This window comes from Neofelis nebulosa, chromosome 2, assembly GCF_028018385.1.
Source record: "Neofelis nebulosa isolate mNeoNeb1 chromosome 2, mNeoNeb1.pri, whole genome shotgun sequence".
NCBI classification, from domain to species: Eukaryota; Metazoa; Chordata; class Mammalia; order Carnivora; family Felidae; genus Neofelis; species Neofelis nebulosa.
This window is the reverse complement of record NC_080783.1, coordinates 141,741,899-141,802,846: the sequence shown is the minus strand read 5'-3', so window position 1 is coordinate 141,802,846 and position 60,948 is coordinate 141,741,899. Positions and strand designations below refer to the sequence as shown.

Below are 60,948 nucleotides of genomic sequence, written 5' to 3'. Positions count from 1 at the left end.
CAGGACTCTAGGCTTTTTCTGCTCCCAGCGCTAACTGCTGTGTTGATTTTAGAGGCAGCTGTTTAGTCTCAACCATAAGGACAGGTGGGGAAACCTGAGGCGCGGCGACAATGTGCGGTATGAAGGCTCCCGAACGTGGCCTCGTCGGGATGTGTAATGAATTCCTTCCCCGTGAACAGCCAGCCACCTCATTAGTACCCAACCTGCTTTCACTCCGCCTGTGCTCTCTTTAATGGGACCATTCAAATTCCTTAGATTAGGAGGCCGCATGGTCACGTAAGGCTGCGATTATGCCTGGCAGGGAACAAGCAGCCTGATGGAAAGGCTCCGTCGGATGCCCTCTCTGGGAAGTGTTCTTCCCCCCTCCCCCCCCTCCCCCACGTCTAGTGCACTAAGCTCTTTGTCCTGGCCAGCGCTGCATGAGCAGGACTTCCAGGTACTGGCCCAAGCACACCTACCTCAGGACATGCGCCCCTGCCAAGCTCTCTGTTGTTGACACTGCTGCACACGCACACGCACCCCGTCCGTTCTCTGGCACGCTGCAACAGGGTAGACCGAAACGCTGCAACAGGGTACGATTCAGCCTCTCCTGCGTCGGTACGGATCGTCCAAGGCAAGCGCGCCAACAAAATTAGCCCAATAAACCAACATGTTCTCCTTGACATCTCCAAAGTTTCGACCATGTATTCGCCTTTCAGGCTACCACTGGTAGGGGAACAGCAAAGGGGTTTTTGCCCATTCTTCCACAGACTGTGATGTTCTATCACACATTTCATGTTTAGAGTTTTACTGATAATGCTTGGAGTTCTTTGGAGCAGAGGAACAGATGAACTTAAAATTTATGAACAGCTGGACAGTGAACGGATTCTTTGCTTTTTTTTTTTTTTTTAATGTTTTTATTTATTTTTGAGACAGAGAGAGACAGAGCACGAGCAGGGGAGGGGCAGAGAAAGAGGGAGAAACAGAATCCGAAGCAGGCTCCAGGCTCTGAGCTGTCAGCACAGAGCCTGACACGGGGCTTGAACTCATGGACCAGACTGTGAGATCATGACCTAAGCTGAAGTCGGACGCTTAACTGACTGAGCCACCCAGGCGCCCCTCTTTGCTTATTTTAATGTCAGCTCAGGTCTCCTTGGAGGGGCGCTTCCGGGTGGGTGTGCCATTGGAGGCTTTAACTACACTGACTGCACCGGGCCAGCCTTTCACAGTGGGAAGCAAACACGGTTGAGGCCCAGCTACGTGCTGGGAACGTCACTTCCATTTCGAGTTAGAATCCTCTTCCAACACATTCGTGAGATCAAGACTTCTGCTGCGTTTTATTTGTATTTGAATATTTCCATTTCTCTTCTCTAGAGGGAGCTAATGCAGTCAGTTGGACTGAGCCATGACTAAGAGCCTGCTGGCCCCGCCACCATAAAGGGGAAGTAAATGTGAGCCAGACCCAGTCCCACTCACAAAGGGCTCTCCATTTAGTTTTTCTTATTTTTAAATGTTTGTTTATTTTTGGGAGAGAAAGAAAGAGAGAGGGAGTACAAGTGGGGGAGGGGCAGAGAGAGAGAGGGAGACACAGGATCCAAAGCAGGTTCCAAGCCGATAGCAGAGAGTCCAATGCAGGGCTTGAACTCAGAACTGTGGGATCATGACCTAAACCAAAGGTCATGATGCTCAAACGACTGAGCCACCCAGGTGTCCCTCAATTTAGTTTGCTTTTAATGAACTCTAGACACTCCACTTCTCTATCTTACATTGTCCTTTTGTCCAATTTTCTTTGAAGACAATAATCCAAAGAATTTTTCCTTTCTCCTCTCCAACTTTCATCTCCAACTCAAACTGATGCCCATGGGAAGAAATCACATCTTCTAAATCTGCAGTCAGTTGTATCATTTTCTGTCTTCCCTGTAATGCCATGTGTCCCTGCCATTGCCATGCGACTGGCTGTGCCTCCTTGCAGGCAGAGTATTGTCAGGCGTGGTCAGGTATCTTGCCTGGGGCAGTTGCACGGGAGCAGAAGTTTTGTGTTTTTCTTTTTTTAACAATTTCTTTTTGATTTTAATTTAATTTAATTTTATTGAGAGAGAGAGAAAGCACATGCACAAGTAGGGAGGGAGCAGAGGGAGAGAGAGAGAAGTTTTAAGAGGTGGCTTAAAGCTTGAAGATGTGACTACTCTTCCTCCTAATTTTTTGCTTTTCCCTCTGCCCTGATCCAAACAGAGCCTTCACCTTCGGTGTGGGTTCTAGAATGAGAACCTAATTAAGAAGAGCTGTGCTCAACTTGCAGCCACCAAACTAATGTACGCGAGAATTCAAGGTAATGCTGTTGTGAGCCACTGAGAATTTGGGGGTCATTTGTTACCACAGCAGTGCCAACTCGTACAATGGCCAAATCGTAAACAATATGTGGAAGATATAATCAAGACGATAGCCACAATTCCCAGTCACCTTTATTTATATAAAAGTATATTAAATAAATTATCTCAATATATACAAACAGAACAATATTACTTCTATAAATAGATAATCCCCATGTGTAAAACCTCTTAAAAATATATAAATATACACAATATTGGCCATAAAAGCTCAAAGTACCTTAAATCATAAACTCTATGTGGTTTGTATAGTAGTCTTATAAAAATATAGTTAATTGTCAAGTGCTTAATCAACAGCACGGAAGTCAGTTAAAGTGCTACCCCTAAGGTGCTTTAGGAATGTGCCCCAAACAGAAGTCTTCTGCATTTCACACATTCACATAAACGTTTGCCAATTGTTTTGAACCTCCAAGAGAACTCAGAAAAGAAGCAGCAGAAGACCCTAAACACCATATATCACAAAAGCAGGGACACAGGTTAGACAAGTCCACCCAATTTCCATTTTACTCTCCTGTGTGATTTGAAGTCAGCTTCTCAAAAGCCTTCCAAAAGTCTACCCAGGAGTTTTTTGTTTTTGTTTTTGTTTTAAGGCATTTGTTCATTCGTTTTTGATGAGACAACCTGGTTTCATCTTGGGTGTAGAATATACATTCTAGAACATGATATGTGCAAAGGATGTCATAGTGTTAAACAGAAATTTTAAAAACTTGGAATGGGTTGTACCGTTCGTTACATTCCACAGCGTCTAATGCTGCTGTCGAAACCAGAATGCTAACTGTGAGAACAGGTCGGATAAAGAGCTATTGTTGAGCCCGAGAGTCTCCGTGCTCCAAAATACTCATTTGTGTTTCCATATATTCTATTCTCTTCAAAGTTCTTGGTCGCAGTGCAACGTGAACTGTGCCGTGGTCGGCAGCTCCAAGGGTGTGTTCTTTATGCAGCATTGAGTGGGGAACCCTCCTTCCCGCCTCGCCCCCTGCGCACCTTCCTGCACTTGTACAGGGACACCCCCAGGATGATGGTCAGGATGATGACTGCAAGCACCACCATTCCAATGACGAGGAACATTTCTGGAAAACAAAAGGTCCCAGTCAACTTTGAGAGCTTGAACCCCATTTATCAGCGGGCAGAACGGAGGGTGTAACTCTAAATTACACCAGCCTGCTTTTGCGTAATTTGAAATTTCTTTCTTCCACCACAACATATTTTGATTAGGAAAGAACTGGTCAAACCCTAGATGTTTTAGGGCAATTGACAGTGGCGAAATCATTCAATGGGCTACTTAATAAACTGGATAATGTTCACAGCCAGGAGATGGTACACGTAAATGGGAGCAAGAACAGCTTTTGGAAACAAGTGGCTAAAAATAATGCTGGGTTTGGTGGCAACAATTATCATAGTAGAAGATAAATGATCAGTGCAAAGAGCAAGATGCAGAGTGCTGGCAGGGTTCAGGTCAATAGAGATGATCATTGGTTGGGGCAACAGGAAGGGCTTCCTGGTGGAGGAGGCATGTGAGACGGTTCTCAAAGACACATTTCAGTAGATGGAGCAGAGGCAGGGAAGCAGCGATCTGGGTGTGCATGAAGACAGAGAGGCAGCAGAACTCCAGCTGGCTTGAGGGAGATGGCTGTGAGGACTGTGGGTAATGATGGTCCAGAGGGGTACAGGACCAGAGCGAAGGCCAGCCCTTTTCTTCCATCATGGTTAATCAACAGGAAAAATTTGTTTAAAAGTGCTTTTAAATTTTCAAATCTCATCTTAGCAAGGAGCCATCCTGTGACTCTTTTGATCCCAGAATGTCCTCAGAGTACTATCCCTACAAAGCCTGGAGGGAGACTCAGGCTGTCAGCTTCATGGACGAGTCTGAACCCCTCTCAGCACTGCCAATGAGGAACCAGTCCTCACAAGGGGTCTGGGCCCCATGTAGGCACACACACTCACATAGGTATATTTGCTAGAGGCAATCCCCTCCCTTCATGGGTTAAACTTTCTGTCTTCTGTGACAACAGCCCATAGCAAGTGCTCACAGATGTCTATTGGGTGCAGCTGCAGCTGGCCCAGAAACTCCCCCATAACCCGCAGAATCAGAATTTAAGTATGAAAAAAATACCCAGAGAAATCTGTGATTTGATGCTAAATGCTAAACATGTACAGTGTGTCCATTGCTCAACAGTGAGCTTGGCACACAGTAGGTGCTCAAGAAAACACTAGCTAAAACAAGGGAACAATGCAGAAACATTTTCAAATGCCTAAAATTGTAAGAGTCTCCCCCAAACAACATGACCCAAACAAACAAACAGCAACAACAACCAAAAACATGGCTGTTTCTCCCTGAACAAAAATACTTCCTGGTTCTAAGGGTGCACTCGAACTCTGGAAGGTCTCCATGCCTCCCAGAAGAATAACGGACAGAGCCATTCACCTCTGGACATACCTTTCTCTTGGCTAGTACACTCGATGAGACTTTCTGGACTCTTTTGGTTTACTTTCCGTGATGGAATCACTGCTTGAACATTGAAACAGTAGCTTTCTCCTTTATCCACATCAATCAAAAACTCATTAGTGTTTGTCTTGGCTGTTTTCTGTTAAAAGATCAAGAGTTCTTAATTTATCTGGGCTCAGAGTGAATTCTTTCCCCTTCACTAAGTCAACTGTGGAAGCAAAAGCCTGCAGGGGCACACCAGACATATAATGGATTAGAAGTGACTTGGCTGGTCAGTTCCCCCTGATAACTGCTAAGGATGCTTCTTCCTAGACCCAAAATACCCAACTTAAGCCCATCCAACCCAATTTAGCTCCTTTAGAAGATATTTGCAATAAAGGGAAAAAGGAATGAAGCATTAGTTGTGAATGGAAAACAGACTTTGTCTCTGGGATCCTCAAGAGAGGAAGAAATGGGAGAGCCAGCAGGAGCCTCAGAGAAGACCTGGTCCAGCCCTTGGCTGAGCAGCCTGTGTATCCGAGGGGCCACGCCCAGAGTCACAGAACCGGGACAGCAGGCACCCCTGCTCCTCCACCACACTGCTCTCTCAACCACCCCATTCTGGCATCTTTGAATTGAGGGAAGAAGCGGGCTGTAAAGTCAAGGATCCACAATTTAAAACAAGTCCTAAAACCAAATGAAAGAATCCTCACCTTTCCCGTACTTGAAGCTTTCCAATAATAAAGTGTGTAACTTAAGTCTTTGCCAAAAACATCCCGGAGGCTTAGGAATGTGCCGTTCATCCTGACTAAGGTATGTGCATCTTGTACGGTCACATTCAGTTTTGTCCCAACTTGTTTGTAACTCTGAATCATGGGCTGTCCGAGCTTTGCTAAAACATAGAAAATGAGCTTCATTGGAACCAAAGAATTCTATACCAAGTAGAATCGCATTTAGTTATCACAGTTAATAACAAGCCAGTACCCACCGCCCCCCCCCCCCCCCATTGTAAAACAGCCCCATAGAATACGCTCCCTGCAGGAGTTCGCTCAGTGGCTCCAGAGCGGGACATCCTACGGCAGTGCTATCCAGTGCAAATATAACAGCCACAGATGTGATTTAAAATTTCCTTGTAGTCGCATTAGAAAATGTAAAAAGGAACAGCTGAAATTAAACTTTAATAATACATTTCATTTAATCCAAAATAGCTAAAATATTATCATTTGGCATGTAATCAATAGAAAAAATTTTGGAGATATTTTTCAAAATCCAGTGTGTATTTTATACTTATGGTATTTAGCTGTGGGTGCTCAGTGGCCATATGTGGCTAGTGGCTGTTGTATTAAACAATACAGTTGTATACGGTTCCATATTTGAGATAGAGTAAATTAGGGGCTGTGGAAAGCCCAGGAAATGTCCTTGGTACCTCAAGGAACCAGTGTTAACTGGTCATCTCCTATGCTTAGGCTGAAGGACAGTAGAATAATCCCAGTAATTTAACACGAATTATATGCAGTTATATGTGTGTGTGTGTGAGCACATGCAAAATTAATATATAAAATACTTTCTCACGTCAAGGAAGGATTTGAAGTGGCTTAGAAGAAACTCAAGAATTATAAAAAGGGGAATGAGTGTCACTGAGCCTGCACTGTCACTGAGGTGGCTGTGGCTGTGGTGGCCATGCTCCAGCTGAGGGCCCAGAGAGACACGGGAGCAAAGGCCACAGAGGAGTTTGAAGGCAGGCTCTGGCCAACAGGGGCTCAGGAAAGGCACACAGATTCGCTCGGGGGTCAGGCCGCCCCCTATTTCCACCCTCCAAGTAGATACCTGAGGGACCAGGTGGTTGACGGTCCCTCCTCCCTCCCCCCTCCCTGCTGGGAGAGAGCTTTCTCACTGGGCAGCCGCAGGGCTACACACAAAAGCACCAGATAAAAAACATGACACGCTTCCATTCTAACCTTTCGTTCATAATTCTTCTTAAAAGAGCAGCTGATTTCACCCAGCACGATGTGCTGCATCTGTTTATTTAAAATACCCAGTTCTGACCAAAAAAAAAAAAAAAAAAAAAGTTGAAATCTCCTACTTGGCAGGAATCCTCTGCATTCTGTTTTTAGATGCTCAGGTCAGCTTACTGGGACAAAGGCTGGGGAGGAAAGCATTCCTCGTTTTCAAAACCAGCACGAAGGAGGCAGGCTGGGAGCCGGCCCAGCAGGGCATCACGTGACGCGGAGCACGGTCAGGTTATTTAAAAAGGTCAGCGAGCCTGATTGTGGACTCAGAGGGACACCGGACCTGTCCCCTGGATTTGTGACTGTTTGTGAAAACCTGAAACGGGGACTTCTGGTCTGATAATGGAAGAGAAAATTCAGGAGATTTAGTTACATCTGTAATATATAATGTAAGTGTCCTCCTAGACGCTGAATCTCCAGCTTTGATGGATTTCCTACTCCCCAGCCCCTCCATCCAGGCAGTTGCTGGGAGGGCCTGGTGACAGAAAAAAGTTACTCAATAACACTGTGACCAACTCCAGAGCTCACGTTCTGTGAACCTCCTAGCACGCCTGGACGGAGCCAACAGCGCTGTGGCACTTACCAATTTCTGAGAAAGAGAACATGTTTAAGGATGAATATTCTTTTCTTTTAAATTTATTCTTATTTTTTAATTTACATCCAAGTTAATTAGCATATAGTGCTATAACGATTTCAGGAGTAGATTCCAGTGACTCAACGGATGAGTATTCTTTATGGAATAGCCCCTGCAAGTCACAAGCTCACAAAAACATTCAGACCACGAATGAAAGGGTATTACACACTGAGCACTTACTCTCTAAGTAAGGTGTGAACTCTGGGGAGTTTGTAAACTGAGGCTCCCCAGCGTAATCGGTGGCATCAGCTGGGTAGGAAAAGACCCGGGCCAGGTACGTCTGATTCACATTGTTCACGATCTCGTCGGTGAGGTCACACTCCGTGTCTGTGGTGTAGAAGCATTTGCTTTTCCAGTTGCCTAATCTGGGGCTGAAGGAAGGAGGAGGAGCGTATGAGGATCTGCAGCTGAGACAGACGGCTTTCTGGTGTGGTGCCGGGTTCCAACACCACTCACAAGCAGTCTGAGTAGGCATTTGCTACGCCGAGTCCTTTGGACGTATCTGAGTCCTCACAGCAAACTGGGGATGGCTCTGTAATTACTGTTTTCACAGATAAGGCAACTGAGGCAAAGTGAGACTGGGTGACCAGCTCATACAGCAGGACTTTGGGCCACACAGCACTTTGCCTGCCGAGTCTGTGCTCTTAACCATTCGTTAAATGTCTTTTTTAAAATGTAGACAATTTGTTAGAGTCACACAGGAGAGAGAGCTAGTCTACTTATTATATCATTGTATAACACACGTATCTTTATCACATTCTATAGACTTCAAGGTTCCTCTAGGTATTGTATACCCTCCTGATTTGGAAATCATAAATGTCCCATCTGAGTTACTAAAAAATTCCAGCAGAATCCAGATTCACCAATTTAGGAGCAGGTTGTTTTCTAGAAGGTGTGGAAGTTTAGTGTTAGAATTCAGAACATTTCTGTGGAATCAACATCACAGGTGGTGGTTGGGTGCTAAGGCTTGAGCCAACAGCACTTCCCAGCTACCTCTAGAAAGTGTTTCCAAAGAGGAAAAGTGCAGCTGGATCTCCAGGCACAGCAGTGGCACCCGTGGCTGGGGACAGGCCGGCAGCGAGGTGGGGGGGGGGGGGGGGGAGTGGGTGAAGAGGGACAGTAGGTTAAAATGCTTTCTCTAGGGACAGAGAACCGGGAAGGAAAAAAGCCCACAGAGGAGATGCAGTGGGAATGACCTTCCTTCCTCCTCCCAGCCTTGGGGCCTCACATCAGACTGTGGCAGACCCACCCAAGTAGGTGGTGGTATGGGGTCCTGGGGAGACCTTGGTTCCAGACCTGGGTGGGCACTCGTTATCAGGGCAGGCAGTCACGAATAAACCGCTCACTTGCCCATGGCAACAGTGTCCTCTTCTATAATAGGATTGCTGTGGTCCTTTTCACCCAGGAATCCTACTTATTCATGGGGAGGCTGCAGGAGAGTATGTGTCTCCCAGGAGCAGGATTGGGGACTGTTCACAGGCCTTGGGGTGCAGGGCCAAGAGTACAGGGAGATCCCTCTCTTGGCAGGAACTCCCCACCCCTACCCTCAGGCACCGCCAAGCTTCAGCTCAGCTAGGATGTGCGCACATCGCTCTTCATGGGGGACGTGTTCATTTAAATATTAGCAGCCTTGCAAAGTCTAAGAACTTAGGGTTAACTAAGGCTTAGGTTTAAAAATCAGGTAGGGGCACCTGGGTGGCTGTATCGTTGAGGGTCTGACTCTCAATATTGGCTCAGGTTTTGATCCCAGGGTCATGGAACCGAGCCCGTATTGGGCTCCATGCTCAGCAGTGGATTCTCTCTCACTCTCACTCTCCCTCTGCAAACCACCCGCCACCCCACTCTTCTCTCCTGCTTGTGTGCTCTCTGTCTAAAATTAAAAATAAAAAGAATAATCTTGGGAGATTATTTACAATTGTGACGGGGAAGTGATTTATTAAAAAAGAATAAAAAATAAAAATCAAGTAAATCATAAATGTTTCCACATTTTCACCAAACATAAGACTGAGTATATTGGGGCGCCTGGGTGGCTCAGTCGGTTGGGCGTCCGACTTCAGCTCAGGTCACGATCTCACGCTCCGTGAGTTCGAGCCCCGCGTCGGGCTCTGGGCTGATGGCTCAGAGCCTGGAGCCTGCTTCAGATTCTGTGTCTCCCTCTCTCTCTGCCCCTCCCCCGTTCATGCTCTGTCTCTCTCTGTCTCAAAAATAAATAAACGTTAAAAAATAATTAAAAAAAAAAGACTGAGTATATTTAGGAGTAAGCATTCTTCCTAAAATCTTATTTTCTCAATCCAGAAGGAAGGTGTTTTACTAAAGTAAGCTTCAGCTCTCTATCAGAGGAATTAATTACTAATTCTCAATTAGTGGAATCTGAATTGACAAGTGTGACCACAATTATAATTATTCCCTAGGGTTATGAAACCCCCGTATCTCTATACATGAATGAACACACACACACATTCTCCTCGTCTAGCAAACAGTCGTCATGAAGTTCATTTTGAAAAACAAGAACATCCACCTAAAAGACCCACTGCGTATTTAGGAGCTGTGTTCAAACACAACAGCAAAACATCTTTAATTCTTAGCCAGTGATACTATTGTGCCTTTATTCAGTTAGTGTTAAAATAACTTCCACAGCAGCTCTCCTCTATTTAATAAGATCTCTAGCAAGCCTCCTAGAACATTTCAGAAACCCCAAACTCACCAAGAATATGGTGAAAACCATCAAGGAACAGAGATGGCACATGTCCGACATTCAGACTGAACGTGCAAATCACCAGCTCTTGGAAAGAGCTGCCAATCAGAGCAGGATGGATGAGTGCAGACAGAGGAGGATTTCTCCCGGGCTTAGTGAGTCACAGATTTGACCTCCGAGATCGTGGATGCAACTGAATTTTGAACCAGTGTCTAAAGATTAATGAATCAAACACTGCTTAAGGGCAATGTACACATTTGTACTCCTCCCCGCTTCCTCCTGAACATGTTAGATCTGGCTCACAGTCTAGACAGTTAGCGAGGAAAAAGACGGGTGTGCTGAGAGGATGTTAGTTATCTTCAATTGCGACCCACACCTACCCATGCTGCCATAGTCTGCTCAAGAGAGTTCACCTACCTACGGCTTACACTCCATTTGAGAATCTTCCCATCCTGTCCAAAACCAAGTAAAACATTCTATCAGTTTAAGCTGAGGAAATGTTGCAGGCTTCATAGACTATGCCTCTGGCCAGCAAATTACCACCAATGCCCTCTTTGTCATCTGTTAAATACTCTCATCCATTAATCAGCTTTAAAGACGTTTGTATTCAGCACAGGGAAGTGAAAACATCAAAAACCTTAATTTTCTTTCTTTTTTTTTTTTTGTACGTAGCTTACCTTATCTGAACAGTGTAGACATGATTGATGGGTTTGGGTTCCCACTCCAAAATTGTCTTGAAATTAGTTGATTTCCAAGTTAAATTATATGCTGCCACTACATCTGTAATGCCTTTAAACAACAGAGAAACAGCTATTATTACGTGAACTCAGTACATGATTTCATGTTGATGCTATAAAACATCTTCCCATCCCTCCCACATCACTATAAACTTCATATTAATTTTTTTTTGCAACCACGAAAGCTTCCATTCACTACTGAATTATCAAGACAAAAAAACATTCAAGTTTTTCTTAATTTTCTTAAATTCTCTTAATTTTCTCCTGGCAAGATTGACCTTGTAATCTAAGAAAATCCTTGTTTGAAATGATTTATGGAGGAAGCCCTGTGATAACCTGACCTAGCACACAGCCCAGGAGCTATCAGCCTCCTGGGAGGTCCCAGGCCAGCCCAGGGAAGTACAGGACTCCAGAGGTTCCACTCACCAGGGAGGGCCATGTAGGATGGGTTTGGGGTAAGCTATGGAAGAGAGCAGATCCCACATGTGTGAGAGAGGTTAGGGCCGCATACCATAAGAAAGTCAAATCTTGACTTTTCTCATTTGTATCTAGCATGTCTCTATACTGAAACTTTCAGAGAGCCAGGCGGAAGTGTGGCCCGTCACACCATCGGATATATTCAGTTAGGACGCTTTATTATTAAGGTCTGCTTTGCCAATACGCAGCAGGTCACAGTCTCTGCCCTGCCCCCCCACACCGAATAAGCATAAGGGTCATGCACCATGTGGTGTCTACGCCAATCCAAGCGACTTTTTGCCACAGGATTGCCTCTAATTGAATCTAAAAGGTGATCGAGGAACCACAAGTGCCTCTCCAGCTCCATCAGGGAACGTGCACGCGCAGTGAAGGATGGTATCTATCCAAACCCTGCACGACGCTGACCAGTGCAGGTGCGGGTCCACGTCCACCACCTTCAAGGTCGCGGACCACTGGAACAGACTGGCTAAACTTAGAGCGGGAGCCACACTCCACGTGTGCAATCCCAGCGGCCGGACACCGAGCAAGCCTCTCCAGCAGAAGCGGCAGCCGCCTCCTACCCTCCAACTCCCGCCTGCGCGCCCCGGGGGCCGGCTTCGCTGACACGGGTGAGAGCTGCCGCTTCAGGCGGGCGAGCCCATTCCTCCGAGCCTCGCGCTCCTGGGCTTCGGGGGCGGCCGCCACTCACCGGAGGCTCCGGTCACCTGCAGGAGGACCAAGCCGAGCAGGAGCATCCGAGCGACGGTGTCCTCGAGGCAGGGAGTCCGGGGTCCGGGGAGGGTCTCCATGTCCACGAGCTGGCGGCGAGGTCGGGAGGATTCCGTTGCGCCGCGAAGACTGGGGAGGCTGGGCTGGAGGCCCCTTTGGGCACTGGCGGCAACGGAAACGATCCCGGAGAACCCCGAGTCTGGGGGAGCTCTGGCCCCGCGCGCTTTAAAGAGTCGCGCGGACGCCGGCGCCTCCGCAGGCCCCCGGCCCGCCCCCGCCGCTCCTCCCCACTCCCGCCCCCGGCCCGATCACTGGCAGTCGTGCTGGGCGGACCCCGGGACCGGTCCCCACCCCTGCTCCGCCCCCTCCGGGTAGGAAACTCCGAGGAGTGATTCACGCGTGATTCAACCGCGCCACCGAGCGCGGTGCTGCCCTTCGGTCCGGCGGCTCCAGGTGCTGCGGGGAACCGGGTCCCCCGGCCCCCAGCGCTCCCCGCCCGGTCCCCGGGTCGCCCAGGCCGGCGACCCCGACGTCCGGCCTGAGTGGGCAGGTCTTGGGGCTGAAAGCGGGGGCGTTTTGGAAGCAGTTCTCGAGGTGGAGGGAAAGGATTCTTCTCTACCGTTTGGAGACCCAGTGCTGTCCCGGTCGGTGGGAGCGGCAGCACTGACGGGGTCTAACGGCAGGTAGGGGCTCCGGGCTCGGTATTTCCCCCGCGCTTCGCCCATGTGGGGCCGAGCCTCGGAATCTGCAGCCAGGTGGCCGCGTGACTCTGAGCAGGGCTCCCTCCCAGCCTTCGTCTTCTCCCCCGAAAGCAATCATACCTGGCCTTCCCAACTCACAGGGCCCTTAGCGTGGGTCGCTGCCCACAGGTCCGAAGGTCAGTTAGCGAGGCTCAGGCCAGCCCCGCTGGGGGTAGTAACTTGGGAAGAGCTGCTTCAGGCCGGCAGTTTGCCCCTGGGAGAATTCCAGCATGACATCTGCAGCCCTGTGGTTCCCGAAAGGACTGCTCTCACACCGAAGAAGAAGACGTTCGTGGGACTGAGTCCCACCCAAGTGTAGAGAAACCAAAAATGAAATTAAAAAATCAGACTTTTTTTTTTTGGCCACTAGTCCTCAGCATTGGTTTTTGGAACGTATTTCTGGCTTCCTCTTCTGGGCTTCCCTGTAAAATTGTCAGGCGATAGGATGTTATCGTGTATTCTACTAAAGCGGCATTGTAGAAAGCCTTGTTAAAGTATTTGCCATCATTCCTTTATTATTACTCCTTAGTTGCCTCCAAGACAGACTGGAGAGGTGTTCGGGAGAAAGTAGATAGAGTCTCCCACTTTTTTCTAGGGAAGTCAGCCTTGCATTTGCATTTAGTGTATACTAAATACTGTGTATTTCCATATAGCCCGGGAAACCGTAGCATACACTCATTTTAAAAGAAATAAAACCTCGCAAAAGTTTTGTTTTCTCCCTTTGCCTGAACTGAAATAGCACATCCAGTTCTTGTTCTTTTTTCCTAGAAGCTGAACGCTGCACTTGGTGGTTTCTTTTTGTGGTCTCTTCCAGCTCTATACCCCACAAAGTTTGTATTTGCAAAACGAGACCATGTGGGCCTCCTTTTTGTAGTCTCCCGCCTGAGTCATTTTCCCTAACAGATCTTTAGCCCAGCCTGGGATGTGATTCTTTGTACCGGAGTTGAAGGTACCTAGGAGAAAACGTTACACTTGCTTTCCGAGACTCAGGGAATCGTTGCTGTGTCTACAGAGTGATTGGCTCCACTCGGAGTCCCTGACTCTCCTGAAACATAAAGGGACTTAAGTGTGTCAAGGTCAGCAATTTGGCAAGAAAAGTATGTTTCATGTTAGACGGTGACACAGAAGAAATGCCTTAAAGGTTGATACATTAGATACTTATTTTGCAAATTCACCCAAATTATCAGACAGGGAAGAGAGGAATTTGTTGAGTTTCTGCGTAGGTTTTTGAGTAAATATAGAATTATATCCTTCAAGGTTTGAAAAATGCTAAAAATTTTTTACTACTTCCAAGAAAAAGAGGAAGCAGACTGGCTATAGTAAATAATATCTCTGTGATATTGCACTCAATCAGACTGTGGCCAGACGATTTCTAGATCTCTGATGCTTGGCACTGTTAAAAGAACATTCCTAAAATTTCACTGTTGATATTTATTGCACAGAAACCAAGTGATTGTTAAAAATTATTCCCTACCCATACACATTTTTTTTAACCCCCTTCGGTAAACCTGAGCTTAGCAGTTACCAAAGTTCCCTCCGGTTTGGTATATCTTGGAGACTCTGAGAAGTTGGAAAAATTCTTAAACTATAATGATAATCAGGCTGGCTGGACCACTCCCTTTATGGTTAAGTCGTAGAGTATCAGAAGGCTGGCGGGGGCCTCACAAACATTCTTTTAGGGATGAGGGTCCTACAGACAGCCTCACCATGCAGCTCTGGTCTTCTGACCTCAGGAACTTTTCTTTCCACAACCAACTTTCCTCTGTTCCAGTGCATGGAAATAAGACTGGCTTATAAACCGTGACTTACTTGATTAATTTATTCATCCATAGGCACTCAACAATGCTCTCCAAGTAGGTATAGAAAATGCTTGCAGTTTGGGGAACTCACTGTTCTCCGGAGGAAATATCCTGATGGTTATTCCTTGAAGCGTGCATACATGGAGACTTGTGGAGCAGCTGCATAGCTTTTGCATAACCAGTGATGCACTGTGGTTGATGAGGAGTGTGAGGATGAGGGCCATGTTGCAGCCCTTCCTCTGTGCCCCCCCGAGAACTTCACTGACTTGATTTCATGGAGTACTTCACTTGATTTCAACTCTGTGTTTGTTGTCTTTCTTCCCCACTAGAGCTCCTTGGGGGTAGTCAGGACTGGATTTTTCTTCTTCACATCTCTCAACCCTTTGTGCAATTACCAGCACAGGGTAGGCTTTTATACATTTGAATCAATGAAAACGTTTTTTTGGAACCATGCATGCGGCCAAATATTTTCGCTGGCATTCAAGAGATGAGATTTGCCATTGAAGTTTTTCTGTCTAATGGCTGGGCGGTGAGTGTTCCATAAAGCTCAGATTGGTAAGAAAATACGAATCCATCATGGGTTGCAAGGTGTCCCTTGACAGTAAGCTCTGGCTGTCTCACTAGTGACTAATGATTCTTGCTATAGCAAGAAAATCTAATCTGGAGGAGAGGTAGCCGAACAGCAGAAAACAAATGTGGAAGTTTGGAAATGGTTAGCAGTTTTCTAACAGCCTGGATTCTGGGGTGATTCAGAAGATTTTCAGTCATATGATGAGGCTGTTCTTGCATGGAAAGGCTTCACGACTTTTCAGAAGAAACTGCACAAAATGTATATCTCTCCAGGAAGGGGACAGGCTAAGCTTTATGATCGCAGGTGAGATTGAGAGTAATTTATGTAAAACTATTATATTCATATAGAATGGTAAAAAGAGCAATGGATCCTTTTTACCCCAAATTCAGGAAAAGGGCTAAGTCTGAGAAAAGGCCAGAGGGACTTAGGAGTGGGAGGGAACACAGAGTTCTGGAAAAAGAAAATATGACTTAGCAGAACTTAAAACAACATCTGGGAGGGTATAGTTAGTCATGGAAAAATTGGCAGTCATGATTGTGCATTTTATGAAAATAATTATGTACTAGTTCAAAAGTTAACGTTTACACTGAAATTAAATAGTCGAAAGCCTGTACGATGAACTCTATTATCCTCACCATGCAAAAATACTTCTATTAGCTGTCTAAAATCATTTACAGGAAGCTTTACCAAGTACGTTATCGCACAGCACCAATATTTTCAAAGCATAATTTTAGAGAAATAACTTCCAGTTCAAACCTTACACAGGATTAGTATTTTCAGCACAAAAATATCTTTATAAACCCAAGGCTTATCAAACAGCCTGTCAACCTCCATTTCATGAGCAGTAAATGTTATTTTTATTCTGTACGTACAATGTTGATAAACTAGATACATCCTAAACACAAGTCGTGGATATTGTTTTAGCAACAAAAAGTCATTTAAAATGAAAACCTTTAACGTATATTCTCATTAATATAGCACATACACTTTTAAAGTTTGTACATGGTATCATTTTATGTAAGCATCCCTTAATTCCCAATTTCTATAGCTCCTTATGCTTGACATATGCACTAACTCGATGAACAGAAATCCATTCATTCAATAAATACTTGACTATCTTCCTGATGCTGGGTTCTCCCTAGACCTTGGATATACAGAATAAAACAAGGAGTCTCTTTCCAATTAAATATATGAGCACTCCTACTTACTGTCCTGGTTTTAATTGTTTGAATGACTTCCTGTCAGCATTTTGGATTGGATATAACACAATCTTAATGTCATTTATTAATAAATTTTCTTCCATGCCAAAAAAATTTATAAGGTTAGGCATGTCATGGTCAATCCATCGAACAGGTGTCTTCAACTCAGAAAATTATCTGTAGCCTTAAAATCCATGTACTTTATCAGTTTGAAAGTATGGCTGAACTTTCAAAATTTTGCACGTGGAAAAAAAGTCAATATCCCAATATACAGAGCCATGTCTATAAACAGGCAAAAGATAGCTAAGTATGGGATTCCTCAGATGAAGAGTTAAAAAAAAAATTGGTGAAATAACTAGTTTAAAAGTACTCGCATCTGGAGGCCTTGTTCTTTTTTAGATAATTTATTTGTTGACATTTTATAAAATAGCATAGTTTACAGATGCTGTAACATATTAGCTCGCAATCCATCCAGTCACTTGCCGCCTTTAATGGATGATACTCCATCCTGTTACAGCAATGCCTCTTTCACACAGAGCTTGCAAGCTGGAAAGTAATTGCTGAATAAGCAAAGTTTTCTGCACATTGGAAGCATGGTTATAGCATTCGGCTAGTTGTACTTGCCAACCTAAACCACTACCCTCTGCTACTGTATTGCAGCAACTCGAAGTTCTAAATCAGCTACACACCAACCACAAAATGACTCCTCTCCCCTGTCATAAGGACCATAACAGGACATAGACTATAGAGGGAGCTTGTGGTACCATGACAGGACTGGGTTTTCAGGATTTGGTAAACTTTATAGACAGCTGTTAAATTGACCAAATCAAAAGGATGGGCCTTAAACCTGGCCCTTATTTTTAAAAATAGGTTTTGTCTTACATCTCCTATCCTTTATGGATTTGTCAACCCAGATCTTCCCGTATACAGGTTAATAAATATGTACTGAAGGATTACTGTGTGTAAGGCAAGGTACTAGGAACATTATGAGTCCTTTTTTTTTTTTTTCTGTTTATTTATTTTAGAGAGTGAAAGGGCGGGAGCAGGGGAGGGGCAGAGAGAGAGAGAGAGAACCAGAATCCAAAGCAAGCTCTAGGGTCTGAGCTGTCAGCACAGAGCCAGACGTGAGGCTAGAACCCATGAATGTGAGAACATGACCTGAGCTGAAGTCGGACGCTTAACCGACTGGGCCACCCAGGCGCCCCATGAGTACTTTTTCTAAAATATCTTGCAAGCTAGTCAGAGAGCTGAAGCAAATGTGTAAGCTTCCACAGGAGAAGGCGGGGGGTAAGTGAAATGCGACACGTTGCCATGTCTCTCACTAGTAGATTGAGAGCTCTGTGCCAGCAGAGTCTGCTTTATCTTTACTGGCATCCCTAGTGCCTGGTGTAGTGCCTGGCACGTAGTGTGTCCTCCACACCCATAAAGCTTTGTTTAAAGATATAGGAGATATTTGGGACTTCAAGGAGACAGTTCACTGTTGTTGTTGTCTTTTTTTAAGTTTCTTTATTTATTTTGAGACAGAGAGAAAGGGTGAGGGAGGGACATGGAGAGGGAGAGAGAGAATCCCAAGCAGTCTCTGTGCTGTTTGCGTACAGAGGGGTTGAACTCGCAAACCATGAGATCGTGAAATGAGCCAAGATCAAAAGTCAGACGTTTAACCTGCTGAGCCCGCAGGTGTCCTGAGAGAATTCACTTTTCACTGGGATGATGAGAGAAGGTTCCCTGGAGGAAAGCATTATCTGAGCTGGATCCCAGGGGAATGGGTAAGGGGGGGGATGGGTAAGGGGGGAAAGGGTGAGCCAAGGGCTGAGGCCTTTGCGAGCAGAGTGGGGGCCACACACACCGGGTTTGGAGATCCTGCAGGTGACAAGTGTTGCCAAAAGCTAGAACATTGGGTCATGGGCAGCTCTGGGGGCTCCACTAAGAAGTCTGGACTTGGTTCAGCAGACGTTACCTTAAGAGGCTTACTCTTCTGGTCGTGGAATGTCAGAAGAATTGAGTCAAGGGGCATAGCAGGAATCTAACCCCCTAACCCAAATGGTGGCTGAGAAATGGAAAGGAAGGACAGCTGTAGGAAACTGTATGAAGGAAGAAGCTGCAGGACTGTGACTGATTGTGGGTGCAGGCAGGAAGGAGAGAGAAGAGTAAGGTCTTGGGGCAGAGAAAAATGGCGGCACAGGTCAAGATGGAGCCTGGAATGGAAGGTTGGCAGCTCAGAAGCTGTGAATTTACACATGTTGAAGGGGAGGGGCAGTGGACATCTAGGAAGAGTGCCCAGCACAAAGAGTTGGGAGCGGGGCACTAAAGCTTGCGAAGAGATTGAGGATAGAGCTAGAAATTGGGAGACATTTGCCTAGAGGTTTGGTCAAAGATGTAAAAGTGGACAAGGTCTCCAAAGGAGGGTCTTTAGTGACAGTAAATCCCTTAGCAAGCACTAACAACCTGCTCAGCCTGGCTCAAATCAAAGGGGCATTTACAAGTTTATGAGTCTGGGAAGCTCATAGCCCAGTGGAAGGGTTACAGAACCAGGGCCTCTGAGACTGGGTTTCTCTCTTGCTCTTGCTTGCTACTTCTCCCATTGAAGCTGGTCTCCATTTGTGTCTGCACATGGACTCTACGTGGTAGGGCCTGGTTACTGCCAACAGTGTAGAGCAACATTCTCTCAGCTCTATCACACCAGAGTCCAGCCATCATTCTGGGGAAGGACTTTGTCCCTATTTGAGGCATTTGTTCACTCCTTGGCCAGTCACCATTGCCAGAGGAATACTAGGCCTGGCCATGTGTCCACTCCTGGGGTCAGGGAGTGGGTCTCCTCTACTAGAAAGAACAGGTCAATAAAGTTAGCCATCAGACAGAAATAATCACTACCAGTGGGTCTAGAACTGAGGCTGGGACATGACTGGAGGAGGAAGATGACCTAGGGAAGAAAGTAGAAGAGAGTCCGGAGAGATGGGGGAGGACAGATGGGACCCCAACACTGAAGGAGAAGAGTTTTAATAAGAAAGAAGGGGCCAGGACACCTGGGTGGCTCAGTTGGTTAAGCATCTGACTCTTGATTTTGGCTCAAGTCATGATCTCACAGTTTGTGAGTTTGAGCTCCCCTCCAGCACTGTGATGACAATGCAGAGCCTTCTTGGGATTCTCTCTCTCTCTCCATCTCTTTCTGCCCCTCTCTCAAATAAATGCGCGCTCTCTCTCTCTCTCTCTCTCAAAATAAATAAACTTATAAAAAATTTTTTAATTAAAAAAAAAAAGGAAGGGACCATGGCAGCTAACAGTGAGCAGAAAACCAGTTATGTATGTAATTTTAATGGGTACTAAAAAACAACCCCAACTCCTAAAATTAACTTGGCTACCCATCTTGTCAAGTTTCTTATTTCTTTGGGTTAAAACTAGAAAGATCTACACGGCTGAATAGGGGAGAGACACATTAGGTTTTCTTAGTCATTCAGATCAATTCAATAAACTTTTATTAACCCCTTTCCCCTATGTGCTAGGCGTGATGTCAGGTGCTGGGGACACAAAAAGAAAGATGTATTCTTGCTCTGAAGATTCTGAGACGAAGGACAACCTGAAATTTACAATAAAGCACAGGAAGTGCTATGTTCCTTAATCCCATGAATGTTTATGGAGCAGCTACTATGGACTTGACTAGTGCTGGGTACTTGGGGGAGGTCCCGTCTTCTGCCTGGTCAGTGGCCAGAATCCCGATCTCACCCTCCTACCACAGTCAATGCCCTGTACTGAAGTTAGTTGTGAGGTCATTCTCTTCTGCTCTGGTCTAAGCATCATGCAGGCAGGAACGTGTCTGCCTTGTTCCTGCACTGAAGGCCACTAGCTTAGATGCTAGTATCACATATTTGCCAAATGAGAGAATAATAAACTATACATAGCCCTGACATGATGTCATTTTCGAGAATCCAGGAAACATGCAAAATAACTTTGTTCTCTCTACATTTTCTTTCTTCTTAGCTGATATCATGCCGCCAGTGGAAAAGCAAATGGTCATTTGGAAGCATTCAGCAGCCCTCAGTAGCTGTCCATTTCTATTATTTGTGGTGAGTAAAAATCACCAGAAAATACTATTCTAGCATTCTCTAGGTATTAGCTTATTTAATCCTCACAACAACCCTGTGAGATGTAGGTAGAATTTTATACACGTGAGTTAACCCAAAGCCCAGAGAGGTTAAGTAACTCACTCAGGGTTACCCAGCTGGCAGGTGGCGAGAGCTGGGATTTGACCGTAGGCAGTTAGCTCCGGGGTGCACCTCCACACCCACTATACCAGGCCACCTCTCCACAGGGGCAGCGTTAAGGTGCACACCTTCCCTGCTGCACATCCCTTTTCCTTTTTCCCAGTGTTTCCTGCCCTTGTGCAGCTGGCCCTCTCTGAGGTTCCTGGCTTTGAAATACGGGGAATTTCCAATAGAAAACCATGGCAAAACCAGGCCTTAGTTGAGAATAAAGGGCTCCTTCTTTTGCTTTGTTTCCACCTCATTTAGTCCTTAATATTTTTTGACATCCAGATTTTTTTTTTCTCTCTGGAGTGGGGAAAAAAAAGGAGACCCTAGCCTGAAGATGTCTTTTCCCCCCGCTGACAACATGAAACAAAAGCTCTTCCCTGTTTCCGTTTTTCATTAAGAAATAGGGGTCATGATGATAATTAACAAACCAGAGTTTAGGTTAGGAAGGCCCTTCTGACGTACTTCTTGCTTATGCCATAATTGAGCTGATGAGCTAGTTGAATCTAGAATCACCTCCACCCATCGATCCACCTTCCACATGCCTTTTCTAACATGTGAATTCTCGCCCTATTTGATACACATGTTCAGGCTTGAGATGGAACTTGTCGTAGAATCACTTATATTTCTACTGGTCTATGTGTACGCTGATTTCTCCTTATTGGAGAGCCCAGAGGGGATGCTCAGGCAGGTAAGCTCCCTCCTTTGGGATGCAGAAGCCATCTCCACCTCTGTGGCCCCTCACTTGCCCACACCTTCTGCCTCCTGCTAACCCCTGAGCTTGCCTCTGGAGACAAGCCAAGTGACCCCAGTGCCGGGGTGACAGAGGCCTTTCTTAGCTGAACAGCTACGATATTTTTGCCTTTCCTATGTGGTCATTTCCACGTCACCTTTAAAGCATCTTAGAAAAATGTTGATGGTATCTGAGATGGTATCTTCTCCCCCCTCCCACTGGAAACATTTTTATCATTTGGCAGTCAGGTTCCAATAATCATTAAGGGCATCCACGAGGCAACACCCCCTGGAGGCAGCAGGAGCTGAGTGAGACAGCGTGTGCGATGTTAGGGGGCTACGGGGAAAGATAGGGAGAAATCTGTGTTTGTAATAGGGAGGAGTTTGGGTCTGACTCTCTGACATGAACCACAGGTTCCCACCAGCTGCCTCCGAATACTCCAAGAGGTACTTCGGGGTATGTGAACACTTAGTCCCCATACCCGAGGAAGTCACTTTGCCTCTTTTTATGTGGGGCAGAAAGGTTGTGTTGTAACTGGGGATATTACTCTGATGCTATCAGGCAGTACTCACAGACTCTGATTCCCGGTAGCTGTTTAGCCCAGTGGGGCAAGGATGGTTACCGCACTCATGCCGTGATGGGTACCAAGAACATCAGGTGTGTGAGAGATGCCATTCCGTGGGTCTTTCACAGAGAGTTCCACGCACCCTGAGTTACCCAAGAGAGCTGCTCCCTACAGCGCAGCCTCAGCTCTCGCTGCCACGCTATTTCCTGATAGTATCTGGTGCCTCTCCAGATAGCCTCCACTTCTCTCTGCCTCTGCTTTGATCTCTAACCTCGGTAAGCTGGATCTGACATCGGCTCCATAAAAATCTGGTCCTGGACCTCTGACCAGGAACTTTGTGTCGCTAAAGAAGTGTGCATGCAGGCTCCTTGCTTCCTTCTGTGCCTGTGACCTGTTGGGCAGGGCACTAATTCTTTAAGTCAGCATTTCAAAGAGAAGATTAAGAACAAGTTAAGCCTTTAGTTCAAAAAGTTCAGTTAATCCTAGAGCAAAGCACACTGGGTTTTGAGGCCATGTGAAATAGCCAAGCCTTAAAGTCAACAGTGGTCATGGAAAAGTCACACACAGTCCTTCCACCAAGAGGGAGAAATTTATATGGTGAGTGTGTGTGTATGCGCGTGCATGTGTGTGCACAAGCTGTTTGATTTCTCAGGGTTTTCCTTTTCCTATCTGTAAAATGGGCACAATGAATCAGTGGTCCAGATGTCCTATCCTCTGTTTTGCTATCTTAGAGACGGATGTGTGGACCAGAGCTTTTCTTCCTGGCTGCTACATGCTTGTTGTATCAAATAGTTACTATTTCCAATTTTTTAAAAAAGTTTTAAATTGACATTTGTCTTCTTCTAAGGATTATATAGTTTATAGTTTCTGTGAACATACCTCCTAAACTGACTTGGTTCAAAACATCCAGTGGTTCCAGACAAACTGGTTGTGCGAGCTGGAGACCAAACTGGAATTCACTCAGATATTAGGGGCCATTTACTTGTGAGTCTGCTTATTTTATCTCGGCATTGGCACATGCAGTATTATGGTTATCACGGTCTCAGCAATACCCATCCATGATTTACTGAGGTCCAGACATGCAGTGGTGCACAATGGGTGCACAGCTCTCGGCGCAGATAAACCTAACCAGGTACACCGGTAGGACACATCACTCAGAGGGGGGAGGCTTGCTGGCAGCTGATTGCATGACAAGGTCTGCACCTGTTCCTTAGTGCCCATCTCTTTCCAAGGTCAGCGGGAGATGCTGTTCCGGGAGGAAGAGAACTTGAGAGGGAACGGCTCAGAAGGTGAAGCACAGAGCATTTTCTGCGACTCTCCTACGTGCCTGTAAGACTCTTCTGCAAAAACTCACTGGGTTCTCCCTTCACCTAAAAGCTCCTGAAACCTCCATTCTTCAAAGTCTTCTTCATCAAGAAGGGATGTTCACAGAAACTATAATCCTTAGAAGAAGGTAAGTGCCAATTTAAAACGTTTTTTCACAATTGGAAAAGGTAAAAGCAGGTAGTAGCCATCGAAAAATGCTCTGGTCCACACGTCCGTCTCTAAGATAGCAAAACAGAGAATAGGACATCTGGACCACTGATTCATTGTGCCCATTTTACAGATAGGAAAAGGAAAACCCTGAGAAATCAAACGGCTTGTGTGCGTGCACGGGCATGCACACACACACACACACACACACACACACATACACACACACACCATATAAATTTCTCTCTCTTAGTGGAAGGAGTATGTGCGACTTTTCCATGACTGCTTTTGATTTTAAGACTTGGCTATTTCACCTGGCCTCAAAACCCTGGACAAGCTGGTGGTCTCTCCCCAATACCCACCTCTGAACACTCCCCTCTTTGCGAAGCACCATCTAAATGAGAAGGTTTTCATTTGCCCGAACACTTCATAAATAAGTAATTGTTTGGCTCATATTGATGAACTTTTGCATCTAGATCATCAAGATTTAGTCACAATAACCATGTACTGGGATGATCTAATTTACGTCTGATGAAAATCCTGGAGAGCAGGTGCTGTAATTTCCCCCTGTGAGAAAACTGAAGCGTAGCAAGGCTAAAGTAACCTGGTCAAGATCACACACTGGGACGAGGCCGAGCTCACTCTCAAACCAGGTTGTGCAGCTCCAGAGCGTGTACAGTTGAGCACGACCCAGCCTGCTAGCACCTCATCCTGGGCACTCACTCTGCGCCCGCTCAGGGCCAGGTGCTGCGGGGAACCGGGGCGAGCAAGATGTTCCCCCTGCCCTCATGGGGGCCCAGGGAGGTGAAGGCAGCAGTGTGTGCTATAACTTGGGAGATGCTGTGCTAAGTCCGTGACCCAGGAAGGACAAAAAGTGCTGCAGCAGCCTGAGAAAGGAGTCCTGAGTTCTCCCCGGGGAACTATTTTATCTTTTCAGTCTCACCTGGCTAACTTGAATTTTTTGTGTATTAAAAGGATGACTCAGACTTTGTAAACTGGGAGAAAGTACCTATACAACTAAACAAAATAGAAAAAAAAAAAGACTTTATGGCTTTAAATAAAACCCCTTGTTTGCCTCCCCTGGTGAGTGGCAGGTAGTCTGGGACACCCTTCTGTTTATTCTGTTTGCCTTTTTCTTGTATTGTCTGTTCTGCCCAACGGTGAAATTCAGCTTCCTTCAGCAGCTAACTTCATTGCCTTGCAAGGCATTAACCTTGATAGAACATTTTCTAATTAACGCCGAGGAGGAAGGGCAGGCTCTGAAGCCTTTCCTGCCCTCCCATACCTGTTCAACGACTCCGGCAGCTTTCTTTGGCAAGCCAGAGAAGCAAACAAACGGAAAATCCAGCCCGTCTTCAAGTTTATCCCAAAACGGTTGTTGGATTAATGTATGAGGTGGACTTGACTGCTCCAGCCAGTGATGGTAGTGACACTGTTTTGAGCTTATAGACAAAGCCTAAATCTTCAGCGATGTCTCCAGGTGTTGAAAGTAACAAAACCCCTTAGGGAAGTGTCATGATTAAAATACCACTTAGGAATGGGCCTGCGCGGACTTTTTTTTCCTTGACAAATTCACTGAGAATGAGGCAGCAGGAAGCCATGGGTGGGGAGGGGGTGAGCAGATCTACCCTGGGTCAGAACAGAGGAGAGGTGCTTCCTGGGCAATCGGGCTGAGCTCCAGGCTGCAAGTCTGGGTGAGGGTGAAGGGTAAGGAAGTCCCCCACCCTAAGCAGGCTTCCAGCAGCCCTTATTCTTTCTGGAAAACATAAACAGATTGAGGGCTCTGTACAAATTGCTACATGATACCCAACATCCTGTGTCTGAGTAAATGGACATGGCTAGCTCAGGCCTTGATTGTGCTTCAAAATTTAACCTCTCAGGGTGCCTGGGTAGCTCAGTCAGTTAAGCGTCCAGCACCCAACTTCGGCTCAGGTCATGATCTCACAGCTCCCGCGTTTGAGCCCGGAGTCCGTTTCTGTGCTGCGCATTCAGAGTCTGGAGCCTGCTTTGGCTTCTGTGTCTCGCTCTCTCTCTCTGCCCCTCTCCTGCTTGTGCTCTGTCTCTCAAAAATAAGTTAACATTAAAAAAAATTAAAATAAAATTTAACTTCTCAAGGCAAACAGATATGTAGGGAAGCAGAGATTCTATACCAAGGATGTTCGGGTTTGGGCATGACTTATTCTCTCTTAGGAAACAGAAACATATCTTCACTTTGAAGATAACAACAGTACTGTCCCAGGACAGCATAATACCAGGAGAAACAAATATCTTAAATAACAAATAGAGTCTTCATTTCCCCTTATCGGTCCAGAGGAACACATTAAAAAAAAAAAAAAAAAAAAAAGATTTGCAATGTAAGAAGTCTTGTCCAGACGTATTTTCCCCCTAAATATTAATAAATCAAAAAGTAAATTATGGTACTAGACTATTTAAATTAGGTATATTTTTGCAAGGCATTAATATAAAAGGAAGAAATTAGAGTCAGATATACTGGGCTCTACTCCCTTCCTTCTTCCAGAAGGAAAGAAGGACTGTGAGGCCTCCCCAGCCCCACGGGACCGTTCGAACTTCTTCAGGCCTCAGCAGAGCAGTGCAGGGTCCCGTCTTGTGTCTGTCTGGTGGCTCCAGGGAATTTCCTCAGCTGCTTTCCTGCCTGAACTTCTTTCCTTTTTTTACTCATTTAAAAAAAATTAAGACTTTATTTTTTTTTAAGAGCAGTTTTAGGTTGACAGCAAAATTGAGCAGAAAGTACAGAGATTTCCCATATGCCCCGAGGCCCCCCCACATGCACAGCCTCCCCCATTGCGAACATCCCCACCAGAGTGGTACGTTTCTTACAACAGGTGAACCCACACTGACACATCGTTATCACCCAAAGTCCGCAGTGCACATTACGGTCCACTCATGCTGGTGTGCATTCTATAGGTTTGGATAACTGTGTAATGGCCTGAATCCATTATTATGGTGTCATACAGAGTATTTCACTGCCTTCAAAACCCTCTGTGTTCTACTCACAAAAATAGGGAATGTTTCATGCATTCGTGTGTCATTCTTGCAGGGGGGCCAAGCTAATCTTCTCTGTATGGTTATAGCTTTAGGACATGGGCGGCCGAAGAGGGCACTGAGCTTCTTATGAGGCAAAACCAAAAAGACTCTCCCTTGTTGAAAATCAGCCCTCAGTGCCTGGAGGGCTGCAGAGTTGGCTCAGGTCAGCTTTGTGTTGCCCTGGCCGGTATTGCCACCCCTTTGCCCTGGTGGGGAAACCAATCTCCATCCTCTACGTGAATCTGTGGAGGACTCAGGTCCCTGGAAGCAATTCTGGGTTTGGAATTGCATGGATTCACCAGTCTTCCTATGCTGAGGGCAGGTTCATTGCTTTTCTAATAAAATGTTCATAGCTCTGGTTCCAGGCAGAGAATTGGCACACAGTAAGTGTTTGTTGAGTTCAACTGAATAAACTAGAATTCAGGGGAGAAATATCATTGTTCTTTATAGTAATATCTCTATTAATGAAGCAGGTGTGTCCCTAGTGCATGTGTAATTGCCATTAACGTGTCCGGCAGAGCCAGGAATAGCAGAGGAAGTGGGAGTTTCGGTTTCTCTCTGACCACATCCTTCCAGGACATTCCCCCTTCCCTCTCCTCCAGATAGAGTGGATGGTATTGCTCTGGCTCATGTGAAGGGTTGAGAGGTTTCTATTCATCTGCAGTGCTTAGAGTAGTGCCTGGCACACTGCAAGTGTTCAGTGAATTTCTGTGGAATCAACGAATAAACCATGGTTCCGCACCCCAGCAATGGGAGGGCCTTGGGAAGCTGCAGCCTGGGCAGTGCTTTTGCAGTTTTGGAATTAGACCCATGAGAGTCCAGACACACAGCCATCCACCCTCTGCCAGAGCTGGGGCTGATTCTATCCTGTTTGGCTCCTTAGCTGCTGCTTTCAATCTCCATTCTTCTAGACGAGCTTTATTAGAATGAGTTGTATCTACAGGAAGCGAGTTCTGTTTACCTTCTGAATCTTCTACTTTGCAATCCAACCATGCATTATGATTCTTTAATACTCCCTTGGAGTTCATGCTTCCTGGATTTCAGCCCAGTCTCATGGCCATCTTCCTCACTTTCCTAAAAGTGCTTTAATATATTTGATAATATATTTGATAAAATATATATGATATTTGTTGTCACGGATGAGCAGGAAAAAGTCCTTTGTGCCACCTAATCCTCTTTAATCAGTGGCCTACAGCAATACTTTCAAGCTCTCCTTTCCCCACCCCATCCTACCCACCACCATATTTGCAGCCTATTCACCGCCCCATTGTTGATTTCTGAATAGTGTATTTCCCATTAGATTAGAGATTGGTCCTTCTCTGTCCAGCCCTGTATGGTAGGGGAGTACATTTCCCAGGCTCCCTTTTAGCTTCTTAGCATAGTCATTGGGAAGAAGTGGTAGGAGACTGATGGGCGACAGGAAGGGAGAAGCCAGGGTATCTCTCTCCATCTCTAGCCCCCACTTTGGTCAGCACGCCCCCTGTCAGCTGCACCTCCTCCGTGGACCCAGCATGGCAGTTCTATCCCTGGGATCTGGTAGCACTACCTACTGTGCCTCCATCCCTAGGGATAGTGGCAGATGTTTGCTCGTGTTCTTCTTGAGATTGCTTCCCTGTGTCCTCTTTGGTTTCTTAGCTCTTCCATGATCTCTGTAACCAATTCCATGTATTAAAAAAAAAATGTTTATTTACTTTTGAGACCGAGAGAGAGAGAGGGAGAGAGAGAGAGAGGACCATGTGGGTGGGGGGAAGGGCAGAGAGAGGGGGAGACAGAGGATCCAAAGTGGGCTCTGTGGTGACAGCAGAGAGTGTGACACGGGGCTCAAACTCATGAACCGTGAAATCCTGACCTGAGCTGAAGTCGGACGCTTAACTGACTGAGCCACCCAGGTGCCCCATGTAACCAATTCCCTGTATTAAATCCAGTCTGGTTTGAGACACCTAGAGTGGTGTCTGGTTTTTGACTAGACTCTAATAGATACAGCATGCAAATACTACTGCTGACTTCATGTGAACTCCTCACTTTTCTTCTGACTCCTCTGTGGACTGAAGCACTTACCTCACAAGGTGTTGTCATAATAAGTTGTTTGTGGAAGATCTCTGAGATCCTGGAGTGGCTGGTAAATTATAAGCAAGTGCAATATGTCATTAATTAGCTTTCATCCAAATACTCTGTGCATGCTAAAGAAGGCTTAATTTCTATTCTTTTTGGAGGGACTATTTGAAAAGTCCCTGGTTGAAGAGGCTGCAGCACTCCCTTGACAGTGCTTTGGCTTGGCTTCTAAGCCTGGAGGCAGTTGTGGTACCTGACTTGTCACTCACTCAGTGCTGGGTCACCTTGCACCTGTCCCAAAGCCATTCATCCTCTCAACTTTGGGTTCCAGTGGGCACCCAAACCTATATTTAGGGTAGCTGTCCCAAGGGACCCGGCAAATGACTCAGGGCTGCAGGTTTGGGTGGAGCACGGCTTTGAGGGCTGGATACACCTGGATTTGAATCCCAGCTTTGTATCTCCTGAGATGTGTAAGTTTGGAAAAATTACTTCACTTCTTTAAACCTCAATTTTTTGTTTAATGTCAAATGAAGAGAAGAAAGTTTCACATCAGGCTTTACATTAGATGGTTGCCTCAAAGAAAAAGATCTATCTTAAGGCCCCAACCAGAGTTTACAAATATTAAGACTTGGCTACTGAGAGTTGGATCTTCTCCTTTCCCATCAACACAGTATGTAAAGTAATACATGTTCTGTATGGTCTGTGGAGAATCCCAAACCCGCCCCTGTCCAAATCCAGTTAGGCTCAGAAGTAACCTAGAACCTAAGACTTTTTATTTTTATTTTTTATATTAAAATATTTATTTACTTATTTTTGAGAGACAGAGAGTGCATGCAAGCAAGGGAGGGGCAGAGAGAAAGGGAGACAGAGAACCCCAAGCAGGCTCTGTCAGCACAGAGCCTGATGTGGGGTTCGAACTCGTGAACTGTGAGATCATGACCTGAGCCAAAATCAAGAGTCAGAGGCTTAACTGACTGAGCCACCCAGGTGCCCCAAACCTAAGACTTTTAAAAGAATACAATAATTATGTTTCTGATAAAACATCAGCCTCCTTAATTTATTTCTTGTCTGTGTTTATTCACCTTGCCTATTTATTAAACATGTTCGATTTCTTATTCTTTGCAAGTAGGATATGAAAAGGGAGAGATAAGGAATGCTTAACTTTGTATAGCTCTGATTTCACACCTGGTAAATATTGGATGGTGTTGACAGGAATCCAGGTCCTGAATGTCTGACCTTGAGGGACTAGGCAAGAGTCTTTCATTATGAGATGTAGTCTAAGCTCTGGCTTGACCAAACTCTAAGCTGGAGGGCATCACATTGGCATTATGCTTTTGTTTTGAGCTCCCTTGAAAAGAATTGATTTCTGCTGTTTGGGGGGAATGGGCAAAATATGCCACTAACTTAATTTTATTTAATAACTCTGTTAAATGGTTTTAGCCAGTGCTTTCACTATTTAAAAGGGAAAATGTAAGCCAGATCACATTATGATCTAAAAAGCAAACCCTGTTAGATGAATGGGAATGTGGAGGAGGAGGAATTCCACATCTCAAACTATCCTACCAAGTGCTGATTTGCATAGATTTGAACCGCCTGGCTGGGAAAGAAACTGGGGCACAGCTTTGTCAATGAGGTATCAGAGATCTAAAGACTGAGATGTTCTCAGATGAAGAACCTCAGAACCTTAACTCTCGTCAAAGAGGGACTTTTGCCATAGGAGGTGGTCAAGGGACTTTTGGGGCAGCTGAAAGAAGCCTTTCCCCTCTTGCCCTTTGAGGAGTCAGGGGAAGGGTGGGCCAGGTGGTGTGAGGAATTGCTGGTCTGTCAGAATACATATTGCTTAAATAGCAGCAGAGTCAAAGTTCTTCTGACTCTGAAACAATTCAAAAAGCAGCATGTCTCTGGGGACTTGTCCTAAAGAAGCCCTCAACGAGAATACGAGGAAAGCCCAGGTAAAATCGCCCTTATGTAGGACAGATGTGATCAATGTACTTAGCTTCTCTTTTCAGCTTTCTTGCCCAGCCTGCAGGTTTGCAAAGGAGCCTTTGGATAACATGTGTGGTCATATGTTCACTCTCATGGGCCTAAACCAGGCAGCACCCAATTGAGCCTTTTTCGTTCTGCAATCTATTAAGTACTCTGGATTCTTCTTACCTGATTCTACTGTTATTTTTCAAAAATTTAAATAACACTTACCTCTTTCTAAAATGCTATGTACATATTTTTAATTTTGTTAAATGATTGTCCACCCTCCAGGACTATAATTTCCTTGAGAATAGATACCTTTTTGTGTTTTATTCGCCCACATATGTCCCCAGCACTTAGAACAGGGCTTGAAACATAGCAGATCTTCAATAAATATTTGTTGAATGCATGAGTGAATAAACCACAATCCTGGTTTCATATTTTCAGTATATCAGAAGGCTAATAATAGAGACTTACATTTAAAAAACATTCAAGAGTAAGTAAAAATTCAGCTCAGTATCTTTTCCCTCTCTATACCTATAGTCTACACAGCTGTTTGGACCTGTGTAGATTCCAAGTTGGATATCTTAGCCAGATTAGAACAGGATTCTTTGTGCTCACTGCTGGAGATTGTACTGGAAGGCAGTGGAATTTGGGGACACAGAGGGCTCTCAATAGGAGGGATACACTAGCTGGACTTAATGAATTTGCCACTTGAGTAAGTCGTATAGACTGGGAAACACAATTCATTTATGTGCTTCATTATGTAAATGAACTCCATGCTTAAAAATTCATAAGAGACTACTATCTCTAATCATAAATTCAATTAACTTACCAGGCTGGAAAAACAGAATTCAGGCAGACAAGATAATCAAGCCAAGCTTACTACATTGGTCTCTCCCATTGGAAAACTGTGCAGGAAGGCAATGATCACCTTAGTAATGCTGGATTCAGAGCCAGGTATCTTAGTTCTAGAACTCAGATGTTGGAGCCCACACTCTGAGGGCTGATGTGTGTTTCTCCACAGCTGGGCACTCTACACCCCCATTGGCCTCCATTCTACTTCCAGTCAAGACACCCTCGGGTCTCTTGGGATGGTGTGTGGATGGGCCAGCCAGATTCTGAAACTTCCCCTTTTCTGTGCTTCTGTAGGTGATTAACACATTCCATGAAATATGTTCATGCTTCAGTCAAGTCTTGGTCTGGCCTGGGAATCATTCCATCTCACTACTTCTTAGATTAAATATGCATGCAGATCATATTTTTTGAGTGTTTGCCCCATGCTGACCAATCCAAATGGTTCTTCTGCGACCCACTGGATGGTTTGACTCTTCAGAAGTTATCCATTTCTGTTGTTTCCAAATGTTTGGGATATCCCTCTATCTCCCCTATTCACTGTCTTTGCCTATGAAGTAAGCTCCAAATACTGATGGATCTGCCCTCCTGAGCAGCCTCTCCCCCAGAGAGCAAAGTGATGACTCTCTGAGCCAAACCTTCTGATCCCTGATCATTAGTTTCTTCCTATAAATCAGTAAGTTGTCTTTTGAGTGTATATGACCACCTCCGGTGAAGTGAACTCCCCTCTAGTGAGTTCAGCTTGTTCCTCTAGAGCTTGATCATTCCTGGCATATTGGAAAGTCACCACAGGATTGAGAGATGTGGCCTGAAGGAAGCTCACATTAGTGGCTGTCTCTGCATGGGTTCCCCCACCCATTCCCACACCACAGCCTCTCTCGCATAAATCCACCCACCTTTAGAGCCCCTAAGCCCCTGTGCAGTGGATCCGCCCTGTAGTTTGGGGCCCAGCCCATGACTTTTGGGAGGTGAAAAGCTGAATTAGCAAGATGACAGATAGAATGATCCAGAAAATCCTGTCCTTCTGGGAAGTCACTGGTCTCACACCAACTCTTGAGAAATGTGTCCCTATGGTCCCAGCCAAGAAACCTATTAAGTTCATGTTCTGAAACCTGTGAAGCTAAGGAACCCAAGCCTGGGGCCCCTCCGTGGGCAGTGCCAGTGTGGGAGAGCCATTTTCACCACCCTTACGACAATGGGGCCACTGAGTAATGTTTAGAATAAAGCTTTGATGATGCAGAATAACTGACACACTCTCCACATTAGTGAAAGTAAATTCAATTACATTAGTTATACTTTGCATGGTTTTGTTTATTAAAACTAGGAAATGGACAATACACTTTGGAAAAAAAACATTAAGCAAGGCTTGAAATAACAAGAGATTTCTTCAAATAATTCAGTTTATAATACCAGGGCTATCCAATAGAAATATAATCCACACCACAAATGTAATTTAAAATTTTCTAGTAGCGATATTAAAAAAGTAAAAACAATTTCCCTACCTACTTTTGTCATATCCTAGTAATAGATAAACTATGAAAAAGGTGAAAAGAAACAGGTGAAATTAATTTCAAGAGTATGTTTTTCCAGTCCTGAGGAGAACGTGTCTCCTCCCGGTTGGGCAGATAAACCTTCATCCTAACATATGGAATCATGGACCCAAAGGCAAGACTTGTCTACATTCATCACCGACAGCGGGGGACATTCAGGACTGAACCTTGGCACAAAGAATGATTAACAGCTGTGGGGACCAGAAGTAGCAGGTGAAAAAGAGCCCGTAATCAAAGCTTCTGACTTCATTTGGAAAATGTGGTCCTAACTTAAAAGTGAGATTACTGGGGCACCTGGGTGGCTTGGTCGGTTAAGCGTCCGACTTCGGCTCAGGTCATGATCTCACGGTCCGTGAGTTCGAGCCCCGCGTCGGGCTCTGTGCTGACAGCTCAGAGCCTGGAGCCTGTTTCAGATTCTGTGTCTCCCTCTGTCTCTGCCCCTCCCCTGTTCATGCTCTGTCTCTCTCTGTCTCAAAAATAAATAAACGTTAAAAAAAAAAAAAAGTGAGATTACTTTTCCTTATCACTGCTTTGCCAAATTAACTCCTTTGAGAAGAAAAGCCACGTTATTCTTTTTTTTTAATGTTTATTTTTAATGTGTATTTTTGAGAGAGAGCACGCGAGGGCACGTGAGTAGGGGAGGGGCAGAGAGAGGGACAGAGGATCCGAAACCCACTCCAAGCTGTCAGCAGAGCCCCCCGACACGGGGCTCGCTCAAACTCACCGACCACAAGATCATGACCTGAGCCGAAGTCACTCAACCAACTGAGCCACCCAGGCGTCCCCCACGCTATTCTTTTTATTGCAACTTGTCCGTAGGCTGCTGTAGGAATGACCGTACATAGTAAGACAAACTGGATCTCGATAATTGTGAGAGCAGCTTGCCTGCAGCTTGGCTGGCATTCATGGCCTTCCTTTTGATACAAGATCAAGCACTTACAAAGCACATGTTGTGGGACCGACAGGGTGTACTGGGCCCTGTAATGTATAAAGAAAAAAACTAAGCCCTTGTCATTTTGCCGAAGTTAGGCTTTTTTAGAAAACAATACAATATCTAATATAATGCTAATTATGTGGCATGCACGCTACATGTAATAAAGGTTTTGAGGAGAGAAAAAAATATGTTTCACTCAACCAATATATCCAAAACATTATCATTTCAATATGTAATCATATAAAAATTATTAATGAGATATTTTATATTCTGGTTTTTGGGAGTTTTGTTTTTTCTACCAAATCTTTGAAACTCAGTATAATTTATACTTCTAGAACATCTCCATTTAGACCAGCTGTATTGCAAGTTGTCAATAGCCACATGTGGCTGGTGGCTACTATGCTGGACAGTAATAAGACCCTTCCATCCCACAAACTTTTTTTTTTTTTAATAATGTTCATTTATTTTGAAGGAGAGAGAGAGACAGAGCATGAGCAGCAGAGGGGCAGAGAGAGAGGGAGACACAGAATCTGAAACGGGCTCCAGGCCCCATGCTGTCGCACAGAGCCCGATGTAGGGCTTGAACCCATGGACCGTGAGATCATGACCTGAGCTGAAGTCAGATGCTCAACTGACTGAGCCACCCAGGCGCCCCCACAAACTTTCTGATTAATTGAGATTCCGTGGTTTTGAACTCAAAGAAGGCATTATTAATTTACCTTGACCTGGGCTTCCGGGCACAGATGACAAAGCTCATGTTAATAATGTGCTAAGGAGCTACACCCTGGGGTTGTCCCTGGAGTATTCCTGCTTCTGTTCTGTTTTGCAGACACAGCCAGAGTGATCCCTATAAAGTCTAAATTAGATACCATCACTTCTCTGCTCAGAAACTTTCCACGGCTTCCTAGCTCAGTCTTCTCATGGCTTACAAGGCCCCACACAGTAGAACCCCTGCCTACATTTCTGTCTCATTTCCTGCCATTCCTGCCTGTCCCTCATTTGCTCAGCCACACCATCTGTTGCTGTTGCTTGACCTTGCCAGCACACTCTTGCCCCAGGGACTTTGCACTCGCTCCTCCCCTTCTGCCCGGAACACTTTCCCCCCACAACTTCCCAGGGTTTACCCTGCACTTTCTGCACAAATGTCACTCATCAGAGGAGCCTTCCCTGGCCATTCTATACACTTGCCCTTAAAGAGGGTTTCTCTTGAGGCCCCCTTCTTGTCATCCTGCATCCCCACCCGCTTACTACCTGCCTTATTGCTTTTCATGGCACTTGCTTATTTATTAATTTTCTGTCTTCCCCAGCCCCACCCTACTAAAATGTGAGTTCTATGAGGGCAGGGACTTTCTCTGTTTCTTTTGGAGGCACTGAAGCCCCAGCGGCAATAGTATCTGGCACATAGTAGGTGCTCACATACACTGGTGAGTAAAGGAAAGAATCCAACTTGGCAAGAAATGCTTATAGGAATCACAGGCTTTCATAACAATAATAGATTTATATTTAAGATCCTTATTTGAGTTCAGTCTTGGAACTAAGCAAGAGTTCTCCTGGTGGTGAGTAACTCACCTCAACAGAAAGGCAACGGCCTCGGGGCGCCTGGGTGGCTCGGTCGGTTGAGTGTCTGACTTCGGCTCAGTCATGATCTCGCGGTCCGTGAGTTTGACCCCCGCGTCGGGCTCTGTGCTGACAGCTCAGAGCCTGGAGCCTGTTTCAGATTCTGTGTCTCCCTCTCTCTGTGACCCTCCCCCGTTCATGCTCTGTCTCTGTCTCAAGAATAAATAAAAAAAAAAGTTTAAAAAAAAAAAATTAGGCAACGGCCTCTCATCCAGGTCACCCCATCCAGCTGGGGTCTCTCTCTCCATGACCTCCTTATTGCTCTTATCACTTCTCAGCTGTGACAGGCCTGGATTAGACACACTATTTTTATTTGATGAACCATAAACTGACAGTCACCTAACGGTCCTAGATGTGCTGCTTTGCCAATGTTGCCTGCTTACAGCACCTCAAATTGCTTAAAACCAGATCAATAATCTCAGTCAAAGAATTCCTGTCCCATGAGTATCTGACTGCCCTTCTCTTCATCAGTATTTAGATATATTCCCATCAGGAGTGCAGGGTGGGGGGGTGGGGATGGGAAAGGCTCCATATGCGTTCTTTAGGTCTCTGGAATTCACAATTATTTTCCTGTCTGGGTTGGGTGTGCACAGATGCAGCCATCAGCGGCTCCTAGCTCCTTCGTGCCTCTCAGGCTCCTGCGTTTCCTTTGTTCTGCTTTGGAGCAGATCGAGGGAGCTGCCTCAGAACCCACCATTTAGTGGGATTTATAAAAAGCCCTCCTGCATTAACTCTGTAAGGTTGTGTAGTATCTACCCTAATTAGTCTATATTCTCACAGGCTCCCCCCGCCTCGGCCCCCAGGGCCTACGGCACAGGGCTGTGAAGTCACTGGTCAGGGGTGGAATGAGACCAGTGGCCATGGGATGGACGACGTCACCAGGATCCAACCTGAACGTCCCCCAAATGCGCCAAAGACATCGTGTTCTCACCGGGTGAACCGTGAGAACTGTAACCCACCGGGCCTCTGATGTGTTAGCTGTGAGATTGGACCAGTGTGAGCCCACAGAGGTCTGCACGCTTGGAACTACTCAGAGGGATCGTTAGGAAACACAGCCGCAAATGCTGCCACTCAACCCAGCTTCAGCGCGTGATGAAGCGTGTGCTCCAGGGAGGTGCGGAAGAGAGCGTCATCTTCTTGATAAGCGTTCTTACTTTACAGTGACAGTGTAGAGTAAACGCACAGTGAATTCTTACTAGTTGTAGGACAAACCTAAAAAATCTTTTTATATAAGGACATAGAAAAATGTAATGGCCACAGGCCATGAGAAACAGCCTGTCAGGATTAAGCAAATTATTCAGAATTTATTTGAAGCTGTGAGAGCCATTCCTTTTTTGCACAGCTGAGTCATGGTGTAATTGTCAGACATTCTGTGAGCACACTGAGCAAATTTCTCCCTGCTATTCTCTATCCTATATGCTGTTTGTTTCTTTAATAGTAGTAATTATAGGGGTGCCTGGGTGGCTCAGTTGGTAAAGGCGTCTGACTTCGGCTTAGGTCATGATCTCGTGTTTTGCAAGTTCGAGCCCCCTGCCAGGCTCTGTGTCGACAGCTCAGGGCCTGGAGCCTGCTCCAGATTCTGTATCTCCCTCTCTCTCTGCCCCTCCCCCGCTCATGCTCTGTCTCTCTCTCTGTCAAAAATAAACATTAAAAAAAATTTTTTTAAATCGTAGTAATTATACATTTATTTGGTTTTTTTTTGTTTGTTTGTTTCTTACCTGTATCCCTGACAAGACTATAAAGTCCACAAGGCAACAGAACATTATGTATTTTATTCACCAGTGTGTACCCAAGAACAAGTACCATACCTAGCCCCTGGAAGTTTTTAAAACTAATATTGACCACTAATAATATAAATTGAGTGAATAGATCAGTGTCAGTCTTTCAACAACATGTTTAAACAAAACGGCCAAATCAAGATAAAACATTTTCCACAAGTCACTGTTGTAGATATCAATTTCCAAAGTGTAACTATTTTTGAAAGCGATAATCAACTAATCCAATCCAGGAGTTAAAGCATGTTAATTCTTGAGAACAAAGTGATTCCAACTAGGCGAACAGTGATTTGTGTTCCAGAATTTTATATTCATGTAATGCAGGTGTCCCCCACTATCTGAAAGTAGAGCGTTCTGGTGAAACTTTCATAGGCCCAAATGGCATAAAGCCCAGTGTATCTGTCGCTAATTTAGGTCTTTCTTAAAAGTCGAGTGGTCTTTCCTAAACTTTCAGAAGGGAGGGGATACCTGTATTGATTTATTAAAGTTCACAAACTTTGTCAAGTTTTACCCAGAGAGAACTGGAGCATGAGGACGCTGGCTTAACACGGTCCGGGAATGTAAGGATTGACCTACAGCTCAGCAATGGGAGGCTCTGCCTGCCACGTTTGGACCCTAAGCGCCATTCACCTCACGTCCACAGATATTGATCCGTGACTTACAGTGCTCCAGGTAGCATGATGGGAATTAGATGCCGTTCTTGTATTCAATGAACCCATAGTCTGTCAGAGGGAGATAAGCTTGATGACGTTGACAAGCACACACATAGGAATATGGTCGCTGTGCTTTAGTCACTCAGAAGAGAGGTGGCTTGTTTCCCTGGTGTGCTGGGGACACTTCCCACAGGAGGTGGCTGTGGGGGTCAGCCCCTGAAGAGCCCATGTTATGGCCCTGGCACCTGCTATTTCCACTCCCGGAATAGATCCTGGCCCTGGATTTTCCAAACCCCCTCACACCACCTCAGATTACCCTCTCAGTCACTATTTCTCTGTTTTCTTCTTGGCACTTAACATTATCTGAAGTTATCTTGATGTTTTTTGGTTTCCTTATTTGGTGTCTGTCTTATCCTTCAAGTACATAAGCTTTGTGAGAGCAGGAACCTAGTTTTCATTGTGCATTAATGTATGCACAGTGGCTAGAAAAGTGTCTGAGACATAGAAGGAAACCAGTAAATGCTTGTGGAGGGATGGAAGGGTGTAGTAGCATGAAGGAGCCATTGGAGCTTCTTGATTGTGAGATGACATGATGAAATTGTTCTGGAAAAGCCATTCTGGCAGTTGGTTTAAGATGAATTGTGTGAGACATAGACTTGGGACAACAACAATGAGGAGATTCCTGCAGTAAGTTAGATGTGAGTGCTACAGGTCAGGAAAGGGTTGTGGCAGGAGGAAAAACACGTTGAATCCAAGGCATATGTTGAGAGAAGAGACTCCACTCGCTCTGGCCCGCCTTTTCATCTTACAGACACAGCTCATTCCCACCTCAGTTTTGTGGTTTTCCCCTCTTCCTACAGCTCCCCTTCCCCAGATCTTTGCTTTTTTTTTTTTTTTTTTTTTTTTGAGAGAGAGAGGGGGGTGGGGAGAGAATCTTAGGCAGGTTCCACACTCAGCATGGAGCCCAATGTGGGGCTCAATCCTACAACCCTGGGACCATGACCTGAGCTGAAATCAAGAGTTGGATGTTCATCTGACTGAGCCACCCAGGCAGCCCCAGGTCTTTGCATTTTATTTAGGTTTCTGTTAATATATCAGAAGTTCTTTATTTAGAGAGTTCTTTCCTGACCCCCTTAAGCATCCCCACCCTATACCCTGGTTTTGATTTTCCTTTAGCACGCTTACCCCCTGTCATTACATTATATATACTACGTGACCTTACACATCACAAGGAAGTTCCTTGAGGCCAGGGGGCAAAAACTCCATCTGCCTTGTCTACCACTGTATCTCTAATGGATGACACATCACAGGGGCTCAACACATATTTGCTGAGTGAATAAATAGATTAGATTGAGTATGATGGTAATTAATGAGAGAACCTATCAAGGAAGACCTGAGTCACTAGGAAATTAAAATAACAAAAATAGAGAGCTTTCCATTAAGACAGACTCCGCTAAGCCTCTATGTTGCCGCATTGAACAGTACCTGACACATAATAGGCCCACACAATAGACTGATTTAAAGTGAATGAAAGAACACTTGTTTGCTCTTCCAGTTACTGTATTGAGAAACCAATAAAAATGATGTCCTCAGTGAAGAACTTTCTTTCTTCAGAGATTTGACTAATTCATACTGGTTCTCGCACTGTTTTATATGTACCAGTAAAGCTTTGCTGGATTAAACTAAACCATTCGTATCACTGATTCATGGTTGCCCTGGGAATTACAGTGAACATCTCATAATACTCTAGTGTGAATGAATGACAACTTCCTTTTAAAAGTATATAAAACTTTGCTCCTTTATAGCCTCATTCTCTCCCCCTCCTTCACAGTTATTGTCATAAAAATTATGTTTTTATGCATTGTTCACCAATCAACACAGATTTATACTTATTGTTTTATAGAGTTGTCTTTTAAATCAAAGAGGAGAAAACAAGTTACAAACAAAGAATATGTCTATACTGTCTTTCATATTTGCAACATCATCTTTACCAGTTTATTTCTCCATATGGATTCATGTTATTATCTAGAGTACTTTCACCTAAGCCTGAAGGAAGGATTCCCTTTAATATTTTTTGTAGGGCAGGTTTGCTACTGACAAATTCTCTCCATTTTTGTTCATCTTGGAATGTCCTAATTTCTCTTTCATTTTTAAAAAATGTTTATTTATTGTGTGAGAGAGAGAGAGAGTGCGAGCTAGAGGAGGGGCAGAGAGAGAGAGAGAGGGAGAGAGAGAATCCAAGCAGGCTCTGCACTGTCAGCACAGGGCTCAATCCCACAAACCCATGAGATCATGATCTGAGCTGAAATCAAGAGTCGGACATTTAACCAACTGCGCTACAGGTGCCCCTCGCTTTCAGTTTTGAAGGATAGTTTTGCTGGACATAGAATTCTTGTGGCAATCTTTCTGTCAGTACTCTGAATATGCCACCCCACTGCCTTGTGGCCTCCTTGGTCATGGATGAGAAATCAGCTGTCAATCTCATCGAGACTCCCTTACATATGATAAGTCCCTTCTCTCTTGCTGCCTTCAAGATTTTCTCTTTGTCTTTAGCATTCAGCAGTTTGATTATGATCTGAATGTTAATCTCTTTCTGTGTATCCTACCTGGAGGATTTTTGTTTTTTTCTTTCTTTCTTTCTTTCTTTCTTTCTTTCTTTCTTTCTTTCTTTCTTTCTGTTTTTAGCTTCTTGGATGTGTAGATTGTTTTTCATGAACTTTGGGAAGTTTTCAGTCATTATTTCTTCAAATATTTTTTCTATCTCTTTTTGTCCTTTTCTGGAACCATCATTATGCATATTTTGGTATGCTTGATGGTGTTCCACAGGTCACTGGGAGTTCTGTTCATCTTTCTTTATTCTTTTTGTTTTTTTTCTTTTCCTCAGACCGTATAATCTCAATTGACGTATCTTAAAATTCATTGCTTCTTTCTTCTGCCAGTTTAAATATGCTGTTGAACTCCTGTAATGAGTTTTTACATTTGACTTATTATATTTTTGAACTTCAGAGTTCCTATCTGGTTCTTTTTTATAATTTCTATCTATTTATTTGGTGAGACATCCTTCTCATACTTGCCTTTAGTTCTTTAGACATAGTTTTTTTTAGTTCTTTGAACACATTTAAAATAGCTGATTTGCAATCTTTGTCTAGTGTAAGTCTAATACCTTGGCTTCCTCAGGGACAGTTTCTACTGACTGTTTTTTTCCCCCTGAAAAAAGGCCATGTATGCCATATGTTCCTGTTTCTTTGCACGTTTCATAATTTTTTATTGAAAATTGGACATTTAAAAAATATAATTTGGTAGTTTTGGGAATTATTGTATCCCCTCTCAGCATTTGCTGTTGCTGCCGATTTGGTTAGTAGCTTTTCTGAACTAAGTCTGGAGTTTAATTCTGTATACTTTGTCATGTATGGCCACTGAAGTCTCTGCTCATTTAGTGTTGTGGTCAGTTAATGATTGGACAGAAATTTCATTAAAATGTGTGGGACTACGCGTCAGGCTCTGGGCTGATGGCTCGGAGCCTGGAGCCTGTTCCCGATTCTGTGTCTCCCTCTCTCTCTGCCCCTCCCCTGTTCATGCTCTGTCTCTCTCTGTCCCAAAAATAAATAAAAAAACGTTGAAAAAAATTTTTTAAATGTGTGGGACTAATAAGTCTGCTGAGGAGCTCTGTGTGAGTATTTCGGGGCACACCTTCAACATTTGGATAGGCAGTGTCCAACTCTTAGTCTTCACTTCCTGCTTGCGTGCAGGCTCACTGTCAGCCAGAGGTGAGAATTTAGGACCTTTCTCAGGTCTTTCCTGAGGTTTATGGCCTTGGGCATGCACGAAGCCTTCTAGATTCCCAGGAATATATGAAAGCTTTTCAAAGTTCCCTAAAGATGTTTCACTCCCCAGCTTTTTCTTTAAAGCTTTTTGGTCAGCCTGTTTGACCCAGCTGTTATCTGCCACCTTGGGCAGCTGTAATGTTTTCAGCTAATGCTTCTGGGGAAAGGGCTCTTCACAGTGGGTAAGTTCCAAGTCAGTCCAAGTAAAGACGGTTTTGTGAGTGGGGTCTTCTAAGAACCACCAGATAGATCAAATATTGCCAGTTCTCTGAGAATAGAAATTTAAAGGAGCCCCAGCTCCATTCTGCCCCCTCCAGTGGTTGCAAGGATGCTGGTTTTCACCGTGCTTGAGGGTCGTTGGTTATCAAGGCTACTTTTGGGTTGGGGAGGTGAATTGGAGATAGAGCAAGTTAAAATGTCACAAAGCTTGCCAGTCTTGCTGAGATTCAGCCTTTTTTCTTTCTTTCTTTCTTTTTGAGAGAGCACATGCATGTGGAGGAGGGGCAGAGAGAGAGAATCCCAAGCAGGCTCCACACTGACAGTGTGAATTTTTACATTTCATTTATATTTCACTGACAGTGTGGAGCCCTATGCGGGGCTTGATCTCACGAACTGCGAGATCATGACCTGAACTGAAACCAAGAGTCAGACACTTAACTGACCCAGCTGCCCAGGCACCCCTCAGCCTTTTTTCTCAAATAAATTCTTCTCAGATTGCCATAACTCTTTGACTAATTTCCAGAGTTGTGAGAAAGTAGATTCTGACAATTTTTGCAAGTGTTCTCACTGCTTTTATTGAGATTTTTCAGAGGCCCACTCTCTGCCAGTTTTGCTGCTATCCCTCCACAGATTCTTTCAGTGCAATTTATCCTTTCCTTGACATAAACTACTATTTTCGAAATATCGACCACCTAAAGCCACAAAGTGTTTAGATTTATTCTAAATTTTCAGGAACTGAGTTTTCTGAGACAAACGTTTACTTTTATAAAACTACCAAGGAAACAAGGCAATTAAAGTAGGTACAAACAGAAAGCCACAGAGAAAAGATAAATTGTTCGTGGCTGTCTACAACTTTCACCATTACTTATGTCTTTTTGCTTTTTGTTTTAGCATGGACCTGGTTACTTTGAAAATACCTGGTTAAGGTTCACCTGTGTGTCTGTTTCCCATCTCCTCCCTGGGCTTGGGTAAGCTTGAAGCAGTATAAGACTGAAGCAGTCTTCAGCAGCCCCTTCACTGTTGGCCATCTTTGTTGTATTAGTCAGCTTGGGCTGCCATAATAAAATACCACAGACTAAATAACAGGATGGCTTAAAACAGAATGGCTTACTGGCAGAAATAACAGAAATTGACTTTCTCATAGTTCTGGAAGTTTGATGTCCAAGATCAATCAGTGCCAACAGGTTTGGTTTCTTCTGAGGTCTCTCCCTGGCTTGCAGATGGCCACCTTCTTTTTTTATTATATTATATTATATTATATTATATTATATTATATTATAATTTATTTAAATTCAAGTTAGTTAACATACAGTGTAGTATTGGTTTCAGGAGTAGAACCCAGTGATTCATCACTTAAATATGACACCCAGTGCTCATCCCAAGTGCCCACCTTAATGCCCATCACCCATTTAGCCCATCTTCTTATTATGTCCTCCCATGGCTTTTCCTCTGATCACATAGGCTCCTTCCTATAAGGACACCGGTCCTATTGGATTAGGGCCCCATACTTGTGACCTCATTTAATCCTAATTACTTCCTCAAGGTCCTGTCTCCAAATACAGTCACAATGGGGGTTAGGTTTCAACATATGAATGCCGGTGTAGCGGGAGGAGGAGGGGGCACAATCCGATCTGTAACAAGTGTCCAACATGCAATAAGTAGGTTCTCCATAAACATTTCTATTGATGATATGCATCCTCTTTTGTCCCTTGTCCTTTATGCTTCTGTACCGTCCATCCTTTATCCCTCTGTAACACGTCCCAAACTAGGCACAGTGGCTTCTGGTCTATTGGGAGAGCAGCACTGTGTGGAGCTTCCAGAGTAATCTCAATGCCACAGTTCAAATCCCCACTCTGGTACCAACTAGGTCAGTTAACTCACTTTCTCTGGCTTTTGTATTCTCGGGTGCTTTGGCTCTATTCTCTTTCACTTCTCTCTACCCTCTAGGCCCTGGACTTTATACCGACCCCTACTCCAAACCGTCTTTACTTCAGCCTCTGTGTAGCACATCTAGGGGTCCACTAGTAAAATATATCCTGGGTACATGCACTGATTAAACACTTCTGAGTGGTCTCCATCTCCATCTGGGTAACATATGTGTTTCCAGAGATGCTGTCCCTGCTATGGCTGCTCAGGCAAGAGTGGCATTAGCATTGCTGGGCAATGTAGTTCAGGAGGGAAGGGAAGGTGCAGTGTGGGCTAGTGGCGAGATAACAAGGGGTAGACCAGAAGCTGGGAGTCCCCTCACATATACTTACTTCACCAACTTTCACCGAGAATCTGCTTTGTTCTGGGCGCTGTGCAAAGTGATGGGCCAGAGCTCCTATCAGTGGCTTCTCTGACCAAAGGATTGGACTTGGCATAAACTACAGCACTGTAGTGGAAAAAATGGCCTGAATTTAAGTCTTGGGTTTATTGTTTATTTCTTTCTGACCATAGACAAGCCACTTAGTTTCTCAGAGTCTTAGTTAATTCCTGTTTTATTTATTTATTTATTTATTTATTTATTTATTTATTTGAGTTTATGTATTTATTTTGAGAGAGAGAGAGAAAGGAAGAGAGTGAGGAAGGGGCAGAGAGAGAGAGGGAGAGAGAGAATCCCAAGCGGGCTCCACAACACAGGGTTAAATTCACCAACTGTGAGATCATGACCTAAGCTGAAGTCAAGAGTCAGATGCTCAACCAACTGAGCCATCCAGGTTCCCCTAAGTTATTCTGTTTTTATTTTTTTATTTTACTACTGTTTTTAATATTTATTTATTTTTGACAGAGAGAGAGAGAGAGAGAGAGAGAGAGAGAGAGAGAGAGAGGCAGAGAGAGAGGGAGACACAGAAACCAAAGCAGGCTCCAGGCTGTGAGCTGTCAGCAAGGAGCCCAGCAGGGGATTGAACTCATGAATCCTGAGATCATGACCTGAGCTGAAGTCAGATGCTTAACTGACTGAGCCACCCAGGTGGCCCAGTTATTCCATTTTTAAAATAACGGATGGGTCAGGTGCTCTATATGCTTAGTTCTACCATGTTGGCTCTCATCTTCTAGAATTCTCTACTGGGAGTGTGGATTCTGCCTAAGGAAGAATCTGTATCTTTAATGTTGATTTCAGCACATGGCCACTCCAGCTGGGATGATGGGAGGAGAGAGATACATACAAGTGGTTAATGTTTGGGGGAGAAAGTTAACCCTACAGTTCATTCAGAAAACATAGAAGTGAACGTTTAAAGGAACCAAATGTTTGCATTCTTATGCTATCCTTTGATGATATTATTCACGAATAGCTCACATACGGTGAGAAAGAACTCACCTTCACAGTTTAGGCAAAGAGAGGTGTATTGTGGGTTATTAATCCTAAAGAAATTCATAGTAAATGCAGACTTAAGAGGCAAAACTCTCGTTTGCCCAGTGTCACAGATGAAGTATCACATGTTGATGTGTTTCAATGCAGGAGCCATGTTTTGTTAGCTTCCCTATTCCTAGCACCAGGTTGCACAGAATGGACATTTGATGGACACAATAGTCCTTATTCTCCAAATGGAATTTTCTTCACCTTACCTGCTGAAAAAGAGAGGCAAAATCAAGACCCAATTTTAATACTGACTTTGTCCCTTAAATTGTTGGAGAACTGGATTTCATTATTTTCAACAAATTCAGTGGAAATTGTCCTCACCTTTGGAATAAACAATTTAAGCCTTTGGCTCCCCAGAGCCTCGTGTTCAGGCTAACCGCCTTGGTGGCAGCCTTCAGGGACAGCTTGTATGTCTGAGGGTGGCAGCAGATAACAAGAGGGAGGAGGCTCAGGCTGCTGGCTAGAGCTGGATTCAAGTTCAGGCTCTGTCACTCACAATTTGTAACCCCAGCAAGGTGTTAATCTCTCGAAGTTCACTTTCCTTATCTGTGAAATGGGGATGATACTGTCACCTACCTCACAGAGTCATTATGAAGATCAATTTTAAAAAGGCCTGAAAGTATACAGTGGCTGGCATGCAAGTTAAAAGCACAGAAAATCTTAGCTTGAAGAACTGACAGTAATGGGCAGGAAGAACTTTCTATTTCTTTTATTTTTTTCAAGATCCACGTAGCCTACTATAATAATAATTATTATTATTCTATTTTTTATAATTAGTTTTAATAGCATGATTATTTTTATAATTATTTTAAATATTATTGTCGTATTTGGGGACTTTAAGTCTTTGTACTTTAACATAATTGAGAAACTTGGATGCTTGTGAACTATGGGTACTCAACCAACCTGGGAAGTCATTAGTTTGTCTTTTAGGTGTCCTTTTAGAAAGTCTCATAAACCACCATCTCTTATCATTGGGGTGCTTACAAAGGTCGGAAAAAACAAGTCAAAAGATAGATGCAGTCAAAGAAGGTGAGGAAAAGAAAATATCAATAGGAGCCTTAATTCTTTTAAAGAACATTTACTCTCATCTCATACATTTGTATTTATAAACAGCAGCATATTCTCTATGAAATAATGCTTAAAATCGTTGAGGATTTACATGTAATTTCTTCAAAGCCTTCTCAGGAAATAAAACATAAATAAGTTCTTGATACTGGTATAAATATTTTCAAAGTCTTTCCAAACCAGTGAATCTAAACACTTCCTTTCTTTGTGCCTTCCCCGCCTTCCTCCTTCAAATGAGTACTGTTGTTATCTTTAGATCCCAAAGGCGCTTTGGATTTATGTACTGATGATTAGAGAGTAAAATTTTAAGAGTCTTCTCTCTAAAGTTTTTAGAAATACAGTAGTCTCCCTTATCCACAGGGATATATTCCAACACCCCCAGTGGGTCCTCAAAATCATGTGTAGTGCTGAACCCGACATATACTAGGTTTCTTCCTATACATACCTACCTATAATAAGGTTTAATTGATAAATTAGGTACATTAGAGATTAACAACAGTGAGTAATAATAAATAGGCAATTATAATAATATAGCTGTAATAAAAGTTAGGTGAATGTGGTCTCTTTCTCTCTCAAAATACCTTTTTGTGTTATATTCATGCTTCTTGAGATGATAGGAGGTGATAAAGTGCCTACGTGAGGAGATGAAGTGAGGTGAATGGTGTAGGTGTTGTGACACAATGTTAGGCTACTACCGACCTTCTGATGATACATCGGGAGGATTACCTACTTCCAGAAACTGCAAATGATGGGAAACTACTGTATTTTAAACCACTACAGCCAGGTAAAGAGAGATTGTCTGAAAATCAAGCTAGCTTTGCCTCAAATTATGAGAAATTTAGTGAGCACTGATTCCTTTAGAATCCTCAAAGAAATCTTTTTTTTTTTCTCCCAAAGAAATCTTAAGCAGGGTCGTGGTGATCTTGGAGAAGGGAGAAAAATATGAGCTACGTGCTAGAGAAAGGTTTTGGTCAAAATTCTATTAAAAACAGGAAGGTTAATCTGCCAGGACCTGAATAAGCTTCACTGGATCAAATACACAGCTCATGATAACCTTTTTTTCTAGAGAACTTTGGGGGAAAGAAATGAATGACCTGATATCTACACTTGTTGAGATGCCAGAGATTGAAGTCACAATAACCTGGGGTTGAGTGAGGTGTCCTAGCTGCTCTATTTGCAGAGGATTTTTCCAGGGACCAGAGGCTTCTCTGAAGTTTACATACATGCACAACTTCCTGTGTCCACTCCCTGCAGACCCGAGGCCTCCCTCATTATCTGGGACTCCAGATCTCACCCACCTTGTAACAATTACACTCACAATTTTTCCTGAGTCAGGGGACAGGGTCAGTGAAAGCACAGAACAAGACTAGAGGTCTAAGCAAATGAAATGACCCTGCTATTTTCTTTCCCTCTGCTGGCACAGCCTTCCCCTGAGTGTCTCACTCAGATGTGGGATTGTTTGTTGTTGTTGTTGGTGGTGGTGGTGGTTTTAATTTTTTTTAACGTTTATTTATTTTTTGAGAGACAGAGACAGAGCATGGGCTGGGGAGGGAACAGAGAGAGAGGTGGAGTCACAGATTCCGAAGAAGGCTCCAGGCTCCGAGCTGTCAGCACAGAGCCTGATGCAGGGCTCGAACTCATGAACCACGAGATCATGACCTGAGCCGAAGTCGGATGCTTAACCGACTGAGCCACCCAGGCCCCCCCAAATATGGGATTTTTAAAAAACGTCTCAAGCCAGACAATAACCTTTGATTCACAGTGAATGGACCAAATGCCCATCAGTAATAGAATGATTAATCTGAGCCGTATTCAACACAGTGGGATGCATTGCAGTGGTTAGAAGGAGCCACCTGCTACTAAAACCACAATATGGGTGACTCTCATAAACATGGTGTTAAGTGAAAGAAGCCAGGCACTATAGGGTATACGCTATTTTCTTTCTTTTATATAAAACCCAGAAACAGGCAAACTAATCAGGTAGGTCTCCCTTTGGGGAAGGAGGTATAGGAGGGCCTTCTGGGGTGCTGGTGATATATATATTTTTTAACATTTATTTATTTTTGAGAGACAGAGAGGGAGTGCAAGTGGGGTAAGGGCATAGAGAGAGAGAAGGAGACGAAGAATCTGAAGCAGGCTCCAGGCTCTGAGCTGTCAGCACAGAGCCTGACGCGGGGCTCAAACCCATGAACCTGAGCCGAAGTCAGACACTTAACCGACTGAGCCACCCAGGTGCCCTGATACTCTGTTTTTTGTTGTTGTTATAGTTCTGAGTGCTGGTCACATAGCTGTGTTCTTTGTTAAAATTCACTAACCTGTACGCTAATAATACATGCTCCTGATGTATTCTTAATTTCATTAAAAAGCTTTTTAAAATGATATATGGAAGGGTGCCTGGGTGGCTCAGTCGGTTGAGCATCTGACTTTGGCTCAGGTGATGATCTCCTGGTTCACAAGTTGGGTTTCTTAGAGTCACCTAATTTTATTTATTTATTTTTTTTTAATTTTTTCAACGTTTTTTATTTATTTTGGGGACAGAGAGAGACAGAGCATGAACGGGGGAGGGGCAGAGAGAGAGGGAGACACAGAATCGGAAACAGGCTCCAGGCTCCGAGCCATCAGCCCAGAGCCTGACGCAGGGCTCGAACTCACGGACCGCGAGATCGTGACCTGGCTGAAGTCGGACGCTTAACCGACTGCGCCACCCAGGCGCCCCTAGAGTCACCTAATTTTAGAGGGCAGCTGAGGTAGAACAGATGTGAGGGTGCTGGGGCACAGGTCACACAAAGGCCTTTTGAGCATCGAAATACTTGCAGTTCTGAGTGTTCTATTTGTTCTTTGTTTTTATACTGATTGGTTGTTTTATACTGATTGGTAGATGATCGGTGTTGTCCCATGAGTTTTAACAAACAAGAAAGAAAAGCAAATAAATGAATTGAGCAATAGAGGCATCTTTTGTTAAAATATTTGGATTTTGTCCTCAGTTCTTGAAATAGCTTCAGAGTAATAAATGTGAGGTGGATATTTTTTGTTATTCATAACAAACCCTTGTTAACCACATCTGCGTTTATGTTAATGGAGTGACTTTTGGAAAGCCCCTAGGTCACCACTGGATGGGGACTGGTTGCCAAGAGAACCAGTTATGATTAGAAGGTTGGAACTTTCCATGTGGGAAGGGGAGACGGGCTGGAGGTTGAATTCATCACCAATGGCTAATGATTTGATCAATCATGCCTATGGAATGACGCCTCTATAACAAGCCCAAAGGACAGGGTTTAGGGAGCTTCCAAGTTGGCTAGGAAGGTGGCACACTGGGAGAGGGCATAGGAACTCCACACCCCTTCCCACATACTTTGTTCTCTGCATCTCTCCCATCCGGCTTTCCTGAGTTAGACCTTTGGCTTTGAGTGTCCCTCTCTTGCAACCCTGGCTCAGAAGTCTTCTTTGGTACATGAAGTTGACTTCAAAGCAGAGCTAGAGACTTCCTCCCTGTATGACCAGGGCTCCTGTATCAAAAGCCAGATTAAGCCTATTAATTTTGTGTGACCTCTCAAGCTAGCACCTTGCTTAGATTTCATCCTACATAAAGATCTACGATTCATTGAAGACCGAAAACACTTCACGGTTTTTCCAAATCTGCCCCCTGGTATATGAAACACATTTCATGCAAAATGAGATAATTTCTCAGGATGCTTGCCTTTCCAATGCACATTGCCAAAAACTGGCACTGCCTTGGTTAGCGAGAGCCCAGGGGTCATCTACATTAAACACCATACCCTTGTGTGCTTCCGCTGAAGGGTCTGCCTTAGCCATATCTGGTACGCAGGATCCTCTTTCTCTCCATCCCCACCCTCCAAGGCACTTGTGCAGCCATAGAAAATGGCCTGGGATGGGCTGTTGACCCAGGGTCATGCATAGTCTGTCTAGCTCAAAATGATGAGCTCATCCCAGGAATTTCAATGAAAAATATCGAGAGGATGAGTTAGCACCAGGAGCTGAATCACAAAGAGACATATTCAGGAGTGGATGAAGCCAGGACCATGCAGGGCCCATGGTCATGACATCCAAAGTTAGGGGCGAGGAGGAGTGACACCCTAAGCACCAGCCAGGAGGAAAAATAAGACTGAACAAGCGGGAAAGAACACGGCAGAAGGTGGAAGAGCAGAAAAAGAGTAGCTGAGAAGATTTCCTGAATATTCTGTTTCTTTTCCTGCGTTTCTGTGCACTCCTTAGAATAAGGAATAAACCGGGGCGCCTGGGTGGCGCAGTCGGTTAAGCGTCCGACTTCAGCCAGGTCACGATCTCGCGGTCTGTGAGTTCGAGCCCTGCGTCAGGCTCTGGGCTGATGGCTCGGAGCCTGGAGCCTGTTTCCGATTCTGTGTCTCCCTCTCTCTCTGCCCCTCCCCCGTTCATGCTCTGTCTCTCTCTGTCCCAAAAATAAATTAAAAACGTTGAAAAAAAAAATTAAAAAAAAAAAAAAAAAAAAGAATAAGGAATAAACCTCCGTTCTTTGTATGTGACCTGGATAAATATCTATGTCTTGCATCCAAAGCCCAGAAAAGTTGGAGCAGATGCACACACTGCTCCCTTCTTTCCGCCCAGTGATTGGGAGCAGGTGTGGAGGAATCCCAGATTATTCTTGTTATGGATTTTCGGTGCTGATAGGGCTTGCTAACTCATCAGTGACCCTACAAACTTTCCAGGGCTCAGATGGACAGGTCTCTAAATTACAAGACTAAATAATTATACCTCACTGAGTTTCCTCATTTCCGGTTCCCTTCCAGTTTATAGACAGGGCCCTCCTTCCGGGTGAGAAATGGCTTGGGGGAATAAAGGTCATTGATTCTCATGGCTTTTCTTCCTGTGATTTGTAAGGATGGGGAGGAGGGAATTCCTCAAGAAGGCATTTTGCATTTCTGTACAAGAAGAAACTAGAAAAAGTCCATCACCTTGCAGCACTATTTGATTTTGCATGATCATGCCGTTAGGCATTAAAAGAAAAAAGGCCCAAGCAGCAGTGCTGAATTTTAGGGCACTTCTAGCTCATCTGGTGCTTGCTGATTAGACTGGATGGTTCTGGGCGGGATGGGTGCAAACTTCATCCCTGCATCCAAACAGTGGGGGTGCCCACATCAGCCCGAGGGCAGAACTGCCAGATCCCGGACTCTGTCTCCCCAGTGTGCCTGTCACCGGTCTGTCTTCCAAGCGGGGCTTTATTGCACAAATGAATGCTTTATGGCTTTTTTGCACTTGGAAGTTCACTGAAGGTTGATTGATTCAGTTAGTTGCTCTTAAAAAGAGTTCTCTCATTGTAAACTTGCTTTGTGAGATGAATTTAAAACAAGCCAGGCTGATCTGACTAGCTCTGCTTCTCTCCTTGTCTACCGCCTTGAGAAGCATTTGAAGCTGTTTGCCGAGGAAATCATGTTTTCTTCAAACGTTCATTCCTTTCTGTCTTGTGGATAATCGGACTGTTAAGGCCCCACCGCTTGCTGCTTTCCACCTGTAAAAGCAATTGGAATCTGGGCTGTGGGCTGAAGCAGTTAACAGGGTGTCCCCTCCACCCTGGGGAGCGGCCCCTTGAATGGGAACAGTCCAGAAATTCCTAACTGCCAGGCCACTGCAGGTGCCCTCCTAACTTGAGGCGCTCTGACTCATTTCTCTCACCCCACTTCTGAGAGGCTCAGGAGCCCAGTTCCGTCCCGGGGAGGGGGGCAGCATGTGGCTGGGACTTAGAAAGGCTTACAGAGAGAAGAAAAGAGTCCCATGTTTTCCCTGCCAAACATGAAACAGAGGCCCGCTTGTGCCCCTTCTCTCCGGTCATCCTGCCTCTGTTCCGGAATAATTTGCTCCGTGAAGAGTGGGCAGGGGCCCCAAGTTGCAGCTCCCTCCCCACCCCCACCCCCATAGCTGTTCTTTCATCCCTGTGGTAATTCCCATCCGAGGAATGTCTCTGGTTTACCTCAGAATAAACCCCCTTCAGGAAGAAGTGTCCAAACAACCCTCCAAAACAATAGTGCTGATGAGCGTGGTGGCATTCCTTCCCTAGTGGGAAGGGGGATGGTCCCGAAGATGAATTAACCCTGTTGCTAAGCAACCCTCTCTAACCCCAGTCCCAGATGAGCAAGATGAGAAAGAACCAGGCCACTGATTTCCCAGTCTCTGCTCATTACCAGTCACAGCTTTGTCTGAACTGAGGGCGTGCAGATGTCCTCGGGCTTGCTCTACTGGCAATGCTGGCTTTCATGACAGAGTGACAAAACAGCCGTGGCCTGGAAGCGGGCTGGGTCATTTCCTGCAGGCCTGATGAAGTGTCCAAGGCAGCGAGGCTGTGCCAGAGACCAGCCCTGTACAGCGCAGCTCTCTATACCTTTTCTCAAGCCACACAACCCTGGGCGCTGAGTGCCAGTTATGCTTGACAGATGATGGGCTTGAAGCTCAGAGAGATGCAGCGACTGGGCTAAGGTCGCCCAGGAAGTGAGCAGCTCATTTACCCGGCTCTCTCTGGGAGAAAGCACGGCGGTTCCCCCACGTCGTCAGCTGCGGTTGCCAGGCTTCTGCCGCACCGCTGGGGAAGAAGAGTGGGGCCAGCCACGCAGGTACTGGTGTTCGTTATCAGACTAAATATTTGCAGATGAAGAAGGCCTGCGGAGCTGCTCACCAGCCGGTCACGATGTGATTTCTTTCTGGTCACACAGCAGCTTACTGTCTGTCCATGTAGTTACGCTCATCTGGAGTTGAGGGAGAGGCTGAGCCTTCTCCGCTTCGCGCGGGAGGGATGAAGTCAGGTCTTCCTGGCAGGTGAGGAGTGTTACCCTCTTACTTCCTCTCAGTGCAACCCCCCAGTCTCTGGGGCAACAGCAACCCTGAGGCCCTGCAACTCGAATTTACTACACTTTTTCTTCCTGAAAGCTCTTCTCATCCTCCCAGACTCTTCTCAGTGGAGCCTTTGTCACTGTTCCCCTCCCTGTTCTCAGAGCGCTCTGGGTGACGGGGTGGCCACCGTGGTCCTGCACGCAGGTTCCCGCGATCGGCGGCCGTGTTGCCCAACTGCTAGAAGCTTTGCCGGCGGACGGTCTTCAGCCGCCTGGCTCCCCAGGGATGGCCCCGGCTGCCCGAGTCGTGCCCCATTCCGGGGGCCCCATCCAAAGATTAATCAGTGCAGTGACCTTCCCTCGGCCTAACTCTGTGAGGCCTTTCTAGCACCGGCGCTGCCCGTGGGTGGCGGAGGCCATCACCAGGCCTAAGCTGCTGTTGGACATCCCCCTCTCCCCATCCTGCATCCCTCCCTGCCCTTCCGCAGGTGTGGATCCCAAGGGCACCCTGCACGCTCAGCTCTGTCTCAGCGTCTGCTTCCTGTAGCGCTCACCTGCCACATTCTCCCTTAGACTTTCTCTGTAGGTGACTGTCCTGCCCTTTAGACTGAGCTCCTTAAGGGCAGGGGCTGAACCTTGTTTATTTCCCAACCCACAGTGCCCAGGGCAGGCGTGTAGTAGGTCCTCAGGAGATGTTTGAGGATAAATAAATGTAGTCATTTACAAGCTGTTGTGAGACAGAGGAAATGAAAGGCGGGATAGGGCACCTCATTCAGTGCCTTTTGTTTACTGTCGCCTTCCCAGAAGAGTATGAATTTCTCTTATCCTGTCCTCCCCTCCCCTGTGTCACTTCCCACAGGCAACTCCACTGTTCAAACCAGGATTTCCCCCCAGACTCCATCTGTCTTTCTGCACTAAAAACTGGGTTTGGGATGTGGTCTCTCAGGAGCTGTTGAAGTAACAGGAGAAGCCAATGTGTGGGCTGGAGGCTGCTTATTCCAGAAGAATGACCTTGTGCTCCCCGGCTCTCTCCACGTGTAGACATTTTTCTCTTAGTTGATTCCTATTTATCTCAACCTTGGCACTTTTCATTAAATACTCTGTTTCAGGTGAGATCAACATGTTGCTGACACCTAGCCAGGCCCGTCCCAGGGCTCTCAGGAGGTGGCACCCGTGGGGTTGGCGCTTGTGGAAGGAATGCCATGTTGAGCCGGGACACAGTTAGTAATCAAGACGAGGGACTTGGGCAGAACAGCAATTCCTTTCCACGATCCTTCCTGGAAGACACTTCAGGGACAGGTGCTCCCATCTCCATTACCCCCACAGAGTTAGGAGGAATGGGCAGTTTTCTGAAGGGAGAAGCTCTTATAAGCTTCACATGAGGGACCCCAGTGGGCACGCTAAAGAAAGCTTCGTGGGTCTCAAGTCACAACCCTGACTGATCCTGGGATTATTGTGTCAGGAGCTTCAGTACTCTACCCTCGGTGCACTTTTGAATAGCCTGGGCCCAGCCACCACGGCTGTAGAGGCTCCTCGCTGGGCCTCCTTGAGGACTGGAAGGAAATTGGCCCAAAGGAAAAATCGACTGAGAGTCTTATCCCCTCACGGAGGACTCTCCTCCTCTCCTAAGCAGGCCAGGCACTTTCCTCGTGTCATCTCAGGCCCAAAGTGGCTCCCTGTGACGTGACATTGGAGGTCCCCCCCGAGGGAGGACATTCCTCTGATCTGCAGTCGTGCAGCTGTGCTTGTGTGGGGATCAACACATAAACAAGAGCCGCCCAGGCGGCATGGCAGACTCCTAAGGTAATCAGAACGCATTTTTATCTGTAGTCTCAGCATTCTTCATGATCTGTTTACTGTTGGTAATTCTTCCCTGCCCCTGCACGAGAACTCCAGCAGGCCCCAAAATGTTTTTGCTTATTAAGTAGGAGACAATCCTTGAGTCCTTTTAGGCTTCAAGTGCTGACTTAGCCCAGCAATGAGCGTGTCTAGTTCCCAAGAGCAGTCAACATCCTGAACCCAGTAAGAGGCCAAACCTTGTCTCCTTCCCCAGTGGCTGCCTGTGGGCTGGAAGCCAGCTGTGGGGAACTGGGTGGCAGTCTGGCTGACTTCTCCTCAGTCTCTCTGTGGCTGGCCCACGGGCTCATGGCACAGGGGAGGACGAGGAAAAAGGTGAGGAAAAGTCTCACTTCATGGATGGAATCGTCATAAACTGGCCTCCCCTTTCAGGGATGATCAGTCATCTAAAGCCGGCTCTCCCTCTCTTGGGGTGTTCTCATGAGCCACTTATAGGTTCCCCCCGGACTCCCCACTGTGACAGTGCCCTTAGCCTCCACATCAAGGCATTTCCATTTCAAGAGGTTATTGACACTCCTTTTTCAGCCTTTAGTCATTTACCTCCAACTACTCTCTACTAGAGTCTCTCTGCACCTCACAGAGGTGCAAGATCCTTAGGCCAAGATCCTAGGTGACCCCACATGAGATCTCTCTCCTTAAAGTCCATTGTCCCAACACTACACAACCCTTACCCCAGCAAGCCTGGTGTTCTGGCCAATCCTGCCACGACAGCAGTCTCCTGGCTCAGCTTCCAAAGCTGGGGGCTCAGTCAGTTGACTGTCTGACTCTTGATTTCTGCTCAGGTCATGATCTCACAAGTTGGGAGATCGAGCCCTGTGTTGTGTTCTGTGTTGAAAGTGTGGATCCTGCTTGAGCAATCTCTCTCTCTCTCTCTCTCTCTCTCTCTCTCTCTCTCTCCCTCTCCCTCTTTCTGCCGCCCCCCAAAACCTATGGCTCACAGGGATGATGCTACCAATAAACTTGTTGTTTACCTCATAGAGTCAAGATCACTAGCAAGAGGACAAAGTCCCAGATTTAGTCATTAGTGAAAAGGCAATCTTTTTGGCAATCTTGCTTATAAAACTCAAGGAACTGAGCTGTGCAAACTCGTGACCACAGCTCTGCCCCTGTGGACTGAGGGGGAGAAAGAAAGGCTGGAAATGGACCCAGATGTCACTTTGGGTGACAGCAGAGGTTGAAGGGGGTGAATAACAGGAAAATCTTCTGCTCTTTGAGCAGCAGTGTGGTCAATGGCATGGATTGTAGACCCAGGTAGCTCTGGATTTGAATCCCAGCACCTGTGTAATTTGGGGTAAATATTTCACGACCTTGAATCTCAGCTTCTTTAGTAAAATGTGGATGTCCCTTACCTCACGTGGTGCATTCATAATAACAAGATGAGATTTTAGGTGGAAAGTGACTGCACAGTGACTGGCACCTGGCAAGCTCCCCATAAGTCAGTTCAGCCCCACCAGATGCTGTGTTTTACGGCGACTCAGGAGAAGAACTCTGAAGAGGTCATACATGTTACCCTGGTGAAAGTCACAGCAAAACCTTTCAACCCTGAGCTGGAAAAGCAGGGACGTAGGAAAAGGTATTTATTGATCACATCCTGTGTGTCAAACTAAGACTTAAGAAGAGTCTTCTTAAAGAGCATTCTGAAAGAGCTTTCTCGTTTAGTATTCCAAATAATGCTATAACATCGGTAGTTTTTATAAAAAGAAATCAAGGCTTAGAAATATCTCAGATTGGCTTAGATTTGAATGCATGGGACAGAAAAACTCAAAATAATAATGACTTAAATAGGAAAGAGAGGGACATAGTGTTGGCACCCAAGCTTCTCCTATCTTGTTGCTCTCCCATCCTCAGCATTGGCTTCCACTCTGTGGCTCAAGATGGCTGCTGAAGCTTCAGCCATCCCCTCCACATTCCAGCCAGTACGAAGGAGGAAGGACCAAAGAAGGGTGCACCTTCTTCCTTCAATGACACTTTCTGGAAGTTGTACACATACTACTTTCCCTTACAAGCTATTGGCTAAAACTTAGTCACCTGGCTACACATAGCTGTCAGGGAGCTGGGAAATGCAGTCTTTATTCTAGGCAGCTCTGATTTAAAAATCAGAGCCTCTGTTACCAAAGGAGTAAAGAATGGATAGTGGGCCGAACAACGAACAATTTCTGCTATGGATATTAAGTAACTTGCCCAGAGTTTTCCAGTTGAACTCTGTCTGAAGAAGATGCTGGTGCTACCAGAGGGAAGAGGCAGTAAGGACATAGGAGTGTGAGGAGGTAGAAGCTTAGGATAATGTTGGCCCTGCTCCAGGGTCTCCTGTCTGCTCTGCTGAAACTCCAATTGCTTTGCCAGGAGTCTAGTCAAGTACCTAGCCACCTGAATCTTCACTGAAGAAGAAAGCCACATGGCTTTGGCCATTGGACGCTGGTGCTAAAACCTACATGGCAGAGGAGAGAGGAAATATGTCAAAGTCAGTGTTGAAAGGGTGGGAAGGGGTAAAAAGTAGAGCGATTTTCATTTCCCTTCAGCTTTCTGCCTCTTGGCTTCTCTTCAACAATGGTTGACTCCTGGTTCCATTCTATTCTAGCTGATACGTGGTCAGCTTTTACTCCATGGAAGACCCCAAATGGGCCCTGGGGCGGGGGGTTGTTGGGGGAAGATCATTGAAAAGATGTGATGGCCAGGGGACCTGTGAGAAGGATCTGGGAAATCTGAGTCTGGATAGCAAGAAGAACTGGAATTTGAATTGTGATCTTTTGACCTCACGTTACAAACAAGCGAGACGAATGAAAGCAAGACTAAGCAAACCCAGCTCTCTCCAGAGTAGAGACCCCTAATGCCAACACCAGACATGGGTACCCCACTTTACAAAATGTCCCTCCGTCTCTTGTCCACGCAATGATCCAGGGCCATTAATGGCTAACAGAAGCATCACAGCCACCAGACCCAACTGAGGACAGGTGCAAATAGTCAACATGCTTCAGTAGCCCCAGGGGGCAATGTAGAACTGAGAATGGTCTCCAAACTGGTTTTCATAACAATGACCTTAAGCCAGCAAGGCAAATGGGATCCTATCCTCATTGCACTCTTATTTCAGAAAGCAGTGAGTGCGCAAGAGATTTGAGGAAATCAAAAATGTTTAACACAGATGTTTAATCGAGAGTAAATTGTTTAGAGCACTTGTAAGTTTTCAATAACGTGGAGAGGAGTTGTTGACTCTGGCAGATGGAGTAGGCGGCTTCTGAGGAGAAGGGATCGCCCCAGAATTTCCCACCGTGAAGCTGAGCACCCAGGACACTGTGGTGGATGAGCATCGGGGTTCCGCAGCATATGCCAATTCCCTTTCCTTTCATCAGGACAGGAAGAAGGGAATGAGCTTCCAAAATCCCTGTTGGAAGTTACATTGATTTACCATTTCCATTCTTTATGACATTTTTCAGGGACTATTAAATGTTTCTGGTCAGGGCTGTGTTATTATTTCAGCCTTAGTAGCCCTTTAAGGGTTCCCGACACCTCTGGAGAGCAGCAAGTGGACTGCATCAGCACTGAGTGGGTCTGAGCTATAATAGGGTGTCTTCTGACCCTAATCCCAACTGCCGTCTGGACTTATGGGCTCCCACCAGTGCAGAGGGTGGGTGGAAGGACCAGGGAGGCTCACTAGCTGCGCGATCAGCCTAGGGAGCTGGGATTACATAGCTGGGATCTGCTCAAAGCACCAACTTCATAAGATTCCCCCATTTTGCACAACCCTGCAACAGAAGCCACATCCTCATTGTGCAAGTTCGGGTTTAACCACAGACCAAACAGCCTGTGCCTTGCTAGGCAAGGAGGGGCCTGACCCACTGAAGAGTGCTTACTTTTAATAAGGAGGAAGGGGTTTTTTGGAGGGTGGGAATCAGGGGCCCTAAGGTTTCAGATTAGGACACTGTGCAAGATTTTGTCTTATAAGTTGTTAGGTCACTGTTCCAACATGTGATTAAAATGAGCAACTGATTAAAATCCAGACATAATGCTATTATAAAATATTTTAGTTTGGACAAAGCCTGAGAAAAACTCAGGCTTCTCCTCCACAAAAACTGACAAAACAATTTATGCAGAAAACTCACGGTTGTCCAGTGAATTGAATGAATGAATACACACAAACCATGGGGGAAATTCTAAAGGCTGAGTTGAGAGAACAGTGGATGGTAGAAATAAAACTTTTATCTTGAAGCTATAATAAAAGGAAACCCAATAAATTAAATGGGCTACAGGATTCATAAAGCTGAGTTATAAAAAAAATAATAAACACAAAATCCCGTGGGTCAGGCAACATAAAGATAAGAATTCAGAGTCTGTTTGTTTAATAATAGGCTCTTTCCTGTTTAGACAAAGAGCATATCAAGGAATTGATGCAAATGTGTTTCTGTTTCTATTCTCATAGTTCTACTTTCCCTGCTAAAATTACTTTCTGTAGCAGATGTAACAATTAAATGAGATACTATGTGTCACTAAGCTTCGGTGCACAAGAAAAACAAAATACATGTGGTTAAATTGGAATCTGAATAGTGCTGTTCTTCCTCCGTATTCCTTCTCCTTTTTCCAGTCTCCTCTGCTTTGTTGGTTCTGTTTGAGAACTATGTCCCTGGATCAGTGCTGACATGGCCCTGATCTCCAGGAATTTTGCTCATTCACATCCTCAGTCAATATTTATTGAGTTCCTATGATGTACCAGGCTCTCTTCAAGGCCCTGGAGACTCAGTGTTTAAGGATGACAAAGTCCCTGTTTACATGTGAGGGGTAATAAACCAACAGATGCATAAATCTATGGTATAACTTGGAATCCTGTAAAGTGCTCTCAAGAAATGCAAAGGAGAGTAATGGGATAGAGACCAGCAGGTGGGGGTTGGGGGACATTTTATGTGGAAAGATCAGGGAACCCTCTCTAGAGAAGGTGGAGCAGTGTCCTGAATCATGTGAGGAGTAAATCCACAGGAGGATCTGGGCAAACGATGTGGCAGAGGCAGAAGAAACAGCATATGCAAAGGGCCCAGAGGTGGGAAACAAGATTGGTGTGATTTTAGGAAAACAAAAAGGCCGTGTGGCTGGAACCGAGTGAATTGCAGAGAAGGTTGTTGGTGATGAGCCTAGAGGCTTGCTGAGGGGCCAGGTCACGTGGGGCCTCATGGGGCATGCTAAGCGGTTCATTCAGATTGTTGAAACGTTATTGATGAAAACAGGATTGATGAAAAGTTATTGGAGGGTTTGAGTCACAATATCGTTTATGTGTATTAAAAGGATCAGTCTGCCTACTGGACAAAAGGGCAAACCGGAAACAGAGACACCAGTTAGGAGAGGCAGTGTAACATAGTGGGCAAGGCTCTGGAGCCGGACTGCCTATGCCATTAATGAGCAACGTGAACATAGCCAAGTTAAATGACTCATCTGTGCCTCAGCTTCCTGATCTGTAAAATGGGGATGATCGTAGTAAAGTCTGCCACTTTGTACAGGTGGAACTGCCCCCTGGAGCAGTGAACACAGTGTGAAGGGAACCTTTTGGAGCTGTGCAGCACTGTGGTCTTACTAATAACAGAGGTGGGTCTTTCTACCTCTTTGGGTTAAACGGTCAAACACAGAGAAGTGCTTAGAACAATGCCTGGCACCTAGGAAGAGTTTAATAAATATTAGCTATTATTTGTAGTCCGGGTGAGAGATGATGGCGGCTTGGACTAAGGTGGTGGTGGTACCAACCGGGGTGGTGAGTGCTCAAGTTTGAAATAAAATGTGAAGAAAGAACCTGCGCTGGCTCCCAGGGGCACAACGGGTCCCGATGATGGAACTCGAGGGCTACATCTTCGCCAAGACTTCTAGGTGGGTTTTTTCAGTCTGATTCATTTTGGAGCTGAGTTTTTCAGCATCTTCCCCACCAGTATGTTTCCCACCTCGAACGATGAGTGTACGTAGTATCTCATTGATAGAGTGACCGTGCAGGGAAGAGAGTTCAGTGCTTCTCTCGTCTTGTGAGGATCAAGTG

At 45.2% G+C, this 60,948-nt stretch overlaps 1 protein-coding gene, 1 long non-coding RNA gene and 1 other non-coding gene across 3 annotated transcripts; 1 reads left to right on the top strand and 2 right to left on the bottom strand.

The window, feature by feature from the left end:
• Positions 1 to 2,423: 2,423 nt before the first annotated feature.
• On the bottom strand, positions 2,424 to 12,253 carry F3 (coagulation factor III, tissue factor). Its single transcript, XM_058716490.1, has 6 exons — positions 12,032 to 12,253; positions 10,807 to 10,918; positions 7,615 to 7,805; positions 5,505 to 5,683; positions 4,804 to 4,951; positions 2,424 to 3,436 (listed from the first exon to the last, which is right to left on the bottom strand). The coding sequence occupies exons 1-6, from the start codon at positions 12,129 to 12,131 to the stop codon at positions 3,300 to 3,302; spliced, it is 867 nt and encodes a 288-aa protein (XP_058572473.1). The 5' UTR covers positions 12,132 to 12,253; the 3' UTR covers positions 2,424 to 3,299.
• A 140-nt stretch (positions 12,254 to 12,393) lies between these two features.
• LOC131504344 (uncharacterized) lies at positions 12,394 to 37,052 on the top strand. Its single transcript, XR_009257939.1, has 3 exons — positions 12,394 to 12,734; positions 23,135 to 23,355; positions 36,174 to 37,052. It is a non-coding gene; the product is annotated as an uncharacterized LOC131504344 (long non-coding RNA).
• LOC131505828 (U6 spliceosomal RNA) lies at positions 26,391 to 26,497 on the bottom strand. Its single transcript, XR_009258596.1, has one exon. It is a non-coding gene; the product is annotated as a U6 spliceosomal RNA (small nuclear RNA).
• Positions 37,053 to 60,948: the final 23,896 nt, after the last annotated feature.

Bases quoted from the DNA above. Each gene is read 5' to 3' on its own strand.
- F3 (XM_058716490.1), bottom strand. From the start codon at position 12,131: ATGGAGACCCTCCCCGGACCCCGGACTCCCTGCCTCGAGGACACCGTC. The intron at 7,806-10,806 runs GTAAGCTACGTA...TCCTTCCTTCAG, and splicing joins GTCTACACTGTTCAGATAAG to CCCCAGATTAGGCAACTGGA. The intron at 4,952-5,504 runs GTGAGGATTCTT...ATCTTTTAACAG, and splicing joins AAGCTTCAAGTACGGGAAAG to AAAACAGCCAAGACAAACAC.